The following is a 72,089-nucleotide window of genomic DNA, read 5'->3' as shown; positions in this document are numbered from 1 at the left end:
CTGCTGGCCACACTTCTTTTGCTGCAGCCCAGGATACGGTTGGCTTTCTGGGCTGTGAGCACACATTGCCAGCTCATGTCCAGCTTTTCATCCACCAGTACCCCCAAATCCTTCTTGGCAGGGCTGCCCTCAATCCCTTCATCCCCCAGCCTGTATTGATAGTGCGGATTGCCCTGGCTCAGGTGCAGGAGCTTGCACTTGGCCTTGTTGCACCTCATGAGGTTCACACAGGCCCACTTCTCAAGCTTGTCCAGGTCTCTCTGGATGGCACCCCATTCCTCAGGAATGTCAACCACACCACTCAGCTTGGTATCATCTGCAAACTTGCTGAGGATGCACTTGATCCCACTGTCTATGTCACTGATGAGGACATCAAACAGCACTGGTCCCAGTTTGGACCCCTGAGGGATGCCACGTCACCAGTCTCCATCTGGACATCAAGTCATTGACCACTACCCTCTGGATGCAACCATCCAACCAATTGCTCACCCACTGAACAGTCCACCCATCAAATCGATATCTCTCCAATTTAGAGAGAAGGATGTTGTACTCCGTCTCCAATTTATAAGAACTGTTGGAACTGGGGAAGTACTCAAAGCCAAATTTTCATAACAAACACAGATACTGACCAACAGTATGCAAACTTTAAAGTGTTAATGATATAACTTTCCTGTAAACAGTTGAAGTGAGACAGCATATGGGCAATGTGGTCAGTAACACATAGGCTAGATCAGGAAATTCAGGCTTCAAAAGAAAAGGTGAGAAATTAAAAGCTGAAATAGGAGCCTGTTGAGTTACAAAACTGAGAAAGTAAAACTCTAGAAGGGGATGAAGCTGTAGAACAACATTATGTGTAAAGCAAGGCATGGGCACAGCTCTTACCAAAGCACCCTCTCATGATGATGCTGACTTAGGGGACAGTGATTAATGGTTTGATTGGGGTAATAACCCTTCCACAGAGAAGTAGAAGGCTAAAAGTCCACATGCCTCTGATGCTGAGGTGCTGCTAGTGCTCAAAGTGAATCCAGTACCACCTATCACTAACTGGGTTACTGTAAGAAGAGAAGATGGACAAACAGAAGGGAAAGAAGGAGAAATACAAAACTAGAGTCAGACTGGGTTGACAGGGAAGAAATAATGATTACTGCTCATCAGATCCCAGAATAATTAAGAGTCTTGGGCCAAAAGTAGATCCTTTAAATAAAAAACATGTGTATCAAATGACTTTTTAAATTAGATGCTAATACTTGTTTAACCATGACTGATCAAGAGAATTCCTCTTGAGCATCTGTGACACCTTCTGGGTGTACTGGTAGAATAACTGATACAGATGCAACCTTTGCAGTAGTAAATGATCATTATAAGTGCATACATCACATTGTATGATATATATTAGCACAAACCAAATGTAACAGTAGAAATGTATTTGGCATGGAAAATTTGTCAGCTTCTGCCCACGGTCTTCTAAACAATAGGTGTGTAAGTAGAGTAGCATCTGCTGAAGGATGTGGGTTTAATTACATCATACCTATAGAAGTAACACTCACAGGAATCATTGCAATTGTATGCTATGTAAGGCCTAATGTCTTTAGGGATTGCCAAGAAATTTTCGATAATTTTCAGACAATTGCCAGAAATGCTAGAGAACCCCACTCCTACACCTGAACTCTGACATCTGTTATAGAAGCCACAAAGGGAGAGGTTGCTGTACACCAAACAAATCACCAAGTAAACCACATTACTACTGCAGTCCCAAATGCAGTGGAAGTGCCTCTCACAGCTATCTGCCTTAACTAGAAGAGTTTGGAACTGGGCTTTACATCCTAGAGTCATAATTTTAATAATTATATTGATTTTTCTTAGCTATAAAAATCTAATATTAAATATGTTACAGTTATACATAACAACGAAGAACTACAGTTTACTCTCAGACCTGTACAAATTATCTTGAGGTAAGATCAGACAGAAAAGAGGAAACTACTCAGATCTTCTGTCTTGTCCCAATCAGTAGCCTCAAGGTGTAGAAGGGTTGCAACATCCATTTTTTACTTGAAAAAAGTGTCTGTGAAGTGGACTAAAAAGAAAAGGAACAATTATAGCCCTGTAGCCCCATAAACATGATTTTGCCATTTCTAGCATAGTAATAGAACAAAGACATCGAATCAGGCAACTAAATCTCACATCTGAATCGAAGAGGTATTTATGGGTTTTTTAAGTGCCAAATTCTGTAACACTGAATGACGTACATGAAATTAAACTTTTTTTGAAAAAATATTAGATCTTGTCTTTCTCTTGTGTACAGTTATGCTGTCTTTCCATATTGCACTTCTAGTGGCGAGATCTGCAGCCTTGTTTAAGTGCATAGCGCTGATCATCACCTCTTCACCTGAAGTAAGTAGCAACAGCAACTTTTTGCCTGCTGTATGATCTAGTTGTCAGGCTGGTAAAAAAACACTCATTTTACCTGTAGTTTACACAACTCTTAGATTCTATAAGCTACTTAAAATTAGTAAGCTTCTTATTTTAACAGCTCTAAGGGGCAATGGATCAGCATGCACAAAGACACATAGATTTTATACCTTCATGCTGAAAAGAAGAGAGACATAAGCCTGAATTCTCCTGGACTTTAATCACAAACAGAATCACGATGCGTTGATTCATCACAATTCAGGTGAACAATTCCCCCTTCATTTTACATCAGATAACCTACCCACTGTGAAGTGGTATAAACCTTCAAAGACCCTTCAAAGACCCTATTCACTTTCACTTTATCTTAGATGCCCAGAAGGACTGCACTCTTCTTGCAAATCCACTTGTACAGGGAATGGCAGTTATCAGCATGCATTTCTGTTAACTTATAGGCAGCACATTTTTCTTCTTTCTTCCTTCCTTTTATTGTAAAACTGCAAGAGCCAAAAAACATGCAGATATGAAGATCATTGAAAAAATTTGTTTGCATACACAAAGAGTGAAACTACAAAGACTGGATTTTTTTGTCTTTACTCGGTCATTCTTTTGATTCTCTGACATACACATAGGTTTTATTTGTTTAGTAAACTTAACCCTTTCTCTATTTCCCTACTTGTTATGCAGCTGGAATTAAACAGCTTAGCATAGGCAACTCCTAATAAAATTAGTTCATTTTCTGAGAGCTGTCAAGGAATTTCACTTTTCAGCTGCATGTTTTGATCAGAATGCTGTACTGAGAAAAATCAGAACAGGCTGACGTGTCTAGCTGGAGTGTGGGCCCTGATTTCTTACTACTACTTTCTCACAGTCTAATGGCTGAACAGCCCAGGAACAGCGAGTGGAGAACATGTCACCGAAGCCAACATACACTCACTCCAGAAGGATCCTACCTGTGCCCTGGATGTTTGGAATCATTGAGCCATACCCATCTTCCTTCCTCCTCATCAAAGCTTAATCCAGTCCAAACAAAGCCAATGTCTTTATCCTTCAGCTTGTTTAAGAAATCCTAGAGAGAGGTATGTCTTTGAACTCTCATAATAGTGTCACTTCATAAAAACTCCAGCACCAGTTACATAGAGTGGTAATTAATATTTTAAAACCAGCAAGACTTTCATGCCCAAAGATTCCAGAGAATGTTTCCAAGAAAATGAGAAGAAAAAACCAACCAAACAAACATACAAAAAAACCCCACAAACCCAAAAAATAAATCCATATGTAAATTAGTTCAGATTCTCAACTACACCCCGTACCATGGCTAATGATGGTTATTGGAGCCACAAAGGAGCTGACCTTTGGCTCCTTGCTGGCCCCAGACCCATTCCACTAGCACATTTTTGATGAGGATCAGGCTGATCTGAATTACAGGAGCTGAAGCCATCTCCTCTTTTCCCCCCCCTACAAGGAAGGGAGATGATAATTTTGCCAGATCACCCTCCTGGGTGCTTTAGAAGTAACTGTCTGAACCTGGTCACCTTTAAGCAAAATCAGGAGCACAAAAGAGACACACTGCAGGTTAGCATTTGGTCCACAGAACTGTTTTTTATGTTGCTGCAGACCTGGGACTGACACTTAAAAATATAAAAAGTACAGAGAAACAGCTCCATCCCCCAAAGAAAGGCAACAGCCTTGTATGACAGCTTAGTTATAAACAGGTTTATTATGGAATTAAACATAAGAATCCTTCAAATACCAGCTGCTTCTTGCTGGAGATAATCTCTAGGCATGACATTGCATCTATTTAAATGAAACGTAGGCTATTTGTCTTCTGTTTCACAGAAATGTTTCTTAATATGCAGAAGCCAAACATCAGAGCACTTGCCACTGACTATGCCTTTTATAAGTGTATCTGGATTAGAAATGGCTTCTAAAAATACATGGAAAGGTATGCTTTCATATGTGGATTCACAAGACATAAGTGAAAACAGTATTTAAACTAATGAGTGCCTTACAAGCTTACCATTTCAGTCTCATCCTCTATAATCAGGAGCTCAGATTTTTTTCGTGAGCAATACTTTCTACTATTCTCCCAGGTGTCACGAGTTTCTGAGTAGAAATAACATCTTCCGTAATGCAATTTCCAGTCAATGGGGCACAGTTCACATCTGGAGCCTGTGAAGAATTTGGGGTGAGGGGGCATTTTTGTCACTTCATTTATTTTTTTCTTACAACTGATATCATTATTATTGGCTCCTACTTTTTCTGCAGATTTTGAATAAGAGACTAAAGAAGGTTTAAACCAGGGGCAGGGCAGAAATTGTGATGGTATCACTCATTTTAAGAAAGCACATTGTCACTGCTTTACAATGGTAATAAGGATAGTCATTCTTTGATTAGGGATCACTCTATGCCTTTAAATATTTAAGATCTCTAGATAATTGTACTAAATATTTTACATAATAATTGGGGTAAAAGCCATGAATAAAATTGCTCTGCTGAAATCACTGGGAGTAGTACAATTCAATGCCTCCATGGAGAAATAACAAAGACCTTCAGTAACACTTTTCCACTTTTATGTTTTGCTTAAACTAGAATTTTCAAGGATAGAACTCTAAAATAGATCACTTTGTACATCTATATCAATATAAAAATGGTTATTCTGGTATCTAAAGGCAAATTCCTTTGTGCAGGTGTTTATATTAATCTTTTCAAGAGCTTCAAGCCATTTACGCTACCATAAGCAAAACTTTATTTCCTTACCATTTGTATGCATGCATAAGCTTTCCTTTAATGCAGTCAGTAAGCTGTTTTCACAAAGATCTTCCTCAAAGATACTGTCACTTTCAGAAAGATTTTCTCTGGGCTTCCATACATCACTTGAAAGCAAGTCACCTGGACAAGAATCTCCAACAGTTTAATGTAAAGCTCACAAGTGAACTGTGTAGAAACCAGGTAGTATTTTTCTGTGGACAGTAATAAGAGCTTAAAGTGGAAACTCAGATTGTTCATTTGTCCTTCCAACTCTCCTGTAAATGGAGGTGGAGAATCGAGCATCTAAATCATATATGTTAAACAAACACACGAGGTGACTGACTTCACAAAGGCAGTGTAGTGTCCATTATCGTGCTTTTGACAATAGGGTATGCAGCAGTTATCTTTCAAATAACATGTCTGTGCCTTTGATTTTCCAGTTCCTGAAATCTCTATTGAGCTTATTTCAGAAAATAAAAGGTTGATGTGAGAAGGCAGGACTCACAACCGAGAAAGGGAGAACAGCTGACTGCAGGATACTTATACCCAGAAATGCTCCTGAATTCTCATTTTCTCGTGTGTTCTGAAGTGATTTTGATGTGCAAAGTGATTTTGATGTCCAGAGGCAGGCTGAACATTGGGGCTACCAGGCCAAGATTTTCTAAAGGAGGAAACTAAAATTAGATTCCTTGATCAATATTCAGATGCTTATTGATGGCAACCTAAAAACTTGTTCAGCTTGCGTGACCAGGGCAACTGCAACCATTTCTCTGATCTCTAAGTTTAGATGCTCATGGATAATGCCACATATCTGTGCTGGACAGGTAAGCACTGTACACACATGACCAAAGCTGGCAGTGACCCAGTGCTTTTGCACAAATTCTGTGGACAATGCAAAGGCCACTTGTATAAACTTAAGAGGCACGCATTTTTATTTCTGTTTAGGGAGGTTTTTTCCAAATATGTGTGTCACCTTCCAGCCTCCTATCTCACCCATACCTGAAGTTCAGCTCACGTTCCCATTGTACACGCCAGGGAGGACTGGCTGAGACTTAGGACAGGCAAAGCAGGGCATCAGGAGGTGAAGACTGGCTGTGAGGATGAGGGGAGGAGGAGAGAGCAGGCATTCCACCATATACCTAGAGTGAGTTCTGTTTCATTACTAGAGGAGTTTTTCCAAACTGATGGATGGGTAGAGTCTTTGGCTAGAAACTTTGATGGTGCATTCAGTTTGGAAAGGAATAGGAGGCACTCTCAGATTGAGGGACTGGAGAGTAAGAAAGACTTCATTCAATGGTTTTCTGAAATCCACTGGCCGCCTGCAGATCCACAGCCCCAAAATGCCAGTGACTCCCTCCCACCTTCATCGGAAACACAATAGTAGAAAATGAGTGGTCTTGTCACCTTATCAAAACAATTTGTTTGCAAAACTTAAGTTAAGGATTTATACCTGTCAATTTCACAGGAATTAAAGCAAAGCATTTCGTTTGGTCACTCACATTGCTGAATTAATGTGATCACAGCTCCCAGAAATACAACATTCAGAAATCCTGAGAAAGCAGCAAGATACCGCAAGCCTGAAGAATTATAGTGAAGTTCTGCAAGAAATAAGAGGGTTTTACAAACACAGCGTGAATAATCTGACATAAATCTGGGTTTGTCTATACATCTTTCAGACAGAACATTCATCGCTGTCGCTTTACCACGTTCTTTGTCACAATTGCTTTTTCCCTTCTGGTTGCCTCCTGCATATCAAGTGGTTCTTGCTTCTAATAAACTTTCATTTATGAAAACTTTTTAGGAGCTTGAATTTTCTCATGCTGTCTTCTCTGTTTGACAGTTCGTTTGAGGTTTTGAGTGGCTACTGAGCAGTTTCTTCTTCTTCATAGCAGGAGGATGTCACTTACAAATATCATGAAGACTGTTAGATGTCACAGCAAGCATTTAATAAATATTGATAAAGAAAATCTCAAACTTAGGGAAAAGGGAAGAACTGGAGTTTCTAACAGTTTCAGAGAAAGAGAGGTATATAACATGTAAGAACAAAAGTGAGGGTCTAGGGCTATGAATACCAACATTATCAATCAAGAAAAGGCCAGTCGATTCTCTGAAAATTAAACTCTGTAACTCCAGGACCCACTAATTAGTTTTGTCACACTGGATGCAAAGTCAAAGGCCTTTAGAAAAATTCATATTTTAAATTGGAGATCTGTTTTTTTTATTAGGTACTTGATGTTCAGCCAGTCTCACCTGGAAAATTAGTACAAAATGTTTGAAAAATTAAGTAGCAGTGCATTAAACAGGGCTTCTTTTCAGACTGTATACTTGATTAAGGTCCATGAATAGAGATGCAAAAATGAGCTCCCTTGCAACTCAAAGAAAATTTCTTTTAACTAGAATCAGAAAAGACTGGAAATGCACAGTCATGGTGAATCTTCCTTCTCAATATTACCCATCAATCTTAAAATGTATTCTTGTCAGACTGTCACACTCCTAGCGTACCACTTCCTAGTGAAACCTGCTGCTTCTGTTTGCTCACTCACTTTATTTCAGGATTTCTACATATCTTGACATGGAATCACAGAACTATGTAGGCTGAAAGGAATGTCAGGAGGCCATCTAGTCCAGACTCCTGCGTAAGGTGGGTCGGGTTATGGCAGGTTTCTCAAGGCTTTGTCCAGCCAATTTCTAAACATCTCCAAGGATGGGAATTCCACAGCCTTTCCAGGCTCCTGTACTAGTGTTGGACCACCACCACGGTAAGAAAAATTTTCTTGTATCAAATCATAATTTTCTGTGTTTCAAATTGTGTCTTTCAGCGTGCACCTTCAAGAAGAGTTTGGTTCTGTCTTCTCTACACCCTCCTGTTTGGTAGTTAAAGGGAAAGGTAAGACTCCCTTCAGCGTTCTCCTCTTAGTGCTGCACAAAGCAAATTGTCTCAGCCTCTCCTCTTGTGTCACTCCTCAAGCTCATTCACTACCTCAGGAGCCCTCTGCTGACTTGTTCCAGTAGGTTGTCAATGTGCTTTTTGAAGGGGTAGTGGTATAGTTATTGTAGACTGCAATACAGCAAAGCCCTTCAAAATAACTGAGACATAAAAGATGTGCTATGATACCTCAAAGGATTCCTTGGAGCAGGGAGAAGAACAATTAGAAGTTGCCCAGCTACGTGGGAAATGTCATGTTAATTTTTGTTCCTAGCTCTTTAAGGTTAGTGTTTTCAGGAAATACTTTGTGAATGTTCTTCTAGAAAGACCAAAGCATAATACATTGCTCTTTCTGTCCAAGCTTAACTTCATGGGAAAAAATATTTTACATGCAAACCTTACGTGAGTTAGGACCCAGGAATAACAGAGGGATGATTTTCCATTTCATTCTTAGAAGAGAAAACAGGGTGCCAAAATGTTATACCTTGTAGACAACTTGTTCTCTAACTAGTAAATAAAATCAGGAGGTACCCCATGCAAGTATCCTTTAAAACTATTACACTTCAAATGTCCACATCAGATGTGAATCAGCTATTTGAAAAGTTCTCTGCTTCTACACTCTTATTTCAAAAATGTAATGCATGGAGCTGTATTTCAAATCATGGAACAACTTGAACTTTGTGCTACGTGATAAATTCATTTCCACTAACACTTTCATTTCATGTCTTATTTCCAGCTATCATCATTTTGCACAGAGGTCAAACATCTTTTTTCCTCATTTCTCAATCACACTTACCTGGGAAATGCTGTATCTGTGACTAGTCATCTTTAATTATTCTAACAGCTAATCCCGACTGTTTTTATACTGCCACTCTAGATGGCAAATATATGTAAACAGAATGCAGTACCTTTCACTAGCTATGTGGCATATTATGGTTAAGCATCTGTATGCATTTTCCTTCTTCCTTTGGGTGCTATGCAGTGATTTTGCAATAAAAAAAGACAATAAGGATATCTGGGGTCTAATCTTAACTCTGCCATGATTTGCACAATGGCTGGACTGCAGGCAAAATAGTAACAGCGACTTATGTAAATACTCAGACTAGCACTCAGCTACCCAGGGTGAGCTCTGGTAGCAGCAATACCTCCGCACTAACAACACAGCATGGGCTAACAGCTCAGCATTTGCCCAGCTTCTCAAGACAGCTCTGCAGCTTGCACCACTGGCAAGACTGGATGGGACTGCAAGGGCAAAGGGCAGTTCTGCATTGTGGTCTTCCTTCTGTGCTACATGAACTGGCACAGATAGTGCACTAGACTATGCTGGTGAAGCATTGTGACCATTTCTAACCACTCCAGTGAATACACTTCTGTATTCTGTATATATATCATGCTACCATGACTAGTCTCATCTAAAGCTAGCTCGTACTCTTTTCACCAAAAGCAGAGACTCAGTTTGCAGCACACTGTTTAACAAGATAAATGAAAACACTGTTCTCTTCAGTTGCTTACCTGAAATCTTTCTGTTGCCCTGTCATGTTACGCTACCCAGTCATGCAGGTAGCTGATAAAGATAAGCATTTTAAACCTGGCTTTGTCATTGTGTGCTCTGTATGTTTGTCATACTATTCTGTATATGTGCCACATACACTTTGTCTGACTTTTTTGCTTCTTTTAAATTGAAATATTCAATATCTATTCCATTACAGCAATGCTTTTGTGCACTTTGACAAATGTTTTAAAGACTATTGAAAATTCTTAGTTAAATAAATATTAGCTTTTATGATCAGTTTTCTCAATTTTTTTCTCAATTTTGCTGGTTCTGTGCTTTTATTGCAGTTGGGAACAGGCTCTCAGCTAAGTTGTCATAATAATAGACAAACTAGCACAATTTATGTGAATATAGTTACACACAATTTATCCTGTCATACTGAGTAACTGAAGTTAGGTCTTGCTTTTTTTCTATTAAAATTTGTTCTTACATAAATGTGCAGTCATGATTTCTCAGGAACTGATCATCATAGCTAATTAATTATTTGGAAACTGGATGTCTAATTTCTTGGAGGACTTGGCATTTATAATCTGAGAAGCTCTTCCCCAGGACACTTAAAAGAAACAAAGGTTAGCAAAGGTGATCTTGAAAGCCTTCCAGCATATATCTTTGTACTTTTTCCCTTACTACTCCTGACACTTTTGACAAAATCCCCAGAAGCTGTTGAAAAATCTTACTGGACAGTAAGTTACTGTCATACGATTTTCATTTAAATTACTATTAAATTCTTAGCAGTGATTCCTAAAAGCAAAACAAACAAACAAAAAAACACCAACAAAAAAACCCAGAGAAAACTTAAATGGCTAATGATCTGAGACCACTGCGAAACTTGCTGCCAGCTACTGCCTCATGTTTTCCTCATATGTCTCTATCTCCTAGTCTCCATTTTGTGCTGGGACAGTCAGCACCAGTACTCTAAGCCTGGTAGTACTTTAGTACTGCTTTTTGTCTACTATCCATCATGTTTCTCTGTATACTACCATATCGCGTTGGCAACTTTAGTAGCACCAACTAAAATTTTGGCAGATTTGTGGTTTTTTATGATAACTCATATATGAGATTTGTAATTTACAGAACAGCTCTGAAGTCATAGCATAAACACTTACATGCTCACCTGCATTGGAGCTTTTCTTCCTTGCTTTGAAATGAAGTTCTGTGTAGCCCTCTTCATTCTCCATCTCAAGGTCTTTGTATCACTTCTTCCTATTGAAGACTGCTTGACCGTTAGTGTCAAACTAGGTTATGAGAAATGCTTCAAATGAGTGTGATAAACAGGAAGAGGACAGCGGATGGCCATTTGTGCTTTTAGCTGAATCCATGCAGTAGCAGGACTATGAAAAGGAACTTAACACTATAAACTGCACAGACAAATTAACTTTTTCTCTTCTTTTTCACTTCCTCTGTCTTTCTCTGTCAAACTCCAGACTCTTCTAGCAGAGACTTCTAACACTACATTTTCTGCAATGCAATATCACAGTCCTCAAATCCAGTCTTTCAATGCACAAACACTCTTGCACATGAGATAATAGCTTTGAGCCCCTCAAGCCCATTTCACCGGACTGATGGATTTTTCTCATTTACTTTACATTAAGATCAGCTGTGTCAACTTCTGTGTTTTTCTCCATGCTGAGAATTGATCTTGCTTTACCAAAAGAAGATTGTGAGCATATGCCTCATTAAATAGATGGAAAGAGCGTTTAAATATACGTTCTGACCCTTGGTTCTACTTTGTGCTTGTGCACTTGAGCAACTCTTCATAGATTTGAGCAACTTAATACTTTTCTTTAAATGGAGACTGAAGCAGATCTGCTCAAACGTGTACAATTGCACTTCAAGAGGACAAACCTGGACTTGATACAAAAATGAATCAGCAAGGAGTTTTTTACTTTTAAATTACTCTGCACGGCGTCTTCCAAGTTGATAATTCTAGCAAGTTCTTGGTGCTCTTTTAAGTGGTAGTCTGGAACATTTCTTTCTGCAAATCAAGGATTCAATAGTAAGTTAAAAGGTTTGGGTGGGGCTTTTTTTTCTCTGAAATGACTATAATGATTTCTGGCTGTTGTCAAATTCACCAGGTTTTAACCAAGATTTTCTTTGGGTCAGGACTACATCTTGGCTTCACCTTCCATGTGTCCATACAGTGTTTAGTGGTGATACATCACAGGAGACATAGCCCATCATGTCATTAGCTGTAGTATGCTATTAAATACTTAGTGTTCTAAACACTTATCCCAGTTTGGAGGAATATAAATGCATCCAGAGATCTAGACAGAAATTATTCACTGAATTCTTGAACAAAACCTCTCTGATTATTAGGAATGTTCATTTAAGTTTGGAAACCAAAGTATTTACCTCAGCTTTTATATTGTGGTTAGAATCTGAAAGCCAGGAACAAGATGTATACAGCATAATCACAAACTGCAAAAAAAAAAAAGTGATCTCCAGAGGAGACTTTCAAACACAAAGATACTACTTGAGGCTGACAGAACAGTATGAAACAAAGGGTACTGAGTGACCAACAAATCTATTCTCTGCTTCCACAAAGTGATAGCACATACTTACCATGCAGCATCACGATGCTAAGTAACTCTCCTGTATCCAGTGCAGACAAACTCTTGCAGTGTTACCAACTTTCTGAATCATTTTCTCAGAAGATGCGTGGAGGACAAAGTTTTAATATGGGGTTTTTAACTGTTTTTAGAACAGCCCTCGAATAATGTACATGCTCTGAGCTGTAACTTTCACGTTCACCAGATGCAACAGATGGCCTGAAAAAAGATACAACTCCAAACAAGACTTGCCTCACTTGAGATGCTTAGATTCTTCTGCATTCAGACCCACAGCAGATATATGGCACTAACTGCAAACAGAAACAGCACAGAAACTGAAGGTTCACAATTTTATATGATGGTTTTGGGTTTTTTTTCCCTCTGTCATGGTTTCAGGACCTGTGCTGTGACTTTTTAAATGCATGGCTTCAAATGCACTGGAATTACATACACATATCAATCATTTTCTAACCCAAAGTTTTTTGGGAACTCATTTCTAACTTCTTCCACAAACCACATTTCATATTTACAAGTTCTAGATTCCAATTATTTTGTGAATTTCTATTTTGAAATCTATGTTTGATGAGCTATTACTAGTTTTAGACTAAAATAAAAACCAATATGAAATAAGAAGAAACATGAGATGAATTTTTATACTCTTCACCTGAAAAGAAAAGCTCAGAGGAAGTTTTCTCCCTTTTCATTTTTCATAGGGCAGATTTCTGGAATAAGACTCTGTTACAAATAAGTGGAGGCAAGTTCATGGCCGTGACAGAAGGAGAGCGCCCTCCTTGCCTGCCTCACCTCCAGAGGTGCTTCTGAGAAATACGTATGAGGCCCCACTGGAAGACAGCCAGTCTAATGAGGATGTGAATGATAGGCAACCTATACCAGAGGTCTTATCACAGTCAGGTAGGCCTTCCAGCCATATAGCAACCTCTTTCACAAGGAAGAAGAGAAGAGTTATAGTTGTTGGAGAGTCACTCCTAAAGGGAACAGAGGGCCCAATATGTGGGATTGACCCTCATCATAGGGAAGTCTGTAGTCTTCCTGGAGCCTGAATTAGGGATATCACTAGGAAACTCCCCAACCTGGTGCAGTCATCAGACTATTAACCACTACCGGTCTTCCAGGCAGGAGGGGAGGAAGATGCATCCCATCATCTGAGGGGAATGAAGAGAGACTTCAGGGCCTTGGGACAGTTACTGAAAAAGTCTGGTGTGCAAGTTATTTTCTCTTCCCTCCTTCCAGTTGTGGGTGATGATATGGGACGGAATAGAAGGATCCAGTCCATACATACCTGGCTCTGAGACTAGTCCTACAGGCAGGGCTTTGGGTTCTTTGATCATGGCTGGTTTTATTAGACACCAAGACTGATGGTAATAAATGGGAAAGGCTTACCTTGTAGAGGGAAAAGGGTTCTAGGGCAACAATTAGCAGACTTCATACATAGAGCTTTAAACTAGATTCAAAGGGGGATGGAGTCATAGCTGGGTTTGCCTAGGTGCAGCAGTGTTCTAGTATTAATGAGGACCAGAAGGCCTCCCATCCCCCTAGGGTGAAGTCAGCGTGCTCAGCTTGCTCCCTCAAATGCCTGTATACAAATGTGTGCAGCAAGGGGAATAAACAGGAGGAGTTAGAAATCTGTGTGCGGTCAAGGGATTATGGTCTGATGGCAATTACAGAGACATGGTGGGACAGCTCATGGGGAATGTGGTCATGGATGGCTATGTCCTTTTTAGGAAAGAGAGGCCAACAAGGCAAGGTGGTGGAGTTGCTCTTTACGTGAGAGAGCAACTAGAAGGTATTGAGTTCTGGTCAGAAGTGGATGAGGAGCGAGTTGTGGGTGAGAATTAAGGGGCAGGCTAGCATGGGAGATACTGTTGTGGGTGCCTATTACAGGCCACCTGATCAGGATGAGGAAGTTGATGAGGCCTTCTACAGGCAGCTGCCAGCAGCCTCGCAATCACAGGCCCTGGTTCTCATGGGGGATTTTAACTGCCCAGATACTTGCTGGAAGGCCTACACAGCCAGCCATTCACAGTCCAGGAGGTTTCTCCAGTGCTTCATGATAACTTCTTGATGCAAATGGTGGATGAGCCAACTAGGAAAGGAGCACTGCTGGATCTTATACTCACTAACAAGCAGGGTCTGGTTGAAGCGGTGAAGGTTGAGGGCAGCCTTGGCTGAAGCAACCATGAGATGGTCAAGTTCAGGATCTTGTGCAGTAGGAACAGAATACCAAGCAGGATCACAACGCTGGACTTCAGCAAGGCCAACTTTGGCCTTTTCAAGCAATTGCTAGGGGAAATCCCATGGGACAGGGCACTAGAAGGCAAAGGGGCCCAAGATATTTGATTTATGTTTAAGGACCACTTTTTCCAAGCTCAAGATCAGAACATCCCAGCAGGTAGGAAATCAAGAAAGGGAGCCAGGAGATCCGCATGGTTAAACAGGGAACTAATGGGCAAGCCCAAGTGGAAGAAGGGACTCTATAGATCATAGAAAGAGGGGATGGCCACTTGGGAGGAATATAAGACTGTTGTCAGAGGACATAGGGAAGCAACCAGGAAAGCTAACGCCTCCTTGGAGTTAAGCCTTGCAAGGGAGGTCAAGGACAACAGAAAGGGCTTCTTCAAATACATTGCAGACACAATTAACACTGGAGACAATGAAAGCCCACTGTTGAATGAGGCAGGTGCCCCGGTGACAGAGGATACAAAAAAGGCAGAGCTACTGAATGCCTTCTTTGCTACTGTCTATACTGCTGGAGACTGTCCTCAGAAGCCCCAGACCCCTGAGGCCCCAGAGGAAGTCAGGATAAAGGAGGAATCTGCCTTGGTTGATGAGGGCTGAGTTAGGGATCAATTAAGCAATCTGGACATGCGTAAATCCATGGGCCCTGATGGGATGCACCCGCAGGTGCTGAGGGAGCTGGTGGAAGTCATTGTTAGACCACTCTCTGTCATCTTTGGTAAGTTGTGGGGAACAGGTGAGGTGCCTGAGGTCTAGAGAAAAGCAAATGTCATTCCAGTCCTCAAAAAGGGCAAGAAGGAGGACCCAAGTAACTACAGACCGGTCAGCCTCACCTCCATCCCTGGAAAGGTGATGGAACAACTTATCTTCAGCGCTGTCTCTACGCATATCAAGGATAAGAGGGTCATTAGGAGCAGTCAACATGGTTTTACCAAGGGGAAGTCATGTTTGACCAGCCTCATAGCCTTTTATGAAGACATAACCAGGTGGATAGATGATGGTAGTGCAGTGGATGTGGTTTATCTTGATTTCAGTAAAGTATTTCACACTGTCTCCCACAGCGTCCTTGCAGCTAAACTGAGTAAGTGTGGTCTGGATGATCGGGAAGTGAGATGGGTTGTGAATTGGTTGAAGGAAAGAAGTCAGAGAGTTGTGGTCAATGGGACAGAGTCTAGTTGGAGGCTTGTATCTAGTGGAGTCCCTCAGGGGTCGGTACTGGGACCAGTACTATTCAGTGTATTCATCAATGACCTGGACGAGGGAACAGAGTGCACTGTCAGCAAGTTTGCTGATGACACAAAACTGGGAGGAGTGGCTGACACACCAGAAGGCTGTGCTGCCATTCAGAGAGACCTAGACAGGCTGGAGAGCTGGGCAGGGAGAAATTTAATGAAATACAACAAGGGCAAGTGTAGAATCTTGCATCTGAGAAAGAACAACCCCATGTGCCAGTATAGGTTGGGGACTGAGCTGTAGGAGAAAGGGACCTGGGGGTCCTGGTGGACAGCAGGATGACCATGAGCCAGCAATGTGCCCCCATGGCCAAGAAGGCCAATGGCATCCTGGGGTGTATTAGAAGGGATGTGGTCAGTAGGTCGAGAGAGGTTCTCCTCCTCCTCTACTCTGCCGTGGTGAGACCACATCTGGAATATTGTGTCCAGTTCTGGGCCCCTCAGTTCAAGAAGGACAGGGAACTGCTTGAAAGAGTCCAGCACAGAGCCACAAAGATGATTAAGATGGTGGAACATCTCCCTTATGGTGAAAGGCTGAGGGAGCTGGGTCTCTTTAGCCTGGAGAAGAGAAGACTGAGGGGTGACCTCATCAATGTTTGTAAGTACATAAAGGGCGAGTGTCAGGAGGATGGAGCCGGGCTTTTCTCGGTGATGGCCAATGACAGGACAAGGGGCAATGGGTGCAAGCTGGAGCATAGGAGGTTCCACATTAACATAAGGGAAAAATTTTTCACTGTGAGGGTGACAGAGTCCTGGAACAGGCTGCTCAGAGAGGTTGTGGAGTCTCCTTCTCTGGAGACATTCAAAACCCGCCTGGACACGTCCCTGTGTGAACTACTCTTGGTGGTCCTGCTCTGGCAGGGGGGTTGGACTAGATGATCTTTCGATGTCCCTTTCAACCCCTAACATTCTGCGAGTCTGTGATTCTGTGAAGGTGGCAGACCACTGCTTGCTTTATGCACACCCCCTTCCTTGATAACAAGCATCCAGATGTAGCGATATCATTTGGCTATGCAGAAATATATTCTCCCAAGCCTTTTGCTTCCAGTGTTTAAGGAATGATAAAGGGAAGCATGAAGACTACAAAAAAGCTACCCTGAGACCCTGAGGGCACTGCTAGCCCTGCCTGACCCTATCCAGGCCCCCAGCCCTCCCCCCACCCTGCCCACAGCCCATGACCCCATGTCAGCCCCCCAGGATTCCCCCTGCCTGCCCAAGGCCCATGACTCCATTTCAGCTCCCCAGGGCCAGCAGCCCCTGCCCCAGCGATGCTGTAACAGGCCTAGTCTCCAGCTCCCCACAGCCCTGCCCTGCCCAGCCATGGGCTCTGCCAAGTTGGGCCCACCCGCAAGCCTATGTCATGGACCCAGGGAGGTGCCCCATGCCTGGGGCTGGGCTGCCCTGGTGCCCCCAGCTGCCCTGCTCCCAGCTGGGGTGGTGGGATGTGCCCAGGCTGCCAGGCCCTTCCCTACCGCCAGCACTCCCAGCCCCTGTCCCCTTTGCAGCACCCTGACACAAGGGTCATTGTGCTGGCAACAGCGCTTTTTGAAGGGGTTGTGTTTGTTTATTGTTGTCTTGGGTGCAGGGCCCAGGGGCTGGCAGTGGGGGCTGCAGGGACAGTCTCTGTGAGGAGAGGCCAGGGCTGCCCCGTGCTGGACACAGATGGTTCCAGTCGGCTCCAACCAACTGACCACAGGGCACAGCTGAGCCCCACAGCCAAGATGGTGGTGTGTCTCGGAAAACGTATTTAAGGAAAGACGAAAGTGCCACACAGGCAGTGAGGATTGAGAAAAAACAGTGTGAGAAACAGCCCTGCAGACACCAAGGTGAGAGCAGGGTGAGAGAGAGGAGGTGCTTCAGGTACCTGAGTAGAGATTCCCCTGCAGCCCCTGGAGAGCCCATGCTGGAGCAGGTATTTCCCTACAACCCCTGGAGAGGACCCATGCTGGAGCAGACACCCCCACTGCAGCCCATGGAGGACCCCACGCCAGAGCAGGTGGATATTTCCTGAAGGAACTGCATCCTATGGAGACCCCATCCTGGAGCAGGTTCTCATGACACGAGTTGTGGTCTTTGGAGGACTCATGCTGGAGCAAGTTATCCTGAAGGACTGCAGCCCACGGAAGGGCCCATGCTGGAGCAACAGAACAGTGAGAGGAGCAAGAAGCAGCAGAGAGGAGCTGTTACGGACTGACCCCATAATCCACCATTCCACATACCCCTGTGCCGCTTGGGGTGGTGGGTGGTGGAGGTAGTGGTGTCAGGAAAAAAGCAGTGAAGTTGAGCCTGGGAAGAAAGAGCAGGAGGAAGGTGTTGCTTTAATCTTTTTGTCTTCATTTCTCACTATCCAAATCTAGTTTAATTTGCAATAAATTAAATTGACTTTCCCCAACTCAAGTCTGTTTTGCCTATGATGGTAACTGGTAAGTACTCTCTCTGCCTTTATCATGACCCACAAGGTTTTCTGTCTTGTTTTCTCCCCTGTCCTGTTGAGGAGAAGGAATGAGAGAGTGGCTGGGTGGGCAGCCAGCCAAGGTCAACCCACCACAATCATCTTACCAGCCTATATTATTTTTCTTTTTTTTTTTTCCTTGTATATTTGCTAAGCTATGTAAAGCTTATATAAATCAAAGGCAGCGGATCCTGTGGTTGACTCAAGAAGGTTTTAAAAAGATTAGTAAGAGACGACCCATGGGAATAATGACAGAAATTGATTCATAGGTGGATTATCCTCCTACATAGGAATAATAAGGTTTTTAAAAGTCATGTGTCTGTAAATACACTGTTGAAATATTATAGCCTTTTGTTTCACTTGTACTAAAGCCCCTTTACACTCTTAAATTAGTTTTTAAAAGTTTAGAGTAGAAGTGAAAATGTATATCTACACATAAAGATTGCAGAAAACCCACCCAAGGAAAGGAAAAACAGTCTTTCAGGCTAAAAATAACAACACCTCCCTCAAAAATTAACCAAGAAGTTGATGCGTATATTCAGCACACATCCAATAATGATACAGCCAATTAACATGCACACTAAATCTTATGTGGTGGCAAAACATTAATCTTTGAGTAGCTCTTTGTGTTAGAGTATTTTCAAGGATCTGGGTTTTTTACATCCTTCTGTCAAGGCATTATAATTAATTTTGTGTACTGCAGCAACGCTGTCCTGGAACAGTACCATACAAATGTATGACAAGATAGTGATTTTACCTTGTCGAAGCTAATTAGGTACTTCTACAAAAAGATATACCAGAGATGGATACAGAAGGAAAATGGAGGAGCATAGAGGACACAAGAAGGGTAAACCAATAGTGCTGTGCGTGACAGGTGGTGATCTCAGAGCAACATCTGATTAGCTATTATTGAGGTTATAGTTCCACACTAGCAGAGGAGAGCTTTGGGAAAGTAGCAGAGGAAAGTCAAGGAGCAAGATATTTATAGGCAGTGGCAGAGGCTGGAAGGAAAAACACAGACCTGTTTATTAAATAAGGTAGCAAGTTAAGTTAAGCTCAAGGTTGTTCGCAGGTTGGCAGTAGAACCTGATACCAGTGTTGAACGGATGAAGGTAAGAGACAGTCACAAGCCTCAAAATGTGCATCACTGTCTCAACAGAAGGATGAAGCCTGCAACTTGGCCCCAAACACCAAGCCAGGGGAGCAATCCAGGAAAATGTAGGCATGCTTATATTTAAACATGAGTGTTCACGTGACACTTTTTGAGTATGTGTGTACTTGCAGTTGATGTGCATAGTATTTTACAGGATCACAAACCTAGTTCCTCTTATTTTTGCACACTCAGAGAACTGGTTTCATCTTTCTTTCTTCCTGCTTCTTGTTTCTCAAACAGACTTCACATTTCATATATTATTTCAGCAGAAAGAAAACTTCAAAGTCACTTCCATGTATACATAAAATGCTATATCATTTCCTTTTCTTTTGTAAAGTCCGATATATGCTTCTAAGTGAAAACAAGAACTTTTAAATTGAATTGTGGGAAAGGCAAACAAGCATCCTTTCTTGGCAACATGGTGTTATGAATCCAAGTCAAAAAAACTTGGGTTTTTTTCTTTATTTTGGAAGGGTATTTATATTCCTCTTACTGAGATGATAGATCCAGAGGATGCTGGCAGACCTAAACAACCAGGCAAGAAAGGCCAACCTACAAAAAAGTAGGTGTTGAACTGAAGGAAAAGGAGAGGACCATAAATTCCATAAAGTTGCGTATGAAAACACAACAAAGCAAAACAAGAAAGAGACTGAGGAGCAGCTTGCAAGAAGCATAAAAATAACGAACCCCCCCTTCCTCAGGAGCAGGGAATCTGCCAAAAGTTGTATAAGGCAATAGATGACCAGTTTATAGATAAGGGCACACAGTAGTAGGTGAAAAAAAAATCAGTGCTTTTTTGCATGTGTGTTTGCTGTGGAGGAACTTGGGGAGGTTCCCATGCTAGAATCTTCTTCATGGGTGACACATGAGAGTCTGTGTCTCAATTCAGAAGGTCAGTGCAAGAGGTTATGAAACAAACCAGCAAAACTAATAGGCCTAAATGGGCAAGGTCAGATGCTATGCACCCAAGACTTCTAAAGCAACTCAGCAGACAGCCAAGCTGCTAAGAGTGGTGTGCAACTTGCTTAGGAATTTCCTGGTGTCAGAAGATGAATCTAATTTTTAAGGGTCTCGAAGGAGATCTGGAGTACTTCCAGTCAGTAAATCTGATCTTTATGCAGGAAAAAAAAAAAAAAAAAAAAAATCCACGCAAAAATCCAAACTCAAATAAAGAAAATAATTTGTTGTCATGTGGCTAAGTATGTTCACTAGTGAAAGATATCTAGAGGGAAATCATGTTTCACACACCCAAGCGAATTTCTTGACGAATTTATTTTTAAAAATTTATTAAATAAATATATATAAAATAAATTAAAATATAAATAAAATAAATTAAAATTATCCATTATGTGCTTTCCTTAACACTATAGCTGCAAAAGAAGAGTCTGTCTTTAAAATCCCTTCTCTTTTGCAGGAAAATTACATATGAAAACAGAATTGAATACTGTCTGTCAGGGCAGAGTATCAATTTAAGCCTTCTTTCCAAATAAAGGGTTGATTAAATCAGTTTGTGTGACACTACAACTGCATAATACATAAATTATATTAATTGTATTAATGATATTAATTTGGCTCTCCTATTAGCAAACACTGTAGCAGTCTTTTCAGTCTTCATTGCTTCTTGTCTGCCTTCTCAGCCCTTTCTTGATCCATTTATCACACAGTTATATTTTTTAATAAAGAAAAAATATTATGTAAAACATGTAGCTAGCTGCAAGAGCTATCTGTTTTTTTTGATCAAATTGTCCATGATCATAGGACTTCCAGAAAGAGCAATGGCAGGTTACAACCAGGGGGAACACTCTGAAACTGGAGGGACAAAAGCTGGCCAAGGGAGAACAGGGACATGAGTTGTCTAGACTGCAACTCCCAGAGAGTGTCTAGGTTGCTCAAGCAGAGATTCTTTGACATTGAATTGAGAAGCAAAACACTTTGACCTTGGGCAACTGATGAATTCTTGATTTGTATCAATGAAACTTCAGCAATGATGATGAAAGAATAGTTTTTCTTCATTTCCTTTATCAGAAGGTTATGAGTCAATTAAGGACTATCACCAGAGCTCTTAGAAACAAGAACAGCAATATACTCAAAGTCAGTGCTGCCATTATATCCAAAAGGAATAAGAATAAACAAATGGAGAGTATACTAAGAAAAAAAAAAGTCCATCTTGTTACAGGCTTGGGCTGAGTAGATTTAAGAATCTTGGCAAAATGTCACTATTTGTTTAGCTTTTTGTATTATCAGAAAATAAATATTAACACAGTTTTAATGATTAAGTTCATAGTAGCTCAGAATTTGCTATTTATAATTACCAACACAGTATTTCTGTGTAATAAGTCAATATATCCAGTCATAGTTATTTCAGAAAAAAAAATAAGGGAGGAAATGTTAGCTGCAACTAGTTATTCAGCATGCAGAAAACAGTGTGCGATTATGTAAAAGTACACATATGCCCAAAAGATCTGCATTAAGACTTTGAGGGTGAGCTTAATTCTAACTTTTCAACCTTCTATGTGCAAATTTCTCAACACTGGCTAATATTGTTTTTATTCTTTTGTACGTTTTCAGAGTTTTTTGTAAGAGAAGCAAACCCTTCAAGCTCTGTCCCCTTCCATACAACTCCTCCATTTAACTATGAGAGATCCTTCCCCTGAGTGTTGTCAGCTCTGATCTTTCTGCATGCCAGCCTCTAGTATAGGCAGCTAGTAGCACTGACCTAAGCCTGGAATTAAAATGTTCCTTCATTTATTATTAAAATTATCACAAATGACAGAATAGAAATGCTTATGCTCAATCAATGATATTTAGTCACACAGTAAAATATTACTACAACATATTGACATTTCATTGAAAAAGCAGTTTTCCCAGCACAGAAATTCTCAGCAAGGTATTGCTTAACAAGTTTGCTGCATAATGCTTTGTATTTCTTTAATCGTCTTACAGAGTTAGGGCCTAAGCGATTGCTCCTACGCAAAATTGTTCAGAAATATGGCTAGTACAGCTGACTGGGAACTAAATATTTTGGAAAGGGAACTTTCCACAGGCACTTCCAGAATTGCCCTTTTTCCATTCTAATTCCATTATCTTTGGTCATTAGCTCAGTCTCAGACAAGTGTGTTGTCTTTTCATATTACCACCACCACCACAAACAAAAATGAGCTCCCCAGCACGTGTATTACTGTGGTTAACATGTAGAATAAAGCTTCACATAGGAATTCACAAATCCTCTTCTGGGTTTTACAATAATTTTCCACTATAAATGTAATTTCTGTGTTTATTCATAGGCTTAGAATATTTGCATCTAGTCTTTGAAATTCAGCAATTATATTAAGAAATACCCGAGGGTGGATAAGAAGAGCTTCTAGATCTGACCAATTTGACTTATGGAAAATTAAAAGGACATTTAAAATAAGAATTTCTTTTTTGGGTTCACAGCACCACTGGCAGCATGCATGAATTGTCAGTCCTCCGAGAAAATATTGCCTACACTAATTTTACGCCTCACTTAATTGCTCTTAATAGAAGCAAGTTTGCCTCCTGTAAGACAAAGCGAGTCTCAGTATTGTTTTGAGACTATCATCCTACACGGCAGGTTTCTTTGAAGAGCAAAGTGTTTCTTCTGGTTTTTGCAACAGTTAGGACAATGTGCAGATGCACTGTTCCTGTGTTTACACACAGGTCTTGAAGCATCAGATCAGCAATAGGGCATGACTTCTGGTAAGTCATGACTTCCCTCCCCTAAACACCGACTGCAGGCTGTTAAATCTCTTTATTTATCTCTTTATATGTATTTCTTTCTAGCTGAGGAGATGACATTCCTGATGTGATTCTGGGGGTTGAGGCCACAGTCAGATGCACCTCTGCTCTTCATTATTTTTGAAGAGAGGGAGCCTTGCACATCACATGTGATGTTTTGTACAGTTAGCAGCCTACAGAAACCAGAATCCTCAGCACACGAGCAAAGCTTTTTCAGGTCTAGCTTTGGACAAGGTGCAGACAAGGTAGATCTTTCTTACATTTTCTTCATCAGATTACATATTTTCTTTATGGCTACGTTGGGAACTAAGAACAGAACCCCTGTGGTAGCTGGACTGGTAGGCTTCATGAATAGCCTGAAGTCCAAAGCAGGCTTGGTGTGTCCACACCACACATGTGAGTTCAGGCTGCTAATTTCCCAGTTCTGCTCTGTGGTAGATTACCTTTCATCTTTCTGGTAAGTATGTTTGAGATGACATTGTCATGTGCTAGGAAAGACAGGGAAGACACAAAGGTGCAGCTATGAACAGGTCACTCATCTGAGACCTGAATCAAAAAGCATAGCTGAGGTTTTCTCTTCTGTAGTGACTAGCGTGCTCCACGATGTCTTTGGCTTGAGCAAGGAAGCAGCACAGATAGTCAGTAAACTTAAAACACAGGGTAGAGAAACTGAGGGAAGCTCTGCCGCAGTGCTCACATTGGTGGCCTTCTACAGGTGTCTCTCAGATAGTATGAACTGTAGGTGTTTGGCAATGCTGGGAAGAGCTGGGAACTCTGATCTTGATCACAAGCTCCACTGTTACTTTGACTAAATCCTTTTGATATCCTATTTTGTTCTCCTAGCTATAAAGCCAGAAGCCAATTTCTAGATGCTATAATATTCTGTTAGGTCAATGACATCTCCCATCAACTGTAAAAATACTATGAAAATCCTGAACCACAAGAACTCAGAGTTTCTAATTACACAATTGGTGGGGACTTTTTGCCATGTTTGGGCTTTATGTCTGAGAAATACCTTTACATGCCTGAAAACAACTACGTTTTTAGCAGATAGATGTGTTGGGAAAAAAACCCTCATTTAACTCTGCAATGCAGTAACATCTGTTTTTGTAAATATTTTAATGCTATTGTCAACATTGTTACAGTGCAATGTAGTAAAACCACATTTCTCAAAATTCCACTTCAAAACATGCTTCATGTAAATGAAGATCAAAATTCCTGTAAGTGGCATTGACACCATGTAAATAAGCAGGAAGCTACCTAGAGATTTTATGATACAGATCAAAGGACAGCAAACGTGCTCTAATAGAATGTGGACGCTCTCATTCAGTCAGAAGAAAAACAAGAGAAAACCGATTTTGCAAATGTTTCAAATTACTAGTTCCCAGAGCAGTTCTTACCGGGTTACAGATGCTTTTGTGGCCTTGTGATCACAAGTTCAAAATCATTCTTGTCTTCTAGCACCAAGATCACAAGCGGATCTCGTCATGTTGGAAGAAGCCAGAGGCTGACACCCTCTTTCCATAAAGCCCCTTACTCTGCCTTCAGATTGCTTCTGCAATTTTCTTCTTAATTTTGCCTTCTCCAGAGCAGCCTGGACTAATGTTATGTTTCCTAAGCAACTCCTTGTAAAGCTGTTTCTTCCTGGGAAATAGAATCATGGAATGGTTTGAGTCGGAAGGGACCTTAAATACCATCTAGTTCCAACGCCCCTGCCACGGGCATTTAGTCTGCATTTAGTAGCCTTGCTCTTACTGGTGGATGATTTTAAGAAAAGCAGTGCAAATAGTGTCTGAGGAAGCTTTTAGATGACCTAATTTGAGCTACCAGCAAACACCATTGTGGTTTCAGCAACTTTTAAGTCTCCAAGTAATATGAAAATGGTTGCTGTAGGAAGTGGAGGTAGTGTCTACATATGGGGAGTCTCTGTTCTCTCCTTGCGAGTGCTGAGAGAAGCATCATCTGTCACATCCACTGCCTCCCAGCTCTACCAGGGCTGGCTGGCAGACGTATTGGTACGAAGTCAGAGGTGAAGCCTAGGGAGTCGGGGTTCGAAATATCTACGGGCTTGATAAATCACTCATCACTTCTCTGTGCTCAGGCTTTCCATTTGCAGCACCTACCATGTCACAGTTAGTGCAAGCTCTTTAACCCACAATTTATTTCCAGTTGGTGCTCTCTTTGTTATAGCAGGAATCCCACAAAGGGGATAGGAAGTTGCAGAATCAGACCCCAGGCATTGTTCTCACACCTGTGTTTGCTCCTGCACTAAATGTTACACCCCCCCACAGGGGCCTGTCCCCTCCATGGACCCCCCATGGGTATTGGGGTCAACAAGGAAAGGAAGAAAGGTCTCTGTGGGTGTAAATAGCCCTTAGCCCTGACACAGACGGAAAAAACTCCTGCAGTTGCTTTTTTCAGAGCCCTGCCCCTGCAGCTACCACATGGTTGTGTAATGCAATGGGACAGCCTAGCTGCCTGGCTGCTGTGGTGTCACGTAAGACAGTTTCTACCTCACCACCTCTTTTTCCCCTCTCTGAACGACAGGGGCTGTGAGTCCTGGAGACCTGCTGCGTCAGGAGGGCTGTGATGTTCACCCTGTTCAGGTCTGAGAACATCAAACCTCAGAAGCTGTGTCCATCTCTTTTCAGGTCAGCCTCAGCTCCATATGCACATGGATTGTACGGGACATTCATCTTCATAGCTTCAGCCTCCTTGGCCCTAATGAGATTTGACAGGGGAGTGGATTATGAGAAAATGACTAAGATGCCATTTTTCCTTTTATTAACACAAGAAAAATCAAGCCCATCTGATGTCACAAGAAAATCAAGAGGGCTGTGTATCATCAGCTTCCCAGCCACCTCAACATACAGATAAAATCAAATCTCACCATTCACTAGTTTTTCCTCATGTCTGTTCTGTTTTCCCTACTAATTTTAGTTTATAACTGCAGTGAGTGAACAAGGGTATGCCACTTGCAAGTCCTTTGAACCAGTCCATGTCTGAATGTCAAGGTTATAGCCATATGACTTCTATCTCCATTCCCACCACTTCTTCTACCTGAACATGGACAGAAGTATCTAACAGCTTGTTCTTTGTCTTATTCAAGGAGAAAGTAGATGCTCCTACAGGCTATTTCTGATCTGTTGGTTGGTTGGACCATACTGCACAAACCAGTGCTTTTCCTTCCCTCTTCCTACCACTCACATTGCTAATCTCTCCTCTCATCCCCAAAATATAAAACATCACTTCCCACATTCCAGAAGCAATCCACTTTTCTGCCTTTTTACACTTGTTGGTCCTGAGGTTCTGATAAGGCAGACTAGAGAAAGGTCAGGAACAGAAATTTAAAATACAGATACAACACAGATTATAAGGTAGGATATAGAATATATAGGCTTCAGAATATAAGAATAAAATACAATTTAAGAACTTTGGATGCTTAAGTAGTCATCTCTGTGTTTTCTTCCCCAGTCCAAGAATTAGTACTTTCCTAGACATGCCTTTACTTTCATTGGATAGTGAGAACTTACAATTCACATGGTAAAAATGCCCTCCTTCTGGGATAGAGGAATTTCTTTCCTCGAAACCAGCCTTAAGCAGCACATCAGCTTCGATTCTGGTGATTGAAATAAACGCAATTCAGTGAGCCTCTGTAACCTGCAAAACTGACGCCTTCGGGAAGTGCTAGTGATTTACAGTGGGTCACGCTCTCCGTTCATCTATTGGTAGCTGGTGGAAGTAGAATTTCTTTCAATCACTCTGGATTCATATACTACCACTGCAGTGCTACTTTTTCTAATGACAATACAGTAGTATACCTGCTACTTAAAGATGCTGCAGAATGCATGCACATTGGAGAGATTCTCCTTTCCCCAAATGGAAGAAGATCTGTAATTTTGCAGAGGCAAAATTCAAATGTGGGCAAAAAAAAAAATAGAAACAACCTCCGAATAGAAATGGAGACTGAAGACTTAATTTGAATGACTGCTGGCTTTGACGCTGGCATGTCTCTGAAGTGTCTTCTATTATTTAGGTTTACCATGCATGGCTGGAAAATTGCTGAAACTGGGATACTTGCAAGGAAGGGATCTGTTTAATGAGTTCTTATGCAGCTTACAAATGAACCTATGAGAAAAAATGGCAATTCTACTGAACTTCAAGGAATCACACATGACTAGACATTTAGGCTTTCCCATCTCTGTCTAGAAATGTTTGAATCAGTTATTGCAATGCCTGTTTATTTAACATAGGCTTGTGTGAGTGTCACTGTTGCTCTATAAGTCACCCTTGCATAATTCTGTCCGTTAGCACCTTTCTGTGTTTATGTATTATATGTCCTCAGCACTTAATCCTGAACACCAATTTCAGAAGAACAAGCTGAAGGAGTATCTGTCTGCAAATATCACTGACTGGCATACCAGCTGCTTGTGCTGCCTGAAAGCTCCTGATCTCAAGTCAAACCTTTATTTTAACTATAAAAATGATCCTTGAAAACTACCAGCATGGGGAAGGCCTTTGGTAACAGCAAATAGCTTAGTTCAGCCTAGACAAACACAAAACAGAATATGCAGTTGTACTCCAGTGCAATTTATTTAAGACAGTTCTTTGTTACTTTTTGTCTCAGAATCCCAGATGGAACATACAAGGTACAGCAGCTAAGAGCCTCGAACTATTTTATACCTCCTCCTCCTCGCTCAGAAAGCCCCTTCCCAGGAAGTATTCCACATTGCAAGTCCTTGAGACTCATTACATTCCTCTTAGTATTCGGTTTGTATCAAAATTAATTATTTCCATAGATTGTAACAACCTGCACAGCTTTTGAAATGCAGAGTATGAGTTATGACTTGATTTGCACCAGTGTAAAGCAGGGATAACCTGACTGCAGTGGGCTGTGGAAGCACTTGGGTGTGAAGTTGGCATCAGTAGGAACTTATTTAGGACGAGTGTCCCTACACACAGCATCTCAAAAAGTAATTCAGTGACACCCTCTCACTTTTAGCACCATGTATATATTGGCTCTTTTGCAGGAATTTCTTACCAGGCTGCTACATCATTTACAGGTGGACTTGATGCTCTTAAAGGTCTCTTCCAACCTAAATGATTCTATGTTTCTATGGCTCTATCATCAGCAGCAGGCAAGATGCAAGTGGTAGAGAAATGCACAACCCTCTGCTGATGTCCTTTCAGTAACTAGCCAACTGAAATTCCAGCAGATCTCACTGAGGCAAGGGAAGTTATCGCCCCCAGCTATCTGCTCACTCTACCCACCTGCTGGAGATTTCTGCAACACAGTACAACTGTGAGAAACTAATGTAGACCCCTCACACCCACCCCAGGAATGGAGCAGCTGAGAGGTTGTGCTGACGATGCCTGGGAAGCTTCAGCAGAGGGGCACCAGCCAACGGTGGCAGCTCTCATGTCCCAGTCTGCTACAGCTGTCTGCTCAGAACACTTTTTTCCTGTACTTTGTGCAAGAGTCGGTCCAAAAAACAGCATTGTCTCAACCTTGTCATCAGGAATATGGACTCCGAAAGTTAGGCTAACATCTTGACATGAGTCTGCAGCAGCCTGCCTGAGAAGCAGTTGATGATCCTGGAAATGGAATGCCAGGCTTGTAAGGTCATTGTGCCCTGGACAGAGCAAGGACGAGAGCTGCATCTGGCAGGAAACAGCAAAAGGATAGAGATGCTGCTATCTGCTTCTGCCTTCTAGAAACCTTGTGGGGGGAGATAACAGCTGAAGGAGGGAGATTTGCAGAGGCAAGATGGCTCTGTTTTGGCTAAAGAGTGCCGTGCCATTCTCTGGTGCCAGGGACAAGCCTGAGAACCGTTATCAAGAAGGACTGATCAGCATTGATGGAGCCAAGAAGAGGCGGAGATACAGAGGAGGAGCAAGGTGTGCTACTTGGCATAAAAAGGGGCTCAGCACCCAAACTTTGGAAGCTTCCCCCACCAAGGACCCCAACGATCGTTAGGACCAGTGGGACACTGCCTGGACCTGGGACCATAGGGACACCTTGGACCCGTGGTGGTAGCTATCGATCTCGTTCCTCTTTTCACTTTACTTTTCACTTTCCTTTTCTTTACCCATCGCACGCCACTTTACGGGCAAACAATAAAGTTTCATTGTTGGATTGTAGCAAACACCCTTGGCGTGGTCGCCTTAATTTTGCACTTCGAGATCACAGCAAACAACCATCACGAGTCCACTGAGTGGACCGTGACACTTTTTGATCAGTAAACTCCACACTCTCCAGGAGATTTTTTGCACAGATAAAACACTGCTTCCAGGGGGTGCAAAAAACACTGAACATGCCCTTTTCCTCAGATTACTGTGCTCTAGATGTGCAGATAATGCAACTGGTGATAAATAATCCTTCTGGTTTGGGGTGGGGGGCACCTGTTCCTTTTTTGAACAAGCTCAAATCTTGGCACGAACAAACCTAGTAAGCATTAATTATGAAAGCCCCCATGAAAAGCAGGCAGAGTAGCTAAGTCTTTGTGAGCCCCTTCCTTTGATAAGTACTGAACTTCCCATCACTCCAGCCACAGGAAGTGATGATGACAGCGATGGCCACAGACTGTCCGGGGTGTAAACTGAGTGTATTTTTTCACTTAAAAGAACAAAAGTTTAACAGGAAAAACATAAGATTAATAAGTCATGGCAGAAATAAAAGGCAGTAAGAGAGATAAATTGGGGCTGAAGGCGAGGTCAGAAGACTGGCAGATACAGAAATGTTGTAGTGAAATAGTCAGTCAGTACAAAGTTCAGCAGAGCACAAAGCATCTTCAGAGAAACCAGAGCCTTGGTTTAACTGTTTCTGTAGGTGTGCATGCTGGCTGGCTGGTGTCTCTGGCTGCTGTGTATCCCCAAGGCAACTTGCTGAGAGCACAGAGAACACAAAACAGATCCTTATTTAACACCATAAGACTAGCAGGAATCCCAGTGAACTTTCAGCTTTGTCAGCCAGCACTGGTAGACTCCATTGTAGGTGATCTGTAAACTGGACTATGTACATTCCTCTCCTGTCCTAGGACAGAAGACCTAGAAGTGCATTTTGGAAGCTGAGACAAATCCTCTCAGTCTTAGGCTTCCAGATGGTCTGAGACAGCGTGGCTCAGCAGGCCTGACATCTACCCAAAGTGACTGTACAATGGATATGTCTTAACTGCCAATATCAAATTAAGATCTAAGTCATTGTTTTAGGGGGTCGGACACAGATCCAGCGCCTGGGCAAAGAGCATGCTGATGTAGAAATAGTGAAGTCATCCAAGTAGGCACACTCAGAGTGATTCCATATCTGGAACCTGAAAAAACACAGGAAGAAAACAGTCATTACTAAATAATTTCTACTACTGAGCCAAATATTTTAGCCTGCTGCAAAACAAAACTTCTGCTGAAGTAGCTTCCACTTGACTTTGGTCCCTTGTGATACGGCAGTTTCAGCTCCTAAACGCAAGGTGAGTGATAAATCACGTAAGAAAAGCCTGTTTAGCTCACACAGTGTTGCACGAATCTCCATTTCTATGAACAGTCCATAGCAGGTATCATACAGTAACAGGAGGAAAGACAAAAAACAGCTTATGATATATCCTGCCTAGAATTACTGAGGTCATAAATGCTCTGGAGAGCAAGACAAGGAGAACTGCTGTTTGATGGGCCTGATGCAGAGCTGTTTGTAGACCACACACTAATATAAATATATAATATAATATGTTACACACCTAATATAATAACATAATAAAATCTAATATTTCTAATATAAAATAAATATGTATAAATTAAGGTAAATAGGGATGATCAGCAACATTACCTTGATACGCTGAGCTACCAAAAAACCCTTCTTGAATCAAGGACTTCTCTACATTGGTGCTAGTGGAGTTAGATCAGTAGCAATTGCAAAGAGCTCATTCTCCAGGTCATAGTTATGAATCACATGAAAAAAAAGAATCCTGATAGAAATAACATTGTAAACCTTAATTCTACATTTGCTTAAGTACATATTAGACAATCACAAGGAACTTACGAGTCCACCTTCAAGGCAACACCATTTTCCCAGTAGAAGCTTTCACCTTTCTTGTGCAATCCAATCCAGGAGTCTTCTATTTGCAAACGCTTAGCTAAAGAATGCTAGGAAAAACCAAATTATTTTTGTCAACATGAGCTCTCACAATGAGAAGCAAATTCCTCCTGTGACATTTGAGGAGGACTAGTTCATGACTCAGTCATCTAGAACACTTTCATAAGCATTCCATTAAGAGTTAAAAGCCTAATTCTGCCTTTGAATTGAGCCTTATAGTATCATAAACTTCAGTGAAGTTATTAAATTCTGTACTTTTGAAAATTTTTACTGTTCACTAAACACAAAAATACCCAAACACCAGGTATTGCTTGTGTTTGTCTATATATGCGTTTATCAATCTCTACATATGCCACGTGGTCTAAATAGGCTGGTACACAGAGGTGTTTCCAGCATTTCAGATGGCTATATGCGAACCGCTTCCCTTCCCAATTATTATTTAAATTATTTAAATTTATCTTTTTTTATCTGTGGATGTACAGATAAAGAAGACAGTTCACTGCTCCAGAAGTTTGCAGCAACCTGTACCAAACACAGCAAAGAATGATGGAAGAGAACAGAAACAGCACTTGCAATGGGTTAGTATTACTCCCTGCAACAAGCTGTCTACCATTAGACTCAGTGAACTTAAAAATGAGATAAATATTAGCTATCAGCATGAACTCTAATGGACACGGAAAGAGTGAACCCTTATACTCCTCCACTCATCCCTAGCAACTTCCTTTCAATACAGTTCAGAAGAAACTTCCCAAGGCCATTTTTGCAGTTTTTGGTGTAGCTTCTCCTGGTGTGACTCATGCTATCCAATGCTGGAGACCAGACAACGCATACCACAGAGCACTAGTCTGGCCTGGTAAGCCAAAGTCAGTGTTCCTGTGCTTTTCTTTCCTAAGTTGTGTTTACAGTTTGCAGGTATAACGTTTTTAAGCAGCAGTTTAAATAACACCAATTTCTGCTTAGCCAGTTATCAGCTGAGTATCACAGGCACTGCATTAGAAGCGAAACTTTTAGATGCAAAATAAAGAGCGGCATCTATAAATTTGGTAAGAGGTGATCAATCACAGAGCAGCAATGCAGAAGGGGCTTGTGGAGAGGTGACAAGCTGGAAAATATGATTGGAATTATTGGCAAACAAAGGGGTCTGATGATAGGATAAAATGAGAGATCACATTCGGTAAGGATTCATACATGAACAATATATTATATCTTACAAACGAGGCCCTGCGTCTTTTTCATTGCTGAAATTCTTGTAGCTGTAAAAATATTTATTAGCTCAAGTCAAATTCAGATGTAACTTAATCTGTGTAATTCCACTGAGGTTTCCTCTATTTCAGTATCTGCTACACCACTAATATGTATCAGCCAACTGGAAAAGTAGCCTTTTGAGCTCTATTCCACAATCACAGTAACAAGAAAGCTCAAATGTCAGTCTATCTAAATAATGAGCTTTTTGATTAAAGGAGTTTCTCACTGACAACAAGACAGCAGATCTTAAAAGCATGTTACAGTTTTAGTAGCATGCAGTAGCAAGATGTCATGAGCATTCACCGACTCAGTGCAACTGGACCACAATACAGACAAATCAAAGTATTTTATGAAAATTATTAGCATGAGAAAATGTCCAAACCAGCTTCAGTGGGGGTATATTGCCACCACTGGTATAAGCATGCTTCTCCAAGAGGCATTAAGGCATATCTAAAAACGGATGTAAGCAGATAAAGACGGATAACTTCCACTACACTGAGAAATGGTTTTAAATGTTCAGTTTCTTATAGAAAAAAAAGTATCCATTTATTTGTCTGTACTGGATGTTGGACAGATTCATATCTGCTTTGAAGATGCAGGTCCGTAGGACAGAAAAGTAAAACTATGCAAACTGACTCATAACAAAGAGCTTTTCATAGTCACTCAAGTCAAATCCAGGCACCAAAGCAGTGTGGGGCAGTTGGTACTGCTGCTGCACCTGCTGCAGACAGCCAGCTAGAGTGACAAGGCAGGTACTTCCCAATATCTGAATTCACACAGGTTGGTTACTTCACAAAGACTTAAAGGATAAGCATTGCATGCAAAAAAAAATCGAAAGCTTCGTCAAGGAAAGAGAGAGATACAGAAGTTGTGTCTGGTTTTAGCGTTGGGGTTTTTTTCCCATTACCATTTCTTCCTGGTTTTCAAAAATGACTAGCAAGGATTCATTCTTAGTGCAGAAGATCTGACTAGATGTCCAGTTTTTTTCCTCCTCTGAGATGAAATAGCATTTGTTTTTGTATCCTATCCACTCACTGGGACACTGTTCAGAAGGAAATTTTCCGTGGTGAGATGTCTCATGTTTTAGAGCTACAAAGGAAAAGAGAGAATAAAATTTCTACCTGGTAAATTCTTAGCATTCATCAGAGTAATTCAATCTAAAACGTAGTTTTTTGAAAGCCAATGCCACACTAGATGCCAGAAGAGAAGCCAAGGAAGGGCAACGGTCCTAACCTTCCCTGCCATTCAGGCATGTTTTCAGATAAGAAATGTGAGAGTTGGGGGCTGCAGCCTAATTATTACAATCAGTAAAAAATAAGTAGGGTTTGGAAAACACTCCTGAATTTTACAGAATTAGAGGCATTGACAATAGATGATTTATACTCAACACTTTTTAAATCCAGTAATAGGGTAACAAACTTCATACTATTAATTTCTTGATCAAATTAATTTTAAGTAATGAAGCTGCTTGAGTATCTACAACTGCTGAGATACTTCATCAAGACAAGTTGCTTTGGTTTTGTATCAGACTTTTAATTGTTTAATAAATCTGTGTGAAGGTAAGTAAATTAGGTGTTGATATGATGCTAATTAAATTTGTCTGTTAATGAAGAGGTAAAAATCCCTATTGTTTGGAGAATGTTTCATTAGAGTTGTTCCCCAGCATGTTTTGATGCCCTCTTTTCATCTTCTTACTGTCACAGTAGCTCTTATGCGCGTGACAAGACTCACTGGCATGTTTTATTTCAGTGCTGAGTTTAATTTATTGTAATGAAGAGAATTAATTTGCATTTACTTTGATTTCTGTTTTCCAAACAAAAATAATCTGCCCTGATCGTCACTGAATGGTTACAGTGACCTTTTCTGTGCAGCATGGTGTCTTTTGTTACACACCCAGGCTCACACAGTGTATAAAGTGTATTTCCTGGGTCATCCTGCTGGGATCAACCCCAAACTTTCTGCACCCAAAGTGCATTTATCCACTGCTTAAGCTTGGAGATGGCTAATATTGAAATGAAAGTAACTGGACGTTACGTGAGTAGAAGGGCTTCCAGAAAGTGAATTGCTCTCCTGGACTCTGCAGCCTTCTGTTGCCATGCTTGCTCTCTTTTCCCTTGTAAACAGCTACTCTGCTATATATAATTGGAGACCCCTTAGCAAGTCACTTGTGAGCACTGCCCTCCCCCCCTCCAAGAAAATGTGACTGATTTCATTTAAATAAAAGCCTAAGATAAGAAAGGAAAATCAACGGGGACAGATGTCACTATCGTCCTCCATTCATTTCTATGTATGTGCAAAGGACCCCACTACTGTACCTCATGCTGTTGCAGAGGGCAGACTGAAGATATATTTAAGGCAGAGATACAAGAGTTCCCTGTGCAGATGGGCTGTGGAGGCTCCATTGAGACACATGTGCACCCAGTGACTTGGATACCTCAGGTAATACTGCTGGCAGCACAGCCTTTGCTCCTATAGAAGAGTTCTGCATGGGACAGCAGAGCAGGAGCACCTCTGGCCTCTACTGTGCCAGTGCAAAGTAAGGCTGACTTCTTCTTAAAACTACAGTATGTAACACAAACGGATTTTTAAAAACAAAAAGGAAGAATGATTCCTAAAGTCTATTTGTAATAAAGACAAGCTAGCTGTATTATGAAGTTGTCTTCCACATGTGACAATAAAGGACCCCTCAAGACCGGATATATGAACTACCCACACAATAAGCCCCCAGTCTGTGCCTGGAGCTGCGATGCTGACTTAGTGCACTGGCTGGTATAATCAGGTAAGTTACTAGTGATAAGCACAGGCAAGACACCAAATGCATGGCCAGGCAAGAAACTATACTCTTAAGAGCTCTAAGGATGTAGCAAAAACAAACAAACAAAAAAATCAGCTTACAGCTGAATCATCTGGATTTTATCTGTAGGAAGAATTCTCTCTCCTTTAAATTCTATCTGGGGGTTATTCAGCCTTATACCAACATGAAAACAACTGATATAGCAATGGAAGTCCCAGGTTTTGTGACTGTGCAGGCACTGCAGAATACTGATGTCGGTGTGCTTGACTGCCGTGATCCTAGAGCCCAGTAGTCAGAGGAAATATATCTCAAATAGAAAATGTTCCGAAAGCTTACCATATACAAAGGTGAGGATGACCATCAGCACAAATCCAAATGTTAGGCATAACAAACAGACTGTGAAAAAGAAGTTCATAATGGTTTTGTATATATGAACATTTAGGCTCAGACTGTATTTCAGTATTAAGTGACACAGCAGCAGGATAGCCTTTCATTTAAATTCCAAGTATGTAGATACAAAGCACTACTGAAGTCAAACAAGGCACCCTGAATTGACATTTATGTAACTAGACTGTTCAATAAAATGGCCAACTATTACCTACTTCACATATTTTTAATCCACATACACCCTAAAGTTTTCCACAGATATGCAGATCCCTGTACAGCAAATTTAAGCCTTTTAGTCTCAAGTTTATCATCTCCTCTATGTTTTGCAAACCCCTTAGCAATAACCTCTGGAGGCTACGAACTCGTAGGTCATCCCTTTCTACAAGGGCATGCAGTGATAGGACAAGGGATAATGGCTTTAAACTGAAAGAGGGTAGGTTTAGATTAGATGTAAGGTCTTCACTGTGAGGGTGAAGAGACACTGGAACCGGTTGCCCAGAGAAGCTGTGGATGCCCCATCATTGGAAGCGTACAAGGCCAGGCTGGATGGAGCTTTGAGCAACCTGGTCTAGTGGAAGGTGATCGTGCTCGTGGCAGGGGGGGTTGGAACTGGATGATCTTTAAGGTCCCTTCCAGCCCAAACCATTCTGTGATTCTATGATCACTAACTCAAATCAAGCTACATCCACATTTGGAAAACAGGAGAATGTTCTCATGCAATTCAAACATTGAAGACTGAGGTTCAGAGTCTGGGTGTCATCTTGAATCAAATGTATTTTCTCTTTGTCACAAGCTGTCCTTCACACACAAATTTCAATGCAGATGTGCAAACTCATCTGTTGCAAAAGCACGAACTATTTTCTGTAATGAGGTTCGGCTTCACTTCCTACATCTTATCCAAGAATATTTCATACAGGTAAGCTACCACATGGAAAAATGCTCATTTTCACACAAAAAGATCAAACATAAACAATTCACACTTGGATCAAACAGAACAGTTTTCTTAATTTTTGTGACTACAGCTTTGCCTAGAAATAAACTCGCAAGTTTTGACTTGTCCAAGCCAGGGGACCTGGAACTAGATTTAGAGCTAGACGTCAGACTTCCTGCAGGAAGGTGTCTTACCTAACACCATAGAAAAAAGTCTTACCTTTTGACTGAAGGAACCACTCTTTACAGCACCTCCTTGTCTTCCACACCCATGAACTAGCTGCCACTTCTTGTCTGCCGTCTTGTTGGACATTAGTGGATTCTGTCGTCCCAACACGTGCCTGTGCCATCCAGGTGGTCTCAGTGTCCGGTTCATCTTCAGACTCCATCTACAGCTGGTAAACAAAGAAAGAAGCTCTGTTTAATGAGTGCTTCCCCTGCTGTCTGTAAGTGAGTGGAAATAGTAGAAATCCCAAAGCTGCCTTAGTTATTGCCTGTACCTGAGGGTGTGAGGGCAGGGTGGATGGAGAAATGAAGAAACAAACAGAACACAAAGAGCTTTTGCAACATATCTGAGGCTCACCAAAAGGAAAAGGTGGGCCTCTGATATGTTGCACATACCCTCCTTCCCAGGGAGAAGGGCAATGGGGAATGAAGACTGTAATGGAGGGAAAGGGAAGGATAGAGCAGATGTGAACAATGTGATAGGGAAGAGATGGGGCATATCAAGGCAGGAGAGAAATGCCACAAAAACCAGAGCTTTCTGCTTCAGCACTATGTAGCTTGAAGTAGTTTTGTCTGCATGTGAAAAGCTCAGGCAATTTCCCAAGTGAGGATGAACCCGGTCTGCAGAGGGAAGTTCACTGTACCCTTTTGTGCTCACTCCTATGAGTGATGTTTTCCTCACAGTTTTTCTTAAATCCCACTTTCAATGACACAAATTTAACAGAAAAAGTAACCCAGAGAGGGGTATGCAGCTATAAACTTTATTGCATCAGGGCAGAAATGTGAATTCATCTTCATGAGTTAGGTTATAATACGGAAAAAACCCCAAAACACTCTTCTTTAGAAAAGGCTTCAACATCTTTAATTAGTTATTATTAATGTTAATTGGCACATGTCTAAGAGGCTCCCTCAACTCCACAAATTTGTAACAGTAACTAGGTGCCCAAATATCTCTAAGAATTGGACTCCACATGTTCTTGGTCCACCCTACAAAAGCAGAAAGAAACTAAGGCTTAGAATTACGTTCTCCAATAAGGTGCTCTGTCCCCAAAGACTCTTCTGATTACCCCAAGCACATCCCCAAAACACTTTGTCCATTTTAGTGCCTGGATATTCATTGTTTGGTACATGAATGTATATTTGCTCGTGGGTTGCGCCTCTTGCCTCCAGCAAGCCTGCTACGCCTTGTTACTGCACTGAAAAGGCACTGGTTTTGACTCCAGCCACAGAGGAGTTTCTCCCAAACCTTCTCGTCCACACCAGGGAAAAAGCCTATTCCACACCCTTGGCTTTTGGGACTTAACAGTGAGCAACACAGCCCGCTGGGGCTGAGGCGAGCTGCCACTCTCTGCAACACAAGGCTTTTCCTGAAGGCAAATGCTGCCAAAAGCGCTTCAAAGCACGTTTGGAAGACCGAAGAAAGACACGCAGCCTAAAGGCCAGCAACTTTTCACTGAGCCACAAAACCCAGTTCCATTTCCGACAGCTCATTTAGCTAGAGGAGTTTGCTCTCACATTTCCCGACGAACTTTCGCGTTCGGAGGGAACACCAGCAGGAGGGAGCCCCGTCTGCTTTAGGCCACAAGGCAACGGCAGATGAACCGCGGGCATTCAGGCCGCCCCCGCTTTAAACCAGTACATTCTCCTCCTCTTCAGTCCCACCTGCCCCTCGGCTCTTTGGCGGGGAGCGCACACAGGCCTCCGGCCTGAGCCACGCCGGCGGCAGCACCTTACCTCCTCCCGGCGCTGCGAAAAGGAAGTCTCCCGCTTCCCGGGGCTTCCGCGTCCACTCGGCCCTTCCCCATCCCGCTGCCCGCCCCTCTCCCCGCCCACCCCGGTGGGCGCTGCCCGGGTCCCCACCCGCCCCTTACCGGCACCGTCCCGGGGCCGCCGTGGGCGCCGGGGCCCTGTTTCGCGCCTCACTTTGCCCCGCCGCGGGCACCTCCTATCAGCGACACCGAAAGGGCGCGGGAAGCTTCCGCTCCGCGGCGGCGATGGAGGAGGCAGGCAGCGGCCACGTCCGGCTCTCCCGGTCCTGGCGTCGGGATGAGCTGCGGCGGCTCCGGCGGCTCCGGCGGCGGTTCACCTCCGACCCGCTGCTGGCCCGGCTGCCGCCCGTGGACAGGTCCCCCACGGCCCGCCGGCCGGTGGTGCGGGTGGAGCCGGTACCGGAGGGGAAGTGGCTCCTCGGGACGGCGGCGACTCACCGGAGAGGCAAAGCGCGGACGGGTGAGTCAGGCGGGGGGCGGGGGGGGGGGGGGGGGGAGGGGGACGACGGGGGCTGCGGCGAGACCCCCGACGTGCCCAGGAGGAGCGGAGTGGGATGGCGTAGGCCGGAGAGCCAGCGGGCTGGGGCTGGCTGGGGCAGGGGAGCGCCCGTCCCTCCCAGGGCGAAACGGCGGGCGTGAAGTAGTCGGGGGAGTCTGTTCTGAGAGTGTTGCTGAGGGGTTGGAAATCTGATTTTTAGACTTGCCGTCAGTTTTAGAAAAACCGAAGCTCTGCATTCCCCAGTGGTTTCAGGGGTAGTTGCAAGTTTTTAGAGGATCTTAATGAAGTTAATGTACCTCTGCATGGGTTTTTTGACCCGAGTCTTCAGATCCTTACGTATGCTTTATTCCTTGACGTGCACTAACATTTCTTTCTCTCCTTAGATATCTGTTCACACCTCTCTTTCTGGAAAAGAATTGCAGGAATTGTCATTGCTGTTGCTGTGATTTTACTCTTAACATGGATTACTCTGAGTGAGTGCATTTACTTAAAAAAACCCTGGCTCTGGAAAGAGAAGTTCAGTACCTTTCTCTTTTGTTATGCTATCTCTTCATTGCTGAGGGATAAGACGTGTTTTCACTGGTTTTCAGTTCTCCCACACATACTGTCATGGCTGCTGTTACAGAGACAGAGAGATTCCACAAAAAGGAAAGTGAAACTAAATTGTGTTACGGCTTGTCTTTAGGCAGTTGTTTCTGGTAGCATTAAACTGACTTAATTTCTCAGGGTTCATTGTACCTGTAGCATGGCAAAACGCTGAGGAATGACAGAGCCATAAGCAGAGTTAGGGGGGCAGTACTGACTTCTTAACTTGACTTGGCTCTGGCCTGTAGAGTTATTTTTGCAACTGAGTACATTGAACCAGAAACTGGTTAGGGTCAAATTTTAGCTGCTTCACAGTAGGTAACTAGTGTCTATGTTTGCACTCTTTGTCAAAGATGGCCTTCTGCCCTGATGGTCTTGCCTGTGGTGTCTCCAGCTACTCTGGAGCTTTGCACTTGCACATGTTTGAGTTTGTCTGCTGGCACATGCACAGGGATTACTGGACCCACTGTAGCTGGTGTAACTTGAAAAAACTAAGACTGAGCACAGTTGTATTATTTTCATCCATCTCCTGCTTAATTCAGTGCAATCTGCAGATATTTTTAAGCTGGAGGAAGCAGGTCCAGGATTTGTAAATGTGTATACAATTGTATTTTAAATATGTAACAATGAGAAAGTGACATTCTTTTCACTTCTTCATTTGAACAAAAGATCCACTGAAATTACCACACCTGGAGCCGTGCCCTGATGACTGGCTGTACTACAAGAAGAAGTGTTACTATCATTCAGCAGCCATGGCAGATTGGAATTCCGGTCAGGAGTCCTGCTCTGCCTACGGAGCTTCCCTTGCAGTGATTGACAGCCACCAAGAGCTGGTAAGGTGTCCAGCACCTTGAATTCAGAGCTATGTCTGCTGCCCTAACAGCGTCTGTAACGCCATCGCTTGTTCCCTTATATGGCTTGAAATGCAGCATACTGCGTGGCAGACTTGTTTGCTGCAAGTCCGTACAACCTACAGACTTTTTCAGTGCAACATGGTCTGTTCACTAAAATGCACTGTAGAAATTCTTTCATTACTTTAGAGGGTTTTTCAGGAATTTAAAAGGCAAACTACGTGTAAATTAAAAGTAAAGCCTGAAAGAATATAAAAATGGAGTTGTGACTCCTCATTACTAATAAAGAAGGTGTGGTTGTTTTCTTTAAACTGGCAATTTATGCATGCATTTTAAGTTAGACGATTTAGCCTGTCCTCTCTCCTCACACCCTCTTGACATTCATCCCTCTCCAAGGTACCCAAAAGTATCAAAGTTAACAGCAATTCCCACATTAGGTATAACTCTAAACTAATTTTGGGTTTACAGACCAGTGGTGCACATCTACATGTTTTATCTTCTTGATACTCTTTTAAGGACAGGTGCTTTCTTTAACATAACAAATGGTTTAGAGGCCAATTGAGGAACAGAAATGCGTTGTTAGTTCTGTGCAAAATAGTCAGTTTCTCTGTTTCCACAAAAGTCCAAGACTTGCTGTGGTTATACAATGCTGGGACCAATGGTATTGAAAATGCCTGTTTCATGCAGTAGGTTCTACCTGTATTTTTTGTTGTTTTCAAACCATTTTTCTTTTTACTGTGTTCTTTAAGTCTCCTGTAGTCTCCTGCCAATTCAGGGTGTTCTTTATGGCTGAGAAAAAACAAAAGAAAATAGCACTACAGCAAATGTGTCTTCAGAGATGCTTATAGGATCGTAAGGAAAGAATTAAGAAAGACTTTGTTTTATTCATAATGCAGGTGGTAAACTGTGTGTGTGGCCTCAAATGTCCTGGAGTTCGGGTTCAGGTAGTCCCAGCTGACTTTACAGTCAGGAATATAAGGAACAGGAAAACATGACAAAGTCACACATTACGTTATGATTAGTGTCAAGAATAAAAGTGTGAAAATTGGAAAGTTGGGGGACTTTAAATGTGTAGCTTGAATTTGACAGAGACACATCATAAATGACATGCAAGGAATTACAGTGATGTAAAAAGTCAAGGCAACCTGTGCCAAGTTGGGCACTGTGTCTCTGCTAAATGCATGCCCTTATACTGAAATGCCATTCTCATGGTGATACAGTGAAACCATTGTACTAGTTGACTATTTTGTAGTGTAGTATGGTATTTCTGATGACATATGTGGGTGCTTTTAATGACAAGGTGGGGCAGGGTATAAGTGGATGGTCAATAACATTCTGGATGACTACCAGCTAAATAGCTGGGACCTCACTGACTAATAGTAATGGATGTAGGACTTCGTTTAGTATTTCATCTAATTAAATTTAGGTGACCTGTGGAAAAAAAAAAAGTCCACCATTGTATTTTCTGTGACACTGTTTATATCTGTGCAGTTTTTATACAAAAAGCTATGTAATCATAATAACAAAAAAATCTAATAGCCATATGTCATTTTATTCTGTGTTTTGTCTAGAACTTTATAATGTATCGAATACGCGTAACAGACTTCTGGATTGGGCTGCGCAGAAAAGGAAACAAATTCTTCTGGGTGAATGGAGAGTCATTTGACAGAAACTTGTGAGTTTTCTTTCAAATGTACTATGCGGGAAGTAGCTTTTTTGTCCAAGTAGAAAAGTATATTCTGTGTTACATATTCCACTGTAGGTAAACTGGCATAAACTTACCAAATGAGGGCTGTCATATGGCTGTAAAAATGCTAATAGTATGCTAATAAAACTAGTTATGTCCCCAGAGAAGTGGGGAAGGGGCATCATTGCCTGCTTTTTCGTGTGGTTGCATAGGTGTTAGGCTATGCCTAGAGTAACTTGTTTCTGTATGATCCTGCTATATGAGATGGATAACGTTTGCCTTATTAGGAAGAATTACCGATGTTAGACATTATAAATTGTTTTAATTAGCTTGCAGAGTTCAACACTCAGCCAGTATAGACAGGGCCTTCAAAGACCAACTGAGGTGCTTAGGACCATGTTGGAAGGTCACCGGGCTGAGGGGTTGTGTCTCAGAAGGCATCGCTTTTGCCCACTTTGTATCCCGGAGATTGGCTTTCTCTGCAGCAACATCCTGTGTATTCTGCAGAGGCTCAGCAAAACTGGTGGGAAGAGGTGGCAAGGCCCCAGTCTGTACTGGAGGAATACTGCTGCCACAGGTCCTGCTGGGATCCTCTCTGTGCTGCTCTGGAGAATTGTGCCTTTTGTGCTCACAAGACTTTGTAGACTCTGAAGTACAAGTGGTATATCTCTGTGGGGATCAAAGCAGCTTGCTTTAATAGAAGGTGCATCAAAGCATCACCATGCATTTCACATGCACATGAATTCTGATCCTCCCGATGAGAAACAGGGCTGATTTTAAGTCATTCTCTACTTTGTTCTCCACAGTCTTAAAGACCCAGTTTTGCAAAGAATAAGAAACAGGTCTTCTAATATTTAGACAAAAGTTCTGCTCTAATTTTTATTTTTCTCTTGGCTTTTTAGATTTCACATCAATATAACAAATGACGGAGACTGTGTCCATATAGATTCAGCCTTCATCTCTACCAGAAGTTGCTCTTCATTCAAGAACTGGCTTTGCACCATTGGTCAGTTTAATCCCAAGACAAGCTCTCAATAGGGAACAGCTGTCTCCAGCGAGAATTTGAAATTCAGAATACTGAAAGTTCTTGCTGTAGGAGGTCCACAGGGTCAAAAGGTGCTGTGGCGAGGATCCCATCCAGACTTCTTCAGGAGAAGCAATACAGGGAGTAATAGTGACTGCATGTGAAAATGTAATTGGTTGAGAAGTGGCAGTACCAAGAAGAAACAATGATACAACAACCGTAACGGCCATGGCAAAGAACAAAGTTGCTTCTTGGTAATACAGTTTCATTGTTGAAATTGCTGAAAGACATGGCAACAGATACTTTCCTTGAGAACTCTTCACAATTGCAAATCATAATTTTCTAGGGCAGCTAAAAACATTGTTAGATGGACTCAAAGATCTTACTGAAAATGCAATTCATAGTGAACCCAATGATGTTTTTTCCTGTTTTTCTGTGAAAGTCAATAAGTCTTTGTCTGAGAACTTTGAGTTTGTCTTTGTGGTAAGTGGGTGAGATTTCATAAGGTGTTTTAACTTCCCTCTCCTTCTTTTTCCATGGGGTTTTCAAATGTGATTGGTATGTAATGTCCAAGGGTATAAATGGGAGCTTTGGAAACTAGGAAGGCAGATAATGACTAGCTCTTCTAGTGAATGGCACTGATATTGTGGGGCATATAGAGTGGGACAGATTACAAATATTCTTCTCTGTCCTTCTGGACTGATCTGGAAGCATGACTGTTACTACCCAAAACTTCCCTGAATATGTGACTGCAATAGGAAAGTTCCCAGACTGAATCACGCACAACTGTTGTTTTGGAAGGGCTAAGGAAGTCAACTGGATTTAGAAGGGAAGAGACATGTATATGTAGCATGGAAAGGGTTATAGGGCAGCTTAAAGTGAGGTGCTGTCGTGTTTATCTGTTGGTCTGTGCCAGGGAAAATAAAGCTTTTATTGTTGCTGACTGCATCTTTGCTGCTCACATTACAAGTCTCGCATGGCAGTTAAATTACATCTAATTGCTAATAGATAATTAAAATAGCTTTAAGAAAACTAAAACCCATGTGAACTTCCCCTCATTTTGAGCTTTTTTTGTCAAGGAAAACTTGCACAGTGTTCACCAGCGTTGTGACCTTCCCAAGCAAAGTTAGGTGAGGAACAGAGGAACACAGCAAGAGGCATACAGGAAGTGATTTTGTAATGCACTTCCAACAGATGAATTGCTGAATGCAATTTCCTTTTAAGCTTTCAATCAAAGTAGCAACCCACAAAAACAGAAGTTGAAAATAATACTTTGGTAAATATAATTGCTGTGTACATGTCCTGGGTTATTTAACTGATGTGGTTAAAACTGAAATGGGCTGGATGGGTACTTTATTTCTTGCTCTTCTAGTTTATAAAGTTCTTGTGTAGTGAGCTCTTTGGCAGGCAGATCAGTTTTCACTGCATGATCTGCACAGAATCAAACATACTTGTCTGTGATCAGTTAATACATTAGTAATTAGATTTGTTATAACAATTAAATTACATGCATTTTCAAAAGTAGTTTCCCAGTTCACCAAATAACATTTTCTGTCTCCCAAAGTATGAAATTCCCCTATGATTCCCCTGTGCTTTCTTACCACACTCGGACATGCTTTGAACATTGTCAGTTCCCAATGGATTCACGCTATCCCTAATTCTGTAACTGATGGAAAAGTGATGATTTTCATTCAAAAGAACTGACTGGTACAGGCAAATAAACCCAGCTGGTGAGAAATAATCAGTAGCTGGAAGTTTCGCACAATGCTGAACTCCAGGGGAAGAGCAGAAGTTTGTGGGAACTTAAATCTCCTGCCTTGCAAATCTGTTGCCTCTTCCAACAGCAAATCTAAAACAAAGTCAGTCCCCATTTCAGCTGGAATATGTTGCAAGTTCTGTAAATTTGAAGGTCCATCAATGTGTCGTCCTCCCCAAGATTTATCTTTTGCTTCTGCAAAAGCCATTATACCATGATTTCACATCATGTTAAGGCCAGGTCTGTGCTGGTATAGGTGATGTTGCATTTCACCATGCCTGGCATAACTTTGTGTCAGGCAAGGCTTGTTTTGGTTTTTTTTTACACGCTTTTACACTTCTCAAGTTGCAAACTACACGCACAAGTGTTTACACTAGCTTCGTGCTTGCTGGGGGAAATCTAACCCACCAGAGAGGTACTGTGGCATGGACATGTGCAGCCCAATTTTGGGTGTGAAGCCTGCGAAAAACCCACCCAGAAAAATCCATCTCTGTCTCTTGCTGCTGTTTCTCCTTACACCTTAGCAGGAAGAAGGAAGCAGGATGCACAAGACAGATGTGCAATATGGAGCTTTACGCTGCAAAATCACTCCTGGCTTCAACCATGCCTGTCCCATCTGCAGAACTGCTCGGTTGGATGTCTGTTGGTCCAGGACAGCTCTTGAACCCTTGGATGCTCTACAGTATCTCTACAAGGCAGGAGATATCAGTGATGAAGCTGCTTCTAGACAGGGGGGATTCATACTCCTCATGGCCATTCCCTGAGTCAGGCTGGTTAAAGTCCACTTCATCTCTCCATCGTCTGCAGACAGGCTGGTCCCTGCTTCTGCACAGCCATTTCCACACTAACCATCTTAGCAACCACTTCCAGTCACTTCTGCTTCCTTTTCCAGACTGGCAGGCTGCAGGGAGGGAAAAGAGGCTTACATACCAGTGATGATGAGAACGTCAGAGGGACTGAACAGATCTTCACAGTCCAACAAGGAAGGATTACAGGAAGGGTACTGTGAAAAGCTCAATGAAAGACTTGCTGCTTCCAGTTGAGATTGATGGAGAAAGGTTTGTACTTCTGATACATTGGATGTGCAAGGCGACCTTTGAGAAGTTTGGACTGAAGTCACTACATAGCTGCCAAGGTAGCACCCCACATATGCTCACCATTCACTGTGGTGAAAAGGGAAGTAACCATTTTATTTGGAAACAATGACCCTTAGTGGTCCCCCCCAGCTGCCTATGGCTGCTCAGCCTAGCATTGGGCAATTAACAGCTGGAGATGATGTGGATTGGTGGCTACTCTATCTGCAGTGGATACCCTGGTTGAGTTGAGACCTCCCAAGTATTCATCAATTAATCTGTGGGGTAAACTTGGAGAAGCTCTGCCACTCCAGCTGGTCTTGAACAGATCAGTAGGCGGAATGTATTCCTTCTCCTGTGTCCATACTGTGCTGCCCTGGCCATGAAGCGATATATATGGATCCTGACAGTGCCTTTGTATTGTTCAGGTGCTCCTGCGCAGCTGAACAAGGTTGCATGGCTACTGTGGTTTACACAGCACGTACTGCATCTCCTTGCCTCCCTCCCAAGGAGAGAAGATGATGTACTAATGCAGAAAGGCTGATTTGATGTGTCTTTCTTGAACAAATGAAGCAGAATAAATGTGTAATTCAGTCAGATTAAGTTTCCCCCCTCCATGACTTGGGCTCCCCAAAGAACTTGTTCAGACCAAGAATGTCACATCCAGGCCAGGCCCCAGATTGGAGGACAGAGGGAGGAAAGTGGTTGCTCGGTCAGTTCATTGTCTTTAACTCCTTTGTGCATGTTTTTCCAGATACCACAGGAAAATATCTGTCTAGGCCAGCATTAGCAAAAGAAGGAAATTATAGAGAAAGGCAGGACCACCTGTCTTTCTCAGCAGGTTCGCTTTTGGTGTTTCCTGGCATTTATGGAATACCTACCATCCTTGTCTAAGTGCTTCCTTCTGAGCTATGGGAGCCATTCAGGTTTTAATTGATTGAAACAGAAGGACAGCAACCACTGAAACAATAGGGGATTTTATTCATTGTAGAATTACAATTTTTATCTCTTTTAATTCTTTAACATGCAAATAATACTCATTCAAAATTATACAATCAAAAATAAGTTATCCAAGCTTGCAAATGATAGTTTAGGTGAGCTGAGCAAGGGACAGATCAGAATGCAAGTTTGCCTTTTTAAGCCCATATCCAAACTAAGACAGCATGGAATAAGAATAATAATAAGAAGAAAGAATAAAACTGCTGTGATGTTTCCTGCAGTAACACAGCAGTATTAGAGCTTTCAGTTTGTCTGTTCAAAATTTCATTAATATGTTTTCCTAGGAATTTTGTCTGAAGTACCACTGCTTCTGATGAGATTTCACAACAGTTCTGAGTTTTTTTCATGCATCATAAACCCTTTAAAATCAAGGCTTTTTTAAACATTGTGCATAAAATACTGTGTTACTTTTTGGCAGAATGCAGCTGATTATTAATTTCAGCCCAATGTCATGTCCTTGTTATTAGTGCCATTTATGATACACACTGTGCAATACATGCAGACTGCTCTACTCAGATTTAGGAAAATCTCAAATGTTTGAAGTAAGGTTGTCACAGGAAGTCTTGCCTGAAGCTTTCTCCTGATAACTACAGAAGGAAATAGTATTGTGCCTCTAGTCTCCCAAGCAGACTGGGAATCCACTCAAAACATACTCTCCGCACCCAGGCTGTTGTTGCCCTTACTAAAAATCAACAGGAGCTGGTAAGGCACTAAACAAAGTATTAACACTTTTCTTGCCTCTGATTACTATGAAAAGAATTATTTTTTCCTGAATGTTTTGCAGTACAGAGTCATACTTGGTCTTAGTCTTTTCACTTAAGTATGTGTGTGAGAAAAAAAGGAAGTTGCAGACTGTCTAAAGAACTTTCCAGTACTTTTGAACACATTCTTGAGAGACATATTGGTCAGAAGCAATAATAAAAGTATTTTCCTATTCCCCTTCTAGGAAAACATATAATTCTTAAGGGAAATGGCGGCTAATTATCAGGTTGCTGGGCCTCCATCCTCCTGAAAATACAGAATTTATTTCCCAGGCATTCTGAGTTTGCATCTGCCACCTCACACACATTGTGTCAAAGAAAAAAGAAAAAAAAATACTATTTTAAATTATTCTCAGTGACTGTTATTTAGCTTGCTGAGCTCTAGTCAGCTCTTCAGCTTATGCTCAGAAGTTGAAAACTTAAAGTAAGACAGTGGTTTATATCCATGGAGGTTTATGTACATAAGTTGTGTACTTGGTTTGGATATAAATGGTATTAATTTTTTCTCCATAGTGAAGAGTTCAAAACCATGAAGAATAATCTAAAAAATAGTGAAAATAAAAGATTGAGAAAGGATTTCCATAGATTGCCCAGCTCCTACTCTGCCCCAGTGCAGGAACAACAACCTGCTATTACCTATTTCAGGGGAGGAAAAAAATGCAGTTTCTTTCAGCCTAAGCCAGGGGATTTCCTTTAACTAGGAGTTCTAGAGGAGCTTTAGGTCCTGGGTGTCACAGGTTAGGGCCAGGCCAGCCACTAATGAATGACAGATGCTCTCTATTGACACCTCTCCCTCCCCAGAAGGGGAAGAGAGAGAGAATAAGGGAGAGAGACTTACGGATTGCTAAAGAAAACTAAAACAGCTTTAATGAAACAGTAACAATAATAAGAAAAGATAAATAATATTAATAAGAAAATAATAAAGTATATACAAATATACATGGAACCAATACCGAACCCAACCCCCCTGATGACAATACGTCACCACTAATGCTGCAGGGCTGGCACTGGGGCAGATCTGGGCTGGACTCTGCAGCAGACGGGATGCAGGAGCTGGATTCACGAATGCACGGATCGGGATCGCAGACAGAAGAATGGACACAGTCCTCCTTGGATGTCGGCCATCGAAGAAGAACAAGTTAAGCCTTGGGATCCCTCAGCTTTATACTGAAAATGATGTGTATGGGATAGAATACTCTGTTGGTCAGTTTTGGGTCACCTGTCCGGTTCACTCCTCCCTGCAGGTGCGACCTTTCACTTTGCTCTCACCCTTTTTCACTTCTGTCACCTCAACATGGGATACAAAATTTAGCAGTGACCTTGGTTGCTATAATAAGTATAAGCAAGAGCCTTTCTGCATACCATTCCTTGGTATTAACTACAAATATTGAGCATTATCACTGTTAGAAGCAGTCACTGTTTGGAAAAATATGCTGCTGTTTTTCAGAAAGTGCAGTTACTTAGAGGAGACTTAACTGAAAAGTAAAATCACTGAACAGAATTACTTCTGTTTTAGCTCAAACCAGGACACTGGGACAGAGCAGGCTCATATGCAGAAACTCAAGACATCAAACAGGTCAGTCTTAGGTGGATGGGTAGTTGCTGCCCTTGGGAGAGAACTGCCTGTAATATAATTTCTGATATATTTTATGGTGCAGTAGAGACATCTAGTGACTATTATGTGTTATTAAAATCCGAAGGATTAATGTAAGAGGGCAACGGACCTCTTCCATACCCTTAAAATATCCCTCTAGTGATAGGTACATCTTTACATGCTCTCCCCAAATCCACTGACAAAATAATTTTGTCAGTTCTCTGCAAGTAGTAATACAGAGGACAGAAAACACTGATCAAACATTACTGGCTTCTGTGCCTCCAGAGCCTCTTTTCTCCTTTCCCCAGGTGTCTTCAAAAGCCTTGGATGCTACAATAAATAACTTTAGTCTAGCTTTGCATCACTGGCACTGAGGGCACAGTTTGGTGTCAAAGTGCCAATACAAATCCCTTCGTCATATTATTTTGCTGTAGTAAAGAATCTGCCTCAGAACATCTTGGCTGCAAAGTCAGGCAGCAAATGTTTTTTTCAACTGAATCATCACGTGCTTGCTAAGGGAAGGGGAGGATGCTGGAACTAGAAGGGGAAGAATGTTGGAACTGTAAAATGATATTTAAGGTCCCTTGCAACCCAAACCGTTCTATGATTCTATGTTCCTTTGGACAGAAATGCTTTAATTCTGAGATCTTCTGCTCGCTCATTTAGGTGCCTAAGGGCGAGCGTCTAAATCTAAGCTGTTTACTTACTTTTACTTTCCATTTAGTAGAGACAAACAGGTACTTCCACAGTCCTATTATCTTCTGAAAGGTCAGAGGAATGGTCCCTGAATGTCTCCCAACAGGACAGACTAGATGAAGGAGGCACCAGAGGAGAATATGTCCTCTATTCCTGGAGTGTGCCGAGCTGCTGCTGAACGGCAGGACCTCTCTCCGAGGTAGGTACTTTAAGTGTGACCACTCCACCACTTGTTTTCCCAGGTGCATAAAATAATGCAGGTCGACCTGATCATGCTTGTCTCCCCTGCCAGAAACCTCCTCTCTCCAGAGGAAGACTGTCCTGAATCATGAACATTAACTAGTCTGCTCATGATGGGCCAGAGCTACTAAAAATGCCTTTAGCAAGCGAATTCTTCCGTTCCCTACAGACTGCTCAAGGATGGCATGATGTCAAATGTGAACTCACCTGCGATCATCCTGTTGCCTGATCCACGTGTCACAACAGTCCTGGGCAATGATGTGCTATTACATACCATGAGCAAGAGCAGAGGTCATGTATTTTCTGTTAGCGCTAAGCAGAGCTTGCGGTTTTCTGCAGTGCATAGCACCCAGATAAGGAGCACAGTGGCACAGCAGTGTTTGTGCATGGCATGGGCGAGTCATAGTGTGGTACATGCTGGGGAGGTCTGTGGGATGCAGTTATACCAACTAATGTACAACATGCGTACATCCAGGTGCCTCCAAAGTGGTTGTCCTTGAACAGTGTAGGCATCCCCACAGAGCCAGCAGGCAGCTGGAGGCCTGGCCTGGGGGCAAGGGCTCATTCTCTGGCACTGTTAATAAAGAAGTTGAAAACTTACTGTGTTACCATGGCATTAAATAGGAATATGCGTTTAATCTACACATATATTAAATATGTATGTGCCTATAGAGGCACATGTACAAGTTGCATTTTGTCTCAGTGCTGTTGTTATGCTGGCCTTATAGCATATATACATCTCATCTAGGGATGTTCAGTTTCTTCTTTTAGTTTCTGAAATGGCTGGTTTGCTGCTGCCTTTTTTTTTTTCTTTCTTTCTTTCTGGGAAATCGTCTCTGTGGTTATCATTGCTTTTCCAGTTGGAACTTGACAGTTTTCAGCAAGTCTTCCAGTACGGCCGAGTAGTTTATATTTACTGCAAATCACTGCAGTAGAATAAAAAAGCCAATATACTTTGCCTTGACCTTTCCTCTTTGTCTGTTCAAAGTACATGGTTTGGCAGGCTACGTAAAGAGCTTGGCCTTAGCAGGGAAGACAGACAACAGCAAATCATCTCATCTTAAACCTTTCCCTGGAAGAAGAGGGCATTATACAGAGCCTGTTAGACACCAGGATTGTGACAGCCCATGCTCCAAAGAGTTTAATGATTTAAGCTTTTCAGCTTTTTCAAGCCAGTGTGTTGTTCATCCTTCTTCCATGGCTGGTCCCAAGATGGCAAAATATTGCACTTCTTGAGTTACCGCCACAATAACTCCACTGACTTCATCTTAAACTAACACTGATGTACAGCGGGCAATGGAATTTTTTTTTCCTTTTCTTTCCCAAGCTCAGTCCTGTTTTTCACAAGGCTCGGGGCACATTGTTTTGTCTGAGGAACCAGGTGGTCTATCAGCAATGCATGCCTTACTATGCCTTTGAACAAGAACACTGAAAGACTGATAAAAGAGAAACATCCTACCCCAGAAAGTACAAGATGGTCTTGCTTGTTTGTACTGATACAAGTGATCTAGGCAAGGACAACCAATCAGTGAAAAACACTTGAGGAAAACATCCTTGAAAATCTGCAAGCTAATTAATTTAGTTTATATTTTATATTTTAGAGTACTAAGCTCAACAATAGATACCCTCTGAGCATATGAAGAGCGTAGTAATTAAGTTATGTAACCCTATGTAAATCACTAATTAATTGCATATTATTTGGGAGGAATCAAAGGCGGGGGAATGCTGAAGTAAAAGTGTATATAAACTGTAAAATGAAACAAGGAGGTGTGCTACCTTTGTGGAATTTTCACCTAGCACCCTTCTCTGCTCAGGGTTGGAATAAATAAATATCTTTGCTCTGTGTGTACAATTGGCTTGTTCCACACTGGGTACCAGACCCAACAACACCTCTATTACAAGGAAAAAAAAAAAGAACCATGTTTTCTGCCTTTAATGAGAACATTTGATGACCAACATGCACAGCAGTCACAGATCAGACGCAGCCCTGGTTTAATTCTGAGCTTAATAACGCCGCTGGGATATGACTATTAGCATATATGTGGTCTACAGCTTGTTGAAGAGCAGAAATTCCTCTGGGAGAAGAATTCAAAGTTTTGGCATCATTTTAAGTTACCAGAAAACCAAAAACTCTAGAAATTTCTATGTGGAGGAAAATCTGAGGAAAGAAGAAAGTTGGCCTAATAGCAACATTTTGTTTCAAATCCAACTTTGTAAATTAATTTTATTCAGTATGAAATATACCAAAACATAGTTAAAAATACAGAAAAAATTTCTCTCAAAAGTCTTGAAATGTGATGTTTCAGCAATGTCAGATATTTCCTTCATTTCTCCCCTCATCATTGCTTTCTGGTTTCAACCCTAAATTAATGAAGTTTAGGAGGAAGTGATCTGATAATCACAAACCGAAGCAATTTAATAATCATGGTATGAGTTTTCTGTTGAAATACATTTTAGTGTCTCCTTGTTTTGAGGGGGATATGCATATACTCAACATATTGCCAGCTCACGTTCCAAATGAAAATTGTGTGTGGGCTAAAGTTCACAATTTGTGAGAAAGTTGATAAAAATTACAGCTACTGTTTTTAATAGAACATACACCAACAGAAGGGGCTAAGAATTACGAACTGTTTATCAAAAGCTACAAGGTGAGAATTTACATTTTAAAAAAAGAAAGTACCTAGTTTCCTTCCGTTTTACAGACATCTAAACATTTCTTTTGACCTAATGTGGTGTGATGGGTGGGGGGAGGCCAGAAAGGATGTAACACGGGGTATTACTTCTTCAATGAGTCCATTTTGATTGCAGACCTGAAAACATCTTTTCAAAATGGCAAGTGAGGTGGTTTATGCAGAGGTAATGCTCAAGGAAAGAGTGCATTTTACTTCGCAAACTTCAGATACAGGTAAAAAATGGTCATCTTAATATTATGTACTTTTCCCTTATTCAGTGACATGTCCTTAAAACTTTTGTTCTTTCTTAAATTGAAGCTAAAGTCATGTTGAAAGCATTTTTATAACTGTTAATATCCACCTCCATTTATTATATATCTATTTGTTTGGCAAATTCATGTTTATTAACAGAAGGAGAACTGAACTCTAGCAAAAGTAAAGAATGACCTTTAAAGTCCCATTCTGGATTTCAGTAGTATGCCTGAAATGTGCTGTTTCTGAAACACACTAATGATCAGTCACTGAAGATATTAATACAGATTATTGGAAACTCATTGACAGTTACAGTGCACTGAATGGACTTCTCTCTCCTGCAGTTCATTTACATTTTATATTTTAATTTGATTCATTTTCTTAGACACTGGGAATGTTTTTAAATCGTGAAATGACAGGTCTCTTTCTCCTTCTCTCTTTCTGTCTCTCTCTTAAAAATTCTATGTTGAGAAAAATACAAGTCAAGAATCAATAGAGGTTTCTATAATTTTGAAAACTGTTCATCCTACAAATTGTGTATGACTCACTGATGTAGGTCAACTATAAAAATGCATTACTTAAAAAATTTATTTTTAAGAAACAAAGCGCAAAAGATAGGCATTAATGGATATAGGTAGGAATAGGTAGAAAATAATACATGTTTTTAAAGAAAAAGTATCAAGTTGTGGTTTTTATTCTGATAAAAAAAATAGATCTTTGCTTATTATGAGACAATTAAGCATGGAAATTTTATTTTAAGTTATAATATTCAGGGGTCACAGTGCAAAAGAAAAATGTGTCCTGAATATGCTAGCAAAGCAACATTTATTCTATAAAAATAAGTTTTATAGATTTGCTCCTTGGGACACAGCACTAAAAGCACCTGTACAGGTTTGATGCCTTTGTCTTTCATGTGTTAACTCAGTTCACCATAGAAGAGCTGCATGCCAGCGCAATCTTTAGTACTCCAGTGTAGAACTGCACCATAAGTACTTATTGGAGATGCACACACATGCCCAGTACAACCATCTGTACAAAATGTTTCAAAATTTGAGATCATAAAAGTCTGTTTCATCTATTTTTTTTTTGTTTCCTCACCCAAGACTATCATTTAAATTTTCAGTTATATTTCATAGTTTTAAGTGCTTTCACACAACTTTTAATACATTCCACTGAATTATGCTTGGAAGTTGTGGTTGTAAGTTATCTGAGAGCCCTCTAATTCAGTAACATGCTTCTGAAAGTTGCAGGTATAAGGTGCTTGGAAAGACAGCATCTAAAAAATTTTAATGCCCAATTATGAGGTTAATTAAGTAATCAAATTTCAGGCAAAATATTTTTCTTGCACTTTAGAGTGTGATGGCATAGTCTTTACTCTTCCATAATATTTTTGAAAAATCTTTTCAATTGCAATATCTACATTCTTGCTTTTCTGCAATTGTGCATCCCTTTTGGTGTCCTAATAAATGCTTTAATTCAATGACACCCTAAAACAATGACTTCTACAGGCTGATTCTCATATCTTGCATGAAGAAATACTTTAAATCTGTCTTGAATTTGCCACCTATCAGTAGCATCAGTGTGTCCTAGTAAGATACAGTGAAAAAAACTATTTATATAATTAATATTTTTTTCATGTTCTTTTATATATATATTTCCATTAAACATTCTTACAATCTCTATCTTCGATTTCTACATGTGCTCCATTGCTTTCATAGTTGAGAGCACAAATGCAGGAAACTGTGGTCCTCATCTTCTGCCAAATGCTGTTAACTGTTCTGAATCCTTGGCTGCTGCAGAGAAAGTTGCATTCAACACAACAGGGATTGGATAATGCTTGGTACTAAAAATGGTTTAGATTCAACACTTTTCGTAAGTCTAAGACAGATCTCAGCAGCTCTGGCACCCTTAGGAGGTTACTTTTCTTCAGGGAAAATCTTGGTATTTGCCATGCTACAGTGAGTTCAGAGCAGTTAAGTTGGCTATCACCCACATGCCTGAAAAAGCTCAAAGGAAGCTCCATGTATATTTTACATTAGATCACTGACACTTGGAAAGTCTAAAGTTGCTCCTGTGAGAGGAGTAATTACAGGAGTAATAGTCTAGGCCAGCAAAGAAAAGGGGTTTCATGCTGCCCTGCCTCTGAGCATTTTTTTGAGTTACAGACTTCAATGTTTGTGCTGTCTTATCTGTTAGATAGCTTTAAGTTTGTTCTGCTTCCCCATGGCCACTATGCCTGTCCCCCAGCTACTCTGAATCCCGCTTCTCCTCTCCCTTCAGCCCCTTTCTACTTCTTTGAGTTTTTGCGTGTGGTGGATAAAGTTTTTAATCTCCATGTTGCTGATCTTGTCCTACATTTTGCACTGCTGAAATTTGCATTTGCTTGTCTTCCCCATGGCACATCAGAGAGAAATCTGTTTGTTTCCTCTCTTAAGAAAAAAAATCCATCTTATTTCATACACCATCAGAAAGCAAATTTGATGTAAGTAGCTCCTGGGAAATGAGGCAAAACATGCAAAGCAGGCAACCTGCAAGGCAGTGTGTTGCAGTAGATACAAAAATACAGCTTCTTCCTTCCTTCCTTCTGCTGCCACACCTACCCAAAACTGCTGGAGTCAGTCAGGCATATGCTGTCACTCAGCACTTTCCCTCTCCCTCCTGCTCTGATAGTCACCTGTGGATTTAATATTGCAAGATGGAGGAGAAACTGTGTCATAATGCAGTTCACCACCTCATTAAACCTGCAGTCATCTTCCTACCTATACCTCTTCCCATGAGCTTTTCTGATTGTACAATATTGCTGATTTGGGCCAATAGTCCTCTAGACAACCTCTGGGCAGCGAGATGTCTTCTGGGTGTACCTTTAAGTATATGAATTTGAAAGCACTGCTTACATGATGCAGGTAGACTACATAATAGAGGTCAAGTACCTAGACATCATCTTTGGCTTCCTTGAGCTTTATATCTAGCACTGGCCGCTGAAATAAATAGCCAAAGGATGTGCTGCTTTTACAGTGATAGTGAAACAGATCTCTTCTGTTATGCAGACGGCCAGTGTAAGCATCCATACATAATAACAGATAAGTGCAGGCAAGGCCTCCAAAGATAAGGACAGCAGTGCCTAACTCTCGCTGTTAAGCAAAGCAATCTCAGTAAACCACCTGCTTTCTTGGGAAAATGAATGGCTGCTGCTGAAAACCCTGTTGCAAATTCCTTTTCCAGCCCAGCTTGTATTATTGTCAGCGAATCTGCCCAGGTGATCAAGCACTCCTGATAGTGCGGCAGGTGGGAATTCTCCCCTGTCAAGGCTGGGAAGGCAGGGAATGTGCAGTTTGCCAGGCAATCCCACACCTTTGGGGAAACCCACCCTGACAACATTTTTTGTGCTCTCCATTGGTTGTAAAAATCTTGTAACACATGGTGTACACATTTATTTTAATGCTTATCACCATGAGTGTCACAACCACGCCAGTGCTTACCAGGGCATATGAGTGTTTTCTACTGACTGACCACTAGATACAGAATGGGGAGATTTCCAGCAGCCCCCGCTCTGTGCACTGATCTCTGCCATGTCACATTTGAAAGCCTGATCTGAGACAGTGCTCCAGAAAGTTCTGGAGTGCTTGCCACAGGCTCCATACATAGCAAGAGGCAGTCCTTTTGCGCTTGGAAGGCATGCCTCCCACTAATAGAAAAGCAACATTTTGCCTGAATGTGCTCTGCCTCAAGGCAGCTCTTTCAGTGCAGCCATGTCTTAGTCTGATATAATTTACATTGGGCAGTATCTCCATGCAGTCTGGAGATGCTAGGTAGTTTTTGGAGGGTGCATGGTCTGAGGCACAAGCATCTGACAAAGACTTCTTCCTGATATGTGTAAAGGCAGTCAGATCAAGTGCAAGGATAGATGAGCTTTTTTTACAAAACAAATCCCAGAAACAGATATCTGAGAAGAAGGATGGTCTGGGAAGGTCTTTAACCTGATAAGCAGCTGGCAAACGGGAAAAAAGTCAGAAAGGAGCATGGCAAGTAACAGTTGGAAGAAACAAAAGAAAGCAGTGACTGTGGGAAGATCAGTTGTTGCCTGTGGTTTCTAGACCTTATTACAACAAACAGCTAAACCTTCACCCTGAAAGACCTGCTCTTTTGCCTTGGTTTGTGAAATGGAGGTTTCCAAGCCTGGAGGAATGGTGTCTCAAGTCAGGGGAGATGAAGGCTGCTGCAATTTGAGCACTCTGCATCCAATATGGAAAGCTTCACTTGCAAATGGTCTTGGTCATGGAAAGCATGTGTCCAGGGCACTGATGTAAGTCACAAGAGGACCTCCTCTGCTGGCAAATGAGAATGGCCATAAATTAGCAAGGCAATAAAAATTCAGAAATGTCTATTGTTAAGTCTTCTCTCCCCAAGTATCTGTCTTCTGTGACTAACAACAGGGGGGAAAACAAAACAAAACAAAAAGCTGCTTTTGGACTTTTCTGTTTGAGAATTAACCACAGACAGGCTTTCCTTTCCCCTTTTGTAGGGAAAGTTGAACGAATGGTTTGTACCGAAAATCTGTGCTCTGTCTGCAGTGGTGCTTACCAAACATTAATTAAAATCTCATTTACATACTTGGAAGAATGAACTTGAGGAATAAAAATCTGTGAATGAAATTAAAATAGTATGTTTATATTTTGCATAATGTTTTACGTTTGGTGGTTTACTCCAAATTGCTAAAAATTATATTTAATTCATAAGTGATTGAAATACAGCTTGTCTTTGCTCTATTCGCATGCACAGTTTCGCTCCACTAGGAACTGTGCTCGTCTTTGTGAAAGAACAAACAGTAGAAAACAGGCATGCTTCATACCCATGTACAAGATCTGAATTCACTAGCAAGAAAAAATTTATTGATAAGTAAACAGAAAAAAATTAATTTAGCCAAAAAGTTGCCATTTATTAACTTCTGCATAAAGACTGACAGAATGTATACATGTGTGTATAAGATATGGAATAATAATAAAAAATAGAATTAATAATAGAGTATGTGTGATAATCTAAGGTCAACTAGAGGGGTTTTTTAAATTTTCTAAAATTTAATAACTGAATAGCATTTTTTTATTTCTTTGGAGATGCACACAGCAGGACAATTATTTGCATGAACTCTTCTAGTAATTTCTTTTTGCATATTTATTCAGCAACATGCAAGTCCGATCACAAAAGGAAAAAGAAAATGAAAACAACCTCTCTTGCGCATTCTTGCTCTTCCCACTTTCTCAGAGAAGGTCTCATACTGCAGGGTACTGGACGAAATGAGAATGGCAAGGGCTGGCCTCAGGCCAGAGGTTCTCTAATTGTAGCACTTTTTGTCTCTGCAGGTGATCCAACCACAAACAGCGAGCTGAATGTGAAGTGGCAATCTGACAGACCTGACAGCACACCCAAGACTACATATACAGGTACTGCAATACTGCAGGACACGTCATTTTTTCTCATTATATTTTACCCTATTTGTATACCATTATAATTACATATTTACATATAGTGGAGGAGTTGCTTAGGACTAGGTGCCCAAAGAGATGTTGATATGATCTAGGCAAATTAAAAGACCTTCAAAACCTTTCCCAGCTGCTGATTTCCCCTGGGGGTGCCTGAAGGCTGCTGGTGACAGTGTTTGCAAGGTCAGCAAGTAGAGTCACAGGCCCCAAGGTCTGCACTAGGCTAAACTTTTTGTGCCTCAGCCCCAGCTAGGCCCGTGAGGATTCACTGCGTCCATGTCCCTTGCCTCTGGGACTCAGTGTAGCAAGCCTTTGGCTTATGTCTGTGCTGCTGGTATGGATTGCACCTGGGAGCAAAAGGTGGCCTCAGGGCCGTTGGTGCAGATCGATTTGTGTCCACACTTCTCAGTGCAAGCCATGCTGGATCAAACCAGATGCTTCTGCACAGCGTAGCCCCTGGCCACTTACCTCTTTTGGACCCCCTGAGTCTTGTTTGGTTGTGTTGTTCTGTTTCAGAAATGCTTGAATTTAAAAGGCTGTGTTGCACCTCACCAAAGTACCTTTTTTAAAAAAAGCACAGAAAGCCTTGCAATATGCTGCTGGGAATGCAATAAGCGGTCTCATGTAGACCATGTGAACGTCCACTGGGGATGCTGCTAGAGATCAGTTCTGGGTAGAGGGAGTAAAATTTGACACTATCCGTGTCTGCGCTGTGGGAAAGGAATGGTTCTCTGAAATATGACCAGCTTTCTTCTGAGAAGGGACCAGATAGCTCATCCCAGAAGTATCCCAGAAAATGAACATGCACCAAGCAATGTGGTCCACTGAGAACCAGGACCTGGTAGCAGGACAAACCGCCATTTCATGCCTCTAGTGAGTTTGTGACCCACACAAAACACAGAAACTCCCCACCCATTCAGCAGCCAAATAGCACACTTTTCCAGGGTATGGGACAGTGTCACTTCCTATCTTTGCTGCAGATGATTTCGATCCATTTTTCCTTGCTCCCCACTCCTAAGGGATGCTCAGAACATGTAGTTACATTTCATTTTGCAGTGGAGTCACTTGCAAACTCTTCTGTTCCTTTTAGCAACAATTTCTGTGTATTGTTTTTCGTTTCCAAATGCATTTAAGGCGAATGAACAGGTCAACAATAGTATTTAAAGCACAGAAACTGAGTTACTTTTAGAAAGTGATAGCTAGAAGGGAAAAATTAGGTTTTGAATAGTTATCTGACAAGTTCAGGTAAATTGTATCTATCTTTTCTGAAGCGATAATTTCAAGACACCTTAAGCTATTTTCTCAAACTGTGTAACCAGCCCTGAAAGTAAATTTTGTCCTGAAGAGTGTAATAATATTTTGGATAGGAGTTTTAATTCTCCTGTATGAGGTGAAAATTAAGAAGGGAAAGAAAGAAAATACTGCTTTCTTGCAATGCATAAGAACAATTAAGATATTTATAGAAAAAATGCTAGCTGCAGAAAATGCTAGTGAGAACAAATGTTTCCATTGGCAGGTTAATTTGGCCTTACCACAAGGTAAAAGAAACTGAAAGCTTCAGATGGTCTTTCTGATTAAAAGTGGAAGTTGGGCAGGCAGGAGACTGGGCCAAGTGGAGATCGCAGTCCTGATGTTAGAAAGGCAAAACCAATCTACTGGCTTCATTTAAGTGCCCTCTGATTTTATACCAGTGAAAGTGGGATTGGGCTGCAGGATGAAAAGTATTGTCAGTAATGCAGTTTTGATACATCACTATCGGCCCATCTGTTGGTTGCCTTTTTACACTCCAGTCCTCACTTCCTCCCTTCCTTTCTCTGATTCTGACTGCACTGTCTGTACTTCCAGTTTTTCAGAATTTTGTTCAAGGAATATCGAAATCCATATATGCTATACGTATGGATAAAATGCTATAGGTGAGCTCTGTCCCTTCGCATTCTTTACTGAAACGTCCTTAAAACCACAGAAGTCAGGTGTTTGTTCTAATTCTGGTTTAGATCGGGGGTGGGGGTTACCGTACAGATCAGCCTGGAAGGTGTTAGGAATGGGGATCAAAAGAACACAGTGATCCTAGACAGGATTACAGTTGGAGCAGAAAATTATGGAGGCAGGGATTTTATGACTCATTAAACATGTGTTTCTTCATTGTGCTTAAAAAGGATGGTAATCTTGAAAAAGAGTCTCTAGAATTTCAAATTACCTATAAAATCTTTTTTTAAAGCCTGAATGTGAACTTCAAGATTTCCTTGAGTGTCTTCAGTTGTGTAACCTCAGAAAAATAACCCATGACAGCATGACCATTGCAAGCCATTCTCCAAAGGAAGGGCAGGGTATATTCCAGAGTGAGAAGCACTGGCTGCGCTGTTGCAGGCAAACTGCATGGAAAGTGTTGACACAGCAGTGTACATAAAGCTGTGCACTGCTACAGAAGGGGAGAGGTCAAATTTTTAGGTGTTTTCTCAACAGCTATGATGATACAAACTAGGATTGGCCAGGAAAAGGGTTCTTCTGACCCTGAAAATGTGATGTTATATATAACATACATATATACAGGTTTATATACATATATAAATATATAAAGATTTTTTTTCACTTAATAACTAAAATGCTAGGACTCACATGTTTTCAGGCATTTGCCTTTTGGTTAAGAAAAGAATTTCCAAAGTAAGATTTAGCTTCTACAGGTAAATTTAGCTGAAAAAAACTCCAAAGTTTTCAGTTGCTTCTGCAGCACACTGAGGATATCCTCATAAACTTGCTCTTCACTTTCCACAGGTGCTAGAACTATGCACACAGTGTAACACACTCCTGCTGAATGCCTAGCTACAACGATTTTACATAACTCAGAACAAAAGTTGACTTGCTTCTGCCTGTGGTGAGACCCCTCTCCCTTGTCCCTTTGACAGAGATCTGCTTGAAGAACTCATGCTGGTGTTACGTTATTGTCACCTTGCTCTTCACTGTAGTGGTTCTGCTTATCACTGTCATCCTTTTCATGGTGAAATGTTACGACCCCTGAGGTGGACCCTGCCGTCCTGCTGACGTACATGGTAAGCCATTTTTAGCCGCGTTTGTATTTTCAGACAATATGTTTACATTTATCAGAGGAGGTGCAAGGAAGTGTCCCAAACCAAATGCTAAAGTCACTGTCACAAATTCAACCAGCCAGCAATTTACAGTCACGCTAGTTAACATCTAGCTCCCAGCCACCAATGCATGCTGCACTTAATGGAGCATGTTTGAATACCCAGCAGCTTCAGTAGAACCGCCTGCCAGAGCAAGTATTGGGTTCTGCTGCTTTTACTCCAAGAAAATTCATCACTTAATTGTAGGTGTCTCCTAGCTGCAGAGTGAAATAAGCCCACAAGCCTATCATGACATGAAAGAAGTACATGACTGGGTGCAGCTGGAGGTGATTCCCATAACCACTATCCAGGCCAGGACTGACAGCGACCTGGTGAAGTGACAGGAGACAAGCCAGCTGTGTTGTTCAGTCTGGGATTTGAAGGAAACCAGAACAGTTGTCCGAGTCCAACCAGGAATGGCAGTGAACAGCCCTCCAGAGAAAACCTTCCCATCCACACCTAGTGCTTCTTCTAGAGCTACAAAGCATGTTTAATTGCTCCTCCAGGTCACTCTCCCCAGAAGCCATCACGGGTCACACCGAAGACACCATGTCCCATACTGTGCCAGAACCAGTGCCCCTGTCACTGAGCTCAGTAGCCATATCTGCACGATATCCACAGCTCCATCCCAAGGCATGGCATGTCTTGCCATGGTCCTCATGGCATACAGATGCCCTCTTTTTACTCATAGGACACTCACAGCAGGTTGAACTTCGGTGAGTTACTCTATTAGCTTTTGTCTTTTTTATTTCCAGGTAACTCGGCATGGGAAAGCTCTGCTTCTTCAACAAAACAAGACATAATGCTTGTTTACTCTTACATTATTTTCTCTGAAGAGAGCTTTACGAAAGAAGTCATGCAATCAGTCTGATCACTCTTCAGCTATGTCCGCTAGAATCTCCATTAAACCTCTAAGCTCTCCATCTATGGACAAAACATATATTAATTTTATTTGGAATTTGCTTACATCTGTAATACCAGCAACCATCCAATTGTATCAGTGCATGTAACAAGGCACGGGCTCAAGCTGCTGCACCAAAATTGCAATTTGGGTCTTCTCTAGACAACACAAATGACCAGGTGGACCAGTTTGAGACATCACTTTTAATTAACACCTGACTTGATTTTGCAGTAATTTGCAATATAGATAAGCTTCCGGATTCCATACGTGCTGGTGCAAAAATTCATGAATAAAACAGGGAATGTGAAATGTTACACTGAACTTTTTTATGAAGGCCAGGTTCGGATGGGATTTTTCTTCTCCTTACAACCTTTAGTGGGATTTATATGAAAGGGGTATTGAAGATGCAAGAAACTTTATTCATTCAGTAGAGGTCTCAGTCTCATCCTCCCAAGGACTTGAATAAAATTATTCTGTCCTACTTGTCCAGATGAGCATCTCACAGAGGTGCAATATGTTGTTTCCATCTTGGGGCAGTAATTAATTTTGTAATTGTTTTGGGTTTTTGCTAAATGCTGTAGCTTCAGTTAAATCAGTCTCTCACTGGAACTGAGCCACCTCAGGTTCAAGTGCATTTGTTTATATTTATTACTTTGCTATCTATTTCTGTATTCTTTTCAGTTCTCATCAGTTATAACTCTCATGTTATAACTTCTTTGGGGCAGGCTGTTATCAATGATTTGCAGACCCTGAGTAGGAGGGGTCTGTATAGCAAATATCTCTAGAATTGTTCCCTGTATCTAAGCTTATCTATATTTAAGCCATGTTGTTGCTGTTGATAATGTACCCAGTTTTTATAGTATATGCACCACAAATCAATAAAGACATTTAGCAAAGCACTTGACATGCTGGTGTTTGTTCTTATGTTAGTCAGACTAGGCGAAAAAAAAAGCATGTAGTAATTCTATGACTGTAACACCTCTGACCTGTTGTCATGAAGCAGAGTAAGTACTGTCTAAAGACAGAATCCCTGCCCCACAGAGCAGACCACCAAAGGAACAGTAGAAGAAAATGGTTACGTTTTTCTGGAGATCATCCTTTTGTTTGCCAGGTTCTCTGGGATAAATCCAGGTCTTCAAATACCATGGAGAAAGAAATGTTTAAAAACAGAGATAATAAAAGAAAAGGTGGAAGGTGACATGAAATGGACCTGCATGTTGCTGTCATTCACTAACCCGATCTGATTTGAGCTGGAAGATCCTTAAGACAGTTGTCTCTCGCATCAGACTCTCAGATAGCCCCTACAACCAAAGGAATACGCCTGTCCAAATTAATTATCTTCAGCTTTTTTTAGGAGCAATAAAATGTCTTTGAGAGCTGAAGCAATGTGGTTTTCTATAACTTGTTCAATAATAGCAGATTATTGAAAAGGGATGCATATCAGCAGTGGTCATTAGTCCCTGGTGTAGAGGCCCTACTTTGTTCATTTCAGAACAAGGAGATGAACTGAACGCACATCCACCCAGATGCTGCGTATGCAAATGCAGCAAAGGGAAAGGCATTTCAGGACCAACTAGAAATCATCACTGATTATAAGCCCGACAGGGACTCATGCAAATAACCAAGTCTCCAGTTGCTGCAGGTAGATCTCTGTGAATTTCAGTAACTGGTCCTAGCATCTGAAAGGCAACCATTTGCATTGTCTAGACAACTGGGTAAGAAGCATGCATATGCTGGCTGGTAACTGTGAAGGGGGGAAAGTACTCAGATAAAAATAAGAAGTTGTTAACTAAAATTGAAGTGACTTTTTTTCCTGGTTACTGAGAATCTGGGACGCTGGCCTGCGGCTTTGGCAGTCCACCATAGCCTTTAAGGCAAGTTTAACAAACTTCAATCTGAGCTTCATGCTCTGCAGGCAGAGAATATAATTGTGTTCACTCAATTTTGGGGACTTTTTCAATGTTCATGATCAATTCTGAGATGTTGATAGGAAGTATTTCCCAGATGATGGCTCTTAGCAGACAGAAACCTACAGATGACAGCCGGGCAGGTGTGCGGCAGGTTCCTGCAGGCTCCTGCTGAGCTCTAGTTACTTCTTGGACAGTGGAGCCACACCAGCTGATCAGCTCTGTGCTTCGTCAGCCTGGTTGCTCTCAGGGACAGCTTGTGATGGTTTCTCATCTTAACAATACTAAGCATATGGGTAAATAAATGACTCTCCTCGCATCTGTTTCACACTCACACCCTCCTGCTCTAAAACATAAAGGCAAAATCCTTCTTAGACACAGTTTGAGGGGAAAACACTCTATCTGCTACTAAATTGTTAAAACCAGATTGCCTGGTCATTGGTTATATATATGACATTATACATATTACACGCGACATCTAAAAAATCATATGTGACTGTAAATCACTAGGCTCTAGGGAGTTCTCTGTCTCCTTTGTTTCTTGCCCCTTTCCTTTTTCCTGGAGCTTCCTCAATTCTTTACATTGCATTCTTCTCCCCCTGACTTCAGGCACATCCCGGAGCTATGGGTGATACTCATTCCTGCTGTTCTGGCTTAGCCTTTCTTCTCCTGGCCTTTCAGTCATTCTCTCAGCCCTGGCTGATAAGCACCCTCCCTTTTAAACGTGGGCACAGTAATGCATGTGTAAAGACTGAAGGAGATAATCAAAAGAATGCAAACAAGCCATTTAAAGATGGCCTTGATTAAATTGCACAGGCTGGAGAAAACGTTTTAGGACCTTAATGAAAGCAAATACAAAAATGTAAAAAGAACAAATAAAATCCTAAACTAGGGGTAGCTTCAAACTATTTTCTTTGGAAATTCAGCACACTCTTTTTAAAGGCTGCAGTGTGGGGACAGGAACTCGTCTGAAGAAGGAAGTACTATCATTCATCTTTTCAATCCTGTACACCTTCTGTCCTAGATAGGCAAATTTTGAACTAGCCGAACACTCAGAATTTAGGCTCTGCCTAGCAATTCTTACCATTGCATCTCTTCAATTCCTGAGAGAAACTGTAACAGTCTACTTACGTGGAAAGCAACAGAAATGCTATTGTGGCTAATACCTAGCATCAAGTCACCAAGTAAGAAGTTGGTTAGAAAAAGCTCTCTATCTGCCTATGTAGAAAATTATCCCAGAGCAAACCCATCTTTACAGGCAGAAGAACTTCAAGGTGGGAGATCTGATCTCAGTTGTGTCCTACCTCCATGCGGGCAGAAGATAGGACACAACTGTGCTTGGGCAGCAAGGGATCTGTGGTGCATCCCAAAAGGTCTTCTAGCAGCTTGGGAGACTGATGATACGGTTAGGACCTGAGCTGTGAACATGGGGTGGACTTCTGCAAGCTGTACTGGTTTTCATAGGGCTTGCTTGCCTGCAACCGGATATTTGGTGTGCATGTGCTGGAGATGTGTTGCTGTTCATCAATAAGTCAAAGACTCCACCTCTTCCTGGACTTCAAGTGTCTTGCAACAGTAAAACTCACACGCTCCTAAATTACAGGATATATCATAGCCCACTGTCTTTGAAATAAATCAGCTAACCACCTATCTGCATCGCTGGACTCTCCAGTCCGTATAGGCAACCTTTCCGTGAGGTAGGAGACTTGAGTAGTTTATTCTGAGATTTCGGGTTTTTGCTACAGTAAGGTTCACTAGGGAGGAGGACTTTCTTCAAACACATCCAGAGCTCTTCCTCTCTACTCTCTACCTGCCATGGGGGCTTCATTTAAGATAGCAATAACACTGGAAAAGGTGGTTTTCCTTACAACTTCTCTGATACAAACACAAGGTAACCTTAGCACATTTTGAATTTCATTGATATTTCAGGGGGGAGATTTTGCCTAGAATGCTTTTTTCTTCAAAGCTGCCAAGAACGTCTTGTCTGCATTCCCGAAGCAGAAAATGCAACAACTGCAATACTGGCATCAGTTTCTAGCACTACCAGGCTGTTGATGTACAAGATGCGCAATGATGGACAGGAACCAGAAAGCCCTAGCTGTCTTACTCATCAAACTTATGTTTTCTTTCTAAATGAGGTGGTAGCATTAAAATATTGTGAAAGTCTCAAATATATCTTGCTCTGCATTGCTTCTTGCTCGTTCTGGTGAATCTAGGTTACCCTCTGTCTGTACTGAACAGAAAACTACCTCTGGCCCCTGAGATCTGGACTGTCCCTGAACTCAAAGGAAATTTTCTGAGCTGTATCATCAAGGTGATACAGTTCTGGTCCATTCAGGTAAGCTTCCTTTGTTTTTACAGTGTACGAGCTGGGGACAGTATATGTCCTTCAACAATCCGATTTTTTTCCCCTTTTTTTCTAATTGCAGTAAGCTAGTCCTACATCTAGATGTGCAAGTTCGAGACGATCCTCCTTTGCAAATACAGCATGCACTGCCTTTTATGTTACTGTACTCCTCAGGGAGTAGGAGGAGGGAGAAGATCTCCTAGTGCTTTTACTTCTAATTTTTCTGAATGTAGCTTTGACACAAAGATAAGGAAAACCAACACACGTCTCGAGGTGCCATGGATGGGCTAGAGGATGAAGTAAACCAGAATGTTGTAAGACTTCAATATATTTCATTCTGTAATCCCAAATGAAGAAGGAGCTGAACAGAGCATCAAAGAAAACAATTTTAAAAGGGGAAATATCACCTCATTTTGTATGTTGTAGGAACTTATGCATAAATGCTTACATTCCTCTATGTTTCTCATGGGGAACCTGGTGTCTTGGAATCTGGAAAACCAAATGGGAACCTAAGCGGAGAGGCAAGTGGGGAAATCTAGTTTGCAAACAAATGGTCAACTGGGCTGGCAGCCCACCAGGCAACTATATAGTAAATGAAACCTGCTTCTTCCTATTCCTTTCTTACAGCTTTTTTCTAGTTATCTACCAAAAGATAGACGGGGAGAGCCAAAATATCCTCTGCTCAAAACTCTTTTTCCCTGGTAGACTGATTAGGATATTTGGAATTTCACGAAGGACTCGGTGGTTCCTGTAGTTAACCACTCCTCAGCCATACACACCCTACCCCAGAGGTTTCATGAGGGCGTAAGGTAAGAGCTACGCAGGAAAGAGTAATTGTGCTCTGGGGGGAATTCCATTATTACAGGCTTCAGCTCTGCTTCAGGGAGAATGAAGCTCTGAATTATTAAATTTTATGTTAGAATGCATTTGGGGCAAAAATGATTTGAGGTTCCTCAAAATATTTGCTTTCACCACAAATTAAGATGTGCTTTTATTTTAACATATTTCTGGTTTTGTATTTTATTTCTCTACTGGAATACTGAAAGGCAAGACCACAAGGGACCCTGTAAGATCACCTAAGAGAGTCCAAACCCCTGTGTACTAAAGGGAGCTCTGCCTGAATGTGCACCACAAACAGCACAAGCTTTGCAGTGCTTTAGATTTTTCTGGAACTAAGAAAATACACTTTGAAACAACAATTTGAAACTCTTTTGCTGAAATTAAGACAGCATATGAATTTCCTTCTTCATGACTTAGTAATTCTTTGATGAGAGTATTGGGAGTGGTTTTTTGATCAATCAGTATTTGAACACAAAAATGTTCCATTACATAATTTATAACCAGCACAACCTAGAAGAACTTATACATTGGCATTGCATCTGATTAAAATAATTACATGTTTAATCATGTAGTTACAGAGTTCAGCCTCTGCTTTTGTTCTTTGCAGGCACATCCAGCATCTCTAAAGAAAATAATGGAAGTGGATTAGAGAACACTATTGTTGTCATTGATATTAAAAACTGTAAAATGTGATTGAAGCAATGCGGAAGCTGCTCAGAGCCGTTTGTATGGTTCTGATCCAACTTCGGTGAAACAGTAACTAGACACGATTTAAGACTAAATTTAAGAACTAACTATTGGACAATGTGACTCTGTCAGAAAGGGTGATGGATTGTGGTTTGGCCAGCAAACCACGAAGAACTGCTTGGGACTGCCAAGGTTAGAGGAAAAGAAGGTAAAAGGTAATTCCAGCAAGGGGAGGTCGCGACAACCAACTCATTGACCACCTACGTGAATGATACCTCCTACTCAAAAAGGACAATAGAAGAAGAAAACAGAGACTGCACACTGATTTGCATCAGAAGCGAGGAAGAAGAACCAATCATTGAAGGGAATAATGATGAATGTATATTAGTTAAGTGTATAATTATGGGAAACTCTGAGGCCAGTTGTGCTGTCTTGGGACAGACACCCATTGACGCGCGTCAGCGAAATAAAATACCTCAACTCTATGTGCATGTTGGCATTTTGCACACCGGCTACTGGACCAGCTTGTAGGACAGCAGCATGTGAATTCTTTTCTTGGCATCCTACTTTTCTCCAAAAAATCAGTCTTACCCTTGCTGTCTATGTTCCTTACATTAAACACAGGTGCTTTGGATGGCTAATGTATTCAAGCTGAACTGTCACTGTAGGCAGTTCAGTTATTCGTCATATGAGAGAAAAGTCAATGATAAGAAGTTTTTGGGTTTTTTTTAATTGTCTCTGAGTGGAGATTTCTTTGGTAAAATGAAAGTCAGAATAGATCTAGGTCCCTTTACCTCAAATTTATGTGGCAGCTGGATCCATCTGACCTCATCCCGCTACTCAATGATAGAGCAACACAGAGAACTACATCCCATGTATTGCTATTTTTCATAGCTGTTAGTTTGGTGTCAACACATCCTGGAGTTCTGGATATGAAGAGTCAAGCTACAGATCACTGCTGGCACCAACTTTTTGCCTCTCTATCCTGCAACTTGATTCATTGAGATAACTTATCTCCTAAATATTTACAGTATCGAGTAGTGTTTGTATTGCAGTTCTGCATCTAATCTATCTATCAAGGTTACCTGTATATACTTAAACTTCACTTGTGCAATAACATTTTTCATTCACGTCTTTTCTCTCTCCCTCTGTAGCGTATTACACAAATGTACCACAGTGGAAGAAAATGGCCACTTTCCCATCATTTTATTTATATGAAAGTAAAATTTGAGCCTCAACATGAAAAGTTATTTTCCCTGATGAATAGAAGTACATAAAGCATTAGTAAAAGAGTGCTGTGAAGTTTGCCAAATTTCTCATACCTGTGATGGTTTTCTTCACCATTTCTTAGGTTGAAAATGGTCATGGAGAATGATCATGTAATAACAGACCTATTTTTCAGCTTTCCTCTGTGTAAGTGTCAGAGTGACAATCTAGAGTGATTAAGCATCAACAGCTTTCCATCTGTGCTCACCTTACAAAGTCTGCAAAGCTGGAATAGGGTGAGCTCAAGGCTACTACTTTTTGTGCATCATCTAGAGGATGGTTTACGGAACGAGAGTCACCCTTGCGCTCAGATCCTAATGATGCTGAGACGTATCACTGAGGGCAGAAACTTGGACAGTGGGACTTCCCTTATTGGTGACAATGAAAATAACACAACCCAGCCCAGTTCTTGGAGCTCTATATGGTTTTGCAGGGGAAGCAGCTGAAGCTCCCATGTTTTATTTGCAATTTTAATCTGCAGTAACTCGAGAAGTCTGGAGCTTTTCTGTAGTGTAGAAGGACTACCAGAGTAGGAATATACTCCCACCTGAGACAAAGTGGATGGGTCCAATGAGAGATAATGTACAATAGTTACACTATTTTAAGAATATGCGTGTTATTGAGCATTCTCCAAGATAAACTCCCCTGCTAGATGATGTAACAAACACAAGACATGCTAAAAGTTGTGAAGAGACTAAAACAGCTGTTGAAGCCTTCTCTTGTTCAGAGATTGCATGCCATTTTTGTCCAAACCTCCTTCACTTCCTGGCATAAAAATCACATTAAAAAAGAGAAAATTGTTATTAAAATGTAACAACGAAGCAATCCTTTCATTAGAAAATCTCAGAGAGGTTCCTGAACATGACTCTTGGCTTAAGGTTGAAGCTCAGATTTCTTGATCCATTTGCCCTCAAAGTCCATTTCAGAGCCATATATATCTAACTTGCAGGATTTTTTTTTCCTGCCTAAAACATCTTTTCAATCTACATCAAAAGACAGTCCACCCAGCTCCCATGTTCCTAAAGATCAGTGCAGTCAAGGACAACTGTTGTCTGCCTTGCTTCCACATCCTCAGCTCCCTGAAACCTTGTGTATCTTTAGTGTTAGGTACTTCTTTGGCCTCCCATTTGCTATACTTCAGGTCCGGGTTCCTGCAGAGCTGCTGTCCCTGGCTGGCTGTGCTGTCTCTAACTGCAGGCTCCAGCATTATCAAGTTCAAAGTCTTGATTCAGTAGTAGAAGTAACTCTTGACCCTTGAGAGTTACACCGATTGCAGAAGGAACTGGATTAATCCTTAACTGCTTGCAGCCCTCCTTCTGTGTTTAGGCATAACAGTGATTAGTGTTTTCTCAGCCCCAGCTGTATGGAGAGGAGATGATTCAAAGACAGTTGGAAATTTAAGAATGAATTTCTACAATTCCGTGAAAACCACACTTAAAAAAAATCTGCCTTGAAGTACCACCTTTTACAACATGTTCTTGAAGCCATATCCTTATATATACTCAGTCTAAAAAACCGTATTTCTAAGCTGATTTCAGTGTGTGCTTTAATTATGGACTCTTAGCTCTTTCCTCACAACAATGGTCAAACTGCTCTACAGCTTTTTATCCAGCTTTTTTAATCCATGTCAAGAAATGTGCATTTACACGGTGTTTAATTCTTCACAATTTCATCCCCTTTTTCCCTACAGGAAATTCTGGGGTTTTTTTCACTGCTTCCTTTCTGGGACTGCATCAGTTACATGACAGAAAAGCTGGATGACAAGGAGACCATGTCAGCTCAGAGTCTGATCTAGAAACACTAGATTCCTCATCTTTTAATCCTTGGCAGTGCACATGGCTGAAGCCCATGCCCCCTCTTATACAGGCTGTGCTGAGCACTCTGCGGTATTCCACAACTGAGTTTGCATGGGGTCTATCAGATTCCAGTTTGAAACCATATTCTTCTGCAGATACTGCTGTTTACTAGTGTCTCCTTATTTTGGATTTCCATTAAAACACTTCAGAATTTCTGTGTGGTTAATTCAGTATCTGGGTTTTGGGGGTTGGCTTCTTTTCATAAGAGTTGAGCAAATAGGCCTTGTAGTCTGTTATACAGCATGAAGAAGAGACATTTACTGGTAAGCAAAGAAACAGGCCAGGCTTTGGCATCACAGTACATCTACCCTGGTGTCTTCCAGTATCACATCAAAATATCTTTGAGCTGTTTGAAACCTCTTACAAATATTGAAGGCTCAACTTTGTACCGCTGGACATGATGCCAGATTAGTCATTATCTGACCTTCCATAGCAGGAAAAAAGCACCAGCTTAAAAGCTGTCCCAGATTGATTCATCAGAAATATGACCTTGTGCACAACTCTGTAGTGCTCCTTAACCCTTCAGGGCCC

The 72,089-nt window shown here is 41.5% G+C and overlaps 2 protein-coding genes across 2 annotated transcripts; one reads left to right on the top strand and one right to left on the bottom strand.

Moving 5' to 3' along the window:
- Positions 1 to 30,211: 30,211 nt before the first annotated feature.
- LOC104342930 (C-type lectin domain family 2 member B-like) lies at positions 30,212 to 36,861 on the bottom strand. Its single transcript, XM_086460991.1, has 5 exons — positions 36,693 to 36,861; positions 35,492 to 35,551; positions 33,269 to 33,450; positions 31,063 to 31,166; positions 30,212 to 30,343 (listed from the first exon to the last, which is right to left on the bottom strand). Exons 1-5 carry the CDS (start codon positions 36,859 to 36,861, stop codon positions 30,226 to 30,228), a joined length of 633 nt encoding a protein of 210 aa, XP_086317117.1. The 3' UTR covers positions 30,212 to 30,225.
- A 255-nt stretch (positions 36,862 to 37,116) lies between these two features.
- LOC147416297 (uncharacterized) lies at positions 37,117 to 44,055 on the top strand. The gene is made up of 6 exons (XM_086460981.1): positions 37,117 to 37,132; positions 38,354 to 38,926; positions 39,349 to 39,438; positions 40,220 to 40,383; positions 41,973 to 42,076; positions 42,991 to 44,055. Exons 1-6 carry the CDS (start codon positions 37,117 to 37,119, stop codon positions 43,124 to 43,126), a joined length of 1,083 nt encoding a protein of 360 aa, XP_086317107.1. The 3' UTR covers positions 43,127 to 44,055.
- The last annotated feature ends 28,034 nt before the right edge of the window (positions 44,056 to 72,089 follow it).

Source organism: Leptosomus discolor, chromosome 1 (assembly GCF_034619465.1).
Source record: "Leptosomus discolor isolate bLepDis1 chromosome 1, bLepDis1.hap2, whole genome shotgun sequence".
In the NCBI taxonomy this organism is placed as follows: Eukaryota; Metazoa; Chordata; class Aves; order Leptosomiformes; family Leptosomidae; genus Leptosomus; species Leptosomus discolor.
This window is presented reverse-complemented; position numbering and strand designations above follow the sequence as displayed.

Excerpts from the sequence above, each read along its gene's own strand:
- LOC104342930 (XM_086460991.1), bottom strand. The coding sequence starts at position 36,861 with ATGGAGTCTGAAGATGAACCGGACACTGAGACCACCTGGATGGCACAG. Across the intron at positions 33,451-35,491 it reads CATCCTCACCTTTGTATATG|CTCTAAAACATGAGACATCT; the intron begins GTAAGCTTTCGG and ends TTTCCTTTGTAG. Across the intron at positions 30,344-31,062 it reads GTTGCCTTGAAGGTGGACTC|GTTCCAGATATGGAATCACT; the intron begins GTAAGTTCCTTG and ends GTGTTTTTTCAG.
- LOC147416297 (XM_086460981.1), top strand. Across the intron at positions 39,439-40,219 it reads CTTAACATGGATTACTCTGA|ATCCACTGAAATTACCACAC; the intron begins GTGAGTGCATTT and ends TTTGAACAAAAG. Across the intron at positions 40,384-41,972 it reads TTGACAGCCACCAAGAGCTG|AACTTTATAATGTATCGAAT; the intron begins GTAAGGTGTCCA and ends TGTTTTGTCTAG.